The sequence below is a fragment of the Triticum urartu genome, chromosome 6, assembly GCF_003073215.2.
Source record: "Triticum urartu cultivar G1812 chromosome 6, Tu2.1, whole genome shotgun sequence".
Lineage (NCBI taxonomy): Eukaryota > Viridiplantae > Streptophyta > Magnoliopsida > Poales > Poaceae > Triticum > Triticum urartu.
In genome coordinates this window covers 275800683-275872771 of record NC_053027.1, presented here as the reverse complement: position 1 = coordinate 275872771, position 72089 = coordinate 275800683, and positions in this window count along the sequence as shown.

Here is a 72089-nt window from a genome sequence, read left to right as displayed (position 1 = left end):
TCTGCCCAACAAAGTCCTCTACTCCACACGCTCTAAAGCTGTCCTGAACTCTTGGGAAGTACTCCTCATTCTCCTTGATGTAGGTCCAGTCGATCCATCTCATGTCACAAACGATTGGCTTCTTGTCAAGCAAAACAGTCTCATAAAAGTCTTGTTGCTCCTTGGTGTGAAATCTAGAATCCACGGCAGTCCTTCTCCTAGAAGCATACGGGTCTGCTTCTCTCCACTTCCTTAGCCCTGAATCTCTCCTGAGCTTCATATCCTCAGCCACAGGATGAGCATCGTTGTGGTCTGGGATCTTGGGCTTGAGCTTCCGGAGGACACTCTCTTCCTCTTCTTCAATGGCTTCAGGCACTGGGGCCTTGTTCTTTTCTGCGGCAGGTATACTCCTTGTGTTTCTCTTTGGTGCTGTCTTAGGCTTAGATGCAGCCTTGAGTGCCTCCTTGGGCTTGGATGCAGCTGTTCCTGACCTTATGGCATCTCCCATAAGTTTGGCTGCCTTGGGCGCTGGTGCAGCTGCCTCTTCTTCCTCCTCCTCCTCTACCATGATGGAGGCTCTCCCAAGCACTTTGGCTACTGTCTTCTTCACTCTTTCCTTCCTCTTTTTGCCCTCAGCAGCAATGGGCTCAATGGGAGCAGGTGCAGGCTTCTCGGTTGAGGCTCTAGCCTTTGACATTGGCTGCCTCCCTGCTGGCCTCTTGACTTTCAGGCCTGGCTTTGAGCCTTGAGCTGGCCCAACCCTTTTGGAAGTGGCCTCTTCCTCTGACACATAGTCTTCATCCTCAGAATCAGACGTTCTCTTCTTTCTTTGACGTGTGGCAGCCTTAGGCAGATTGCTGGGTGTGCTCCTGCTGCCATCATCAGAAGAACTTGAGGGGCTAGTGCCCTCACTCATGACAACTTGCTGCTCTGAGAGGTTTTGGCTGTCACTTTGATCAGACATGTTGCTCACTGACTGCTGACCCTGTGAATAGATTGTGGATAAGATAGAGTGGATGAGCATCACAAAAAGCAGAGATTTTTGCAAAAGATTAACTCAAAAACTTAGTTTTAGTTTTCCACAGAAAGCATCTCGGATCTACCGATTTTCAAACTCGGTGACACCGAAGCAGTTTTGGCACCAGAACTGGTGAACTCGGTCAGACCGAGTCACAGTTTGGTGGCACCGAGACTGCTAGGGTTTCACAGAATTCCAAAATCGGTCGCACCGATAAGTTATTCTCGGTCAGACCGAGTTTAACTTGTGCAATGGCAAAAGCCAGATCGGTGGGACCGAGTTTTTCAACTCGGTGGGTCCGAGATGGTTTCGGCGGAAACCTAACCCTAAAATTTTCGAATTAAACCTAATCTACGAGTGTTTTGACTGGATAGAAGTTTATCAATTGTGGCAAGATTCATGATGATCACAATGTGCTAGGAATCAGATTGAGGAATAGCACAATGATCAAGTCCATACCCTAGTTCGGCGTGGACTTGCTACGGCGGCAACGGCGGGGCAGAAATCCGTTGACGGCAGCGAAGACCAGCGACTGGAGGCTGCTGGCGGCGAGGAGACGATCCGGAGACCACGAAGGCAGAGCAGGCTATCGCGCGGGCGAGGAGGTTTCGGAGAAATTTCCAAAATTCTGCCCGTCACTATATATAGCTCGACCCTGTCGGTGTGACCGAGTGGAACAACTCGGTGGCACCGAGATGCAAAACTGTGTGCAGTTATTGCAACTCGGTGTGACCAAAAAGTTGAAATCGGTTGCACCGAGATCAAAAACCTAGATCAACTTAATGAACTCGGTAGGACCGAAAATGGAGTATCGGTCAGACCGAGATTCATAAAGAGGTTTTGGAAGTTTAAGTCTATGACGAATCGGGGACTCCGAGCGCTCCTCACACAGAGTGGTTCGAATCTGACTTGATCAATTTTTGTGATGCAGCATGAATAGAGTTTGAGACGAGAAAAGCATAGATAGCTAGAGAAGGTTCTTAGGCATTCTTGTCCATCCACTTGGCAAAAGAAGATAAAGCCAAACAGTCAAAGCAACAAGTGGATGTCCTCGAATGAGTAAAATATGCAATCAGCATGCTCACACAATAAGATAGCAAATGAAATATGTGGCAAAGCATGCACAACCAATTCTACCATCTATCAAGAAATTTGCGATGACTAGGTCATCTATATATGAGTATATTGACTTAGGAGTCAAGTGAGAACACTTGATCGTAGGTCATACTCATCGTTTAAGCTCAAGTGGGGTTACCACTTTTACATAAAGCATTGTTTTGTTCACATCTTTAGAGTTGCTTTAGCTCAAGTCTTAGAGTAAAGCTCCCCCTAGATGTGATATCCCCCCTTAAGAGGGATGAACTAACCTTGGGTTTTGTCGATGATGACTTCATGTAGATATTGAAGATGTGGGTGCTCAATGTTGATGTAGATCTCTTGGAGCTATCCATTTGAGTGAATTGCACTTTCAATACCTACATGGGTTAGTCCCACAAGGAACAAACAAGGATATCCATAGACATAGAGTGATGCACACAAAAGATGATGTCCATGAAAACTTTAGGTTACCTTGTCCCTTGTCTTACCAACAAGAGGGTTTGTGACTCCTTGAACTAGTGCAAGATGTGGAAGTTGATTGCACTTGTTCTTGCCAAAATGATAAGAGTGAAGTATGTTGGCGGAGTCACCCTCAAGAACTCTCTAGTTCTTCTTATTTTGGATCCACATCATCTTGATGGGAATCCTTGGAGTTGTAGTCGTACTTGATGAAGTGGAACTTGAAGTAGTCTTGGGAATCCACTTGACTAAGGTCTTAGGAGCTTCTTCAAATGCATCAATTTCCTCTTGAAGCTTGTCCTTGCCCTTTTGCTCATAGTCTTGTGGTGGAAGATCATCTTGAGATTGTGTCCCTTTGAAAAACTTCTCTTGTTGAGGGACAAACTTTGTCTTGGGTTATTGATCTTCTTCCCACTCAACTCCATTGGCATTGAACTTTCGTTCAAAACCAACACCTTGATTCTTCCGGTGCATTCCTTGCTTGTACACAATTTCCTCGAATTGCTTACTCCCGGCAAGGCTTTTGTACACTCCTTTCTCTATAATTCCCTTCAATAAGCTATTTTCTTGCTCAAGTGTAACTTGGCTAAGAGAATCATTAGTGGAATCAAGAGAACTACTAGAAGCAACAATATTGGATTTAGCATGATCATTGTTACTACTAGAGGAAGAATCTTTCTTGTTAGATTTGACTTGAGGCATGTAAGTGGATAAGAGTAAACGCTTGGCAATGTAAGAAGAACTTTTCTTGCGGAGATCATCATTGATTGCCTTTAAGAACACATGCTCTTGCTCAAGATTGAGCTTTTCAAAGCGTAGCTTCTCATGAGCTCTTAAAAGTTCTCGATGATCTTCGAAGATAGTGTCATGAGCTAACTTAAGAGTTTTTAGTTCTTTAGTTAGGGCCTCAATCTTCTCCTTATCATTGTCACTCGTTTTATCTTGATTAGCATGATTAATTGTTTTTTCATAATAGTATTCATCACTAGAGTTGTCACCAAGCAAATCATCACCTAACAAGTCATCTTCATCACTATTGAAATCAACATACTCGGGGTGTGTTACCTTAGGACCTTTGGCCATGAAGCATCTTCCAGTTCCTTCATTTGGTGAGTCAAATATGTCGTAGGAGTTGGTTGACACAAGTGCTAGACCGGCAACACCTTCATCTTGAGTATCTTCGGAGTCGGAGTGATAACTTCTCTCGGAGTGGCTGTCGGAGTCGGAGCCGGATACCCATTCACCAACATGAGCTTGATGTCTTCGTCTTGTGTAGCTCCTTGATGATTTTTCCTTCCTTTCCGAATCCTTGCTTCTCCATGAGTATCTTTGTTCATAACGATCATCTCTACTCCTTCTCTCTCTTGGTGGTGATCCTTTGCTTCTTCTTTTTGGAGAATCTTCTCTTCTCTTGTAGGGAGCCGTACACTCGTTGGAATAGTGTCCGGGTCTTCCACAGTTGTAACAGTTTCGCTCTCGACTAGAAGATCTTTTGTCATTGTAGGACCTTGATTTGGAGCTTCTATCTTTGCTTCTATTCTTGTAGAACTTGTTGAAGTTCTTCACCATTAAGCTCAATTCTTCATTGAAGTCTTGTTTCTCACTTGATGATGTAGGGGCTTCACATGAGGCTTTGTAGGCACCACTTGATTTGTTGTGAAGTTCCTCTTTATCCTTAAGTGACATCTCATGAGCAACAATTCTTCCAATCACTTCCGTTGGCTTGAGATCTTTGTAATTGGGCATCATTTGGATCAATGTGCACACGGTATCATATTTTCCATCCAAGGCTCTTAGGATCTTCTTGATGATGAATTTATCGGTCATCTCTTCACTTCCTAAGCCGGCGATCTCATTTGTGATGAGAGCAAGCCTAGAGTACATTTCAGCGACACCTTCACCATCCTTCATCTTGAACTTGTCAAGTTGGCTTTGAAGCACATCCAACTTGGATTCCTTGACGGAGTCAGTACCTTCGTGCATATCAATCAAAGTATCCCAAATTTCCTTTGCATTCTCAAGGCGGCTGATTTTGTTGAATTCTTCGGGGCACAATCCGTTGAAGAGAATATCACAAGCTTGAGCATTGTATTGCAACATCTTCAACTCTTCTGCGGTAGCTTCACGGTTTGGTTCTCTCCCATCAAAGAAGTCACCTTGCAAACCAACACACACAATAGCCCAAACGGCGGGGTTATGTCCAAGAATATGCATTTTCATTTTATGCTTCCAACTAGCAAAATTAGTACCATCAAAGTAAGGACCTCTACGGTGATAATTTCCCTCGCTAGACGCCATACTCTCCTAACTTAGGCTCTGATATCACTTGTAGCATCGAAAGTATGTCTAGAGGGGGGGTGATTAGACTACTTGATCAAATAAAAACTTAACCTTTTCCTAATTTTAGTTCTTGGCAGATTTTAGCTATTTTAGGACAAGTCAAGTAATCATCACACAATTCAAGCAAGCATGCAAAGAGTATATAGGCAGCGGAAAGTAAAGCATGCAACTTGCAAGAATATAAAGGGAAAGGTTTGGAGAATTCAAACGCTATTGGAGACACGGATGTTTTTCCCGTGGTTCGGTTAGGTGGTGCTATCCTACATCCACGTTGATGGAGACTTCAACCCACGAAGGGTAACGGTTGCGCGAGTCCACACAGGGCTCCACCCAAGGGCAACGGTTGCGTGAGTCCACGAAGGGCTCCACCCACGAAGGGTCCACGAAGAAGCAACCACCCACAAAGGGTCCACGAAGTAGCAACCTTGTCTATCCCACCATGGCCATCGCCCACGAAGGACTTGCCTCACTAGCGGTAGATCTTCACGCCGAAGTAGGCGATCTCCTTGCCCTTACCAAACTTCTTGGTTCAAACTCCACAATCTTCGGAGGCTCCCCAAGTGACACCTAGCCAATCTAGGAGACACCTCTCCAAGAAGTAACAAATGTGTGTAGTAATGAACTCCTTGCTCTTGTGCTTCAAATGATAGTCTCCCCAACACTCAACTCTCTCTCATAGGATTTGGATTTGGTGGAAAGAAGATTTGAGTGGAAAGCAACTTGGGAAGGCTAGAGATCAAGATTCATATGGTAGGAATGGAATGTCTTGGTCTCAACACATGAGTAGGTGGTTCTCTCTCAGAACAAATGAGTTGGAATGATGTGTGTGTTCTGATGGCTCTCTCATAGAATGAGAAAGAGGTGGAGGGGTATATATAGCCTCCACACAAAATCCAACCGTTACACAGTTTTCCAATCTCGGTGGGACCGAATCAACAAACTCGGTCGGACCGAAAAGGTAAACCACCTAGTGACCGTTAGGAATTTCGGTGGGACTGACATGCAACTCGGTAGGACCGATTCGGTTAGGGTTTGGGCATAATGTAATCTCGATGAGACCAATTACACAAACTCGGTGAGACCGAGTTTGGTAATTAGCTAACCAGAGAGTTGGTCAGGCAAACTCGGTGGGACCGATTTGCTCTTTCGGTGGGACCGAGTGGAACTCGGTGAGACCGAAAAGTTACAAAGGGGAAACACTGAGTTTACATTGCAATCTCGGTGGGACCGATTCGCTCTTTCGGTGGGACCGAAAAGTTACGAAAGGGAAATAGAGAGTTTGCAACCCCATCTCGGTGGGACCGAGATCCTTATCGGTAGGACCGAATTGCTAGGGTTTTGGCAGTGGCTAATGACAAGTGAAACTCGGTGGCGCCGGATAGGAAAAATTGGTAGGACCGAGTTTGGCTTAGAGTTTAGGTCATAAGTGGATGTGGGAAAGTAGTTGAGGATTTTGGAGCATATCACTAAGCACATGAAGCAAGAGGCTCATTAAGCAACACCTCATCCCTCCTTAATAGTATTGGCTTTTCCTATGGCCTCAACGTGATCTTGGATCACTAAAATATGAAATGAAGAGTCTTGAGCTTTTGAGCTTGAGCCAATATTTTGTCCTTAGCATTTTGAGGGTTCCACTTTCACATCCATGCCATGCCAATCATTGAGCTTTCCTGAAATAATCATCTTGGAATAGCATTAGCTCAATGAGCTATATGTTGTTATGAATTACCAAAACCACCTAGGGATAGTTGCACTTTCAACTGCTGATGTCAGCATGACATCATGTTGATGTCATTAGTTCATTTTTGAATTAATTAATTAATTAATTAAATTCCAGAAATTAATAAAATCTTTAGAAAATCATATCTTTTAATCCGTAACTCGGATGAAAATACTTTCTACATGAAAGTTGCTCAAAACGACGAGACGAATCCGGATATGCAGCCCGTTCGTCCGCCACGCACCCCTAACATATCAAACTCGCAACTTTCCCCCTCCGGCTCCTCTGCCCGAAAAAGCGAAACACCAGGGATACTTTCCCGGATGTTTCCCCCCTTCACCGGTATCACCTCATACCGCTTTAGGGCACCTCTAGCACCGATACGTGTCATGTCAGGCATTGTTATGCATCTGTTTGCTCAAATATTTATTGTTTCTTCCCCCTCTTCTCTCGCTAGACACCGAGACCGACGCCGCTGCTACCCAGTACGACTACGGAGTTGTCGACCCCTCTCTCTTGCCAGAGCAACCAGGCAAGCCCCCCCCTTTGATCACCAGATATCGCCTACTCTTCTCTATACTGCTTGCATTAGAGTAGTGTAGCATGTTACTGCTTTCCGTTATTCCTATCCTGATGCATAGCCTGTCCTTGCTACTACTCTTGTTACCATTACCTGCTATCCTACTGCTTAGTATAGGATGCTAGTGTTCCATCAGTGGCCCTACACTCTTGTCCGTCTGCCAGGCTATACTACTGGGCCGTGATCACTTCGGGAGGTGATCACGGGCATATACAATATACTTTACACAGTTACATTACCTGTGATACTGTTCGGAGATGGGGGCTGAAGGGGCAGGTGGTTCCACCCAGGTAGTGGTGGGCCTGGGTTCCCGACGGCCCCCGACTGTTACTTTGTGGCGGAGCGACAGGGCAGGTTGAGACCACCTAGGAGAAAGGTGGGCCTGGCCCTGGTCGGTGTTCGCAGATACTTAACACGTTTAACAAGATCTTGGTATTTGATCTGAGTCTGGCTACTGGCCTATACGCACTAACCATCTACGCGGGGACAGTTATGGGCACTCGATGTCGTGGTATCAGCCGAAGCCTTCGTGACGTCAGCAACGGAGCGTCGCGCGCTGGATTGGACTGGAATGCCTACTAGGCTAGGTCTGCTTCCGGCCGCCCACGCAACGTGCAGGTGTGCTAAGGGCGATGGGCCCAGACCCCCGGGCGCTTAGGTTTAGACCGGCGTGCTGACCTCTCTGTTGGTCTAGGTGGGGCTGCGACATGTTGATCTTCCGAGGCCGGGCATGACCCAGGAAAGTGTGTCCAGCCAAATGGGATCGAGCGTGTTGGGTTATGTGGTGCACCCCTGCAGGGAAGTTAATCTATTCGAATAGCCGTGATCTTCGGTAATAGGACGACTTGGAGTTTTACCTTGACCTTATGACAACTAGAACCGGATACTTAATAAAACACACCCTTCCAAGTGCCAGATACAACCGGTGATCGCTCTCTCACAGGGCGACGAGGGGAGGATCATCGATTAGGATTATGCTATACGATGCTACTTGATGCTACTTGGTGAACTTACCATCTACTCTCTCCTACATGCTGCAAGATGGAGGTGGCCAGAAGCGTAGTCTTCGACAGGATTAGTCATCCCCCTCTTATTCTGGCATTCTCCAGTTCAGTCCACATATGATACCCTTATTCCATTTGATACCCATGCATATGTAGTGTAGCTCCTTGCTTGCGAGTACTTTGGATGAGTACTCACGGTTGCTTTCTCCCCCTTTTTCCCCTTCCCCTTTCTTTCTGGTTGTCGCAACCAGATGCTGGAGTCCAGGAGCCAGACGCCACCGTTGATGACGAATGCTACTACTCGGGAGGTGCCTACTACCACGTGCAGCCCGCTGTCGATGACCAGGAGTAGTTAGGAGGATCCCAGGCAGGAGGCCTGCGCCTCTTTCGATCTGTATCCCAGTTTGTGCTAGCCTTCTTAAGGCAAACTTGTTTAACTTATGTCTGTACTCAGATATTGTTGCTTCCGCTGACTCGTCTATGATCGAGCTCTTGTATTCGAGCCCTCGAGGCCCCTGGCTTGTAATATGATGCTTGTATGACTTATTTAAGTTTTAGAGTTGTGTTGTGATATCTTCCCGTGAGTCCCTGATCTTGATCATACACATTTGCATGCATGATTAGTGTACGATTGAATCGGGGGCGTCACATTGGGACTAACCTATTAACCGGAGGCCCAGCCCAGAATTGCTGTTTTTTTGCCTGTTTTAGGGTTTCGAAGAAAAGGAATATCAAACGGAATCCAAACGGAATGAAACCTTCGGGAACGTGATTTTCTCACTGAATACAACTCAGGAGACTTGGACCCTACGTCAAGCCAATTAACAGGAGGCCACGAGGTAGGGGGGCGCGCCTGCCCCCCCCAGGCGCGCCCTCCACCCTCGTGGGCCCCCTGTTGCTCCACCGATGTACTTCTTCCTCCTATATATATATCCACATATCCCCAAACGATTAGATACGGAGCCAAAAACCTAATTCCACCGCCGCAACTTTCTGTATCCACGAGATCCCATCTTGGGGCCTGTTCCGGAGCTTCACCGGAGGAGGCATCGATCACGGAGGGCTTCTAAATCATCATCCAAGCCCCTCCAATGAAGTGTGAGTAGTTTACTTCAGACCTACGGGTCCATAGTTAGTAGCTAGATGGCTTCTTCTCACTTTTTGGATCTCAATACAATGTTCCCCCTCTCTTGTGGAGATGTATTCGATGTAATCTTCTTTTTGCGGTGTGTTTGTTGAGACCGATGAATTGTGGGTTTATGATCAAGTCTATCTATGAATAATATTTGAATCTTCTCTGAATTCTTTTATGTATGATTGGTTATCTTTGCAAGTCTCTTCGAATTCTCAGTTTGGTTTGGCCTACTAGATTGGTTGTTCTTGCCATGGGAGAAGTGCTTAGCTTTGGGTTCGATCTTGCGGTGTCCTTTCCCAGTGACAGAAGGGGCAGCAAGGCATGTATTGTATTGTTGCCATTGAGGATAACAAGATGGTTTTTTTTATCATATTGCATGAAACTATCCCTCTACATCATGTCATCTTGCTTAAGGCGTTACTCTGTTTTTAACTTAATACTCTAGATGCATGCTGGATAGCGGTCAATGAGTGGAGTAATAGTAGTAGATGCAGGCAGGAGTCGGTCTACTTGTCTCGGACGTGATGCCTATATACATGATCATACCTAGATATTCTCATAACTATGCTCAATTCTGTCAATTGCTCAACAGTAATTTCTTCACCCACCGTAAAATACTTATGCTCTTGAGAGAAGCCACTAGTGAAACCTATGCCCCCTGGGTCTCTTTCTCATCATATCAATCTCCATCACTTTATTATTGGTTTGCTTTTTTTACTTTGCCTTTTACTTTTCACTTTGCATCTCTATACCAAAAATACCAAAAATATTATTTATCATCTCTATCAGATCTCACTTTCGTAAGTGACCATGAAGGGATTGACAACCCCTAAGCGCGTTGGTTGCATTGAGCTATTGTCTTTGTGTAGGTACAAGGGACTCGCTCGTAGCCTCCTACTGGATTGATACCTTGGTTCTAAAAAACTGAGGGAAATACTTACGCTACTTTGCTGCATCATCCTCTCCTCTTTGGGGAAATCCAACGCAGTGCTCAAGAGGTAGCAAGAAGAATTTCTGGCGCCGTTGCCAGGGAGTCTGCGCAAAAGTCAACATACCAAGTACCCATCACAATCCCTATCTCCTGCATTACATTATTTGCCATTTTCCTCTCATTTTCCTCTCCCCCTTCACCCTTGGCTTTTTATTCGCCCTCTCTCTCTATCCTCCCTCTCTATTTGCCTCTTTTGCCTGTTTGCTTTTTGTTTGCTCGCTTGTCATGGCTAGTCGCATATCTTCTCCGTTGTCTCCCGAGAATGAAGTTCTAAATTTTAAACAAAGAGAGGGAGAAAATCTAAAAGATGCTTGGTATAGAATTTGCAATGCTCAAAATAGATCTACCAGGAAGCAATCTACTTCAGTTCTTCTCCGCAATTTTTATGTAGGTGCTAGTACTTGGTATAGATATATCCTTCATACCATTACTGGAGGGAATTTCTTGGGTATCCATACTTTTGATCCTTATAATGCTATGTTAGATTTATTTGGCTCACCACCTCTTTTGGTTAATGGAACTATGTTAACTTTGGAGCATGTTATGCAAAGACTTGAAATTATTGAAAATAAAGTTGCTACCATTGAATTAATTGAAAATCTAGATAAAAAGATCCACAATCAAATTACCCAATATGGATCTAAGGTAGGAATGACTTTGAAAAATATTAAGGAAAAGGAACCCATAGTTAATGAGAAAATAAATGTAGATTCCACTAGAATTGATAAACTTGAGGGTATCATTACGAACTTGGGAACTGCTTTTTCTTCCGTAAAGAATACTCCAAGTCCTCCTACTAAAATTGCCAAGCTTATGTATGTTCCTAAAAATAAGGGTGAATCATCTAGTAAGGAAACTGCGGATCTTAAATCTATAAGTATTCATCCCAATCTTTTTGCTATCATTAAGGAACCAATTGCTACAAATGAATTTTTCGATCTTATGCCTAAGAGTTTGATAATCACTAGAAAGAAAGAAATTCCTAAGGGAGATAGATGCCTCATTGAAGAATTGCCTACCAAAGATGGCAATACCTAGATCTATTCTTGCTTGTTATGCCTAGCTAGGGGCGTTAAACGATAGCGCTTGTCGGGAGGCAACCCAATTTTATTTTTATTCCTTGCTTTTTGCTCCTGTTTAGTAATAAATAAATTATTTAGCCTCTGTTTTGGTTTTGTTCTTTGTGTTTAATTAGTGTTTGTGCCAAGTAGAACCGTTGGGAAGACTTGGGGAAAGTCTTGTTGAACTTGCTGTAAAAAAACAGAAACTTTAGTGCTCACGAGAACTGCTGTCATTTTTATTTGGAAAGTGCTATTTTGTTAATTATTTTTGCAGATAATTAATAGATAAATTCCTCACGTCCAGAAATTTATTTTAGAATTTTTGGGATTCCAGATCTTGCGCTAGCTACAGATTACTACAGACTGTTCTGTTTTTGACAGATTCTGTTTTTCGTGTGTTGTTTGCTTATTTTGATGAATCTATGGCTAATAAAATAGTTTATAAACCATAGAGAAGTTGGAATACAGTAGGTATAACACCCATATAAATAAAGAATGAGTTCATTACAGTACCTTGAAGTGGTCTTTTGTTTTCTTTCGCTAACGGAGCTCACGAGATTTTCTACTTTAAGTTTTGTGTCGTGAAGTTTTCAAGTTTTGGGTAAAGATTTGATGAATTATGGAACAAGGAGTGGCAAGACCCTAAGCTTGGGGATGCCCATGGCACCCCCAAGATAATCTAAGGACACCTAAAAGCCAAATCTTGGGGATGCCCCGGAAGGCATCCCCTCTTTCGTCTACTTCTATCGGTAACTTTACTTGGAGCTATATTTTTATTCATGACATGATATGTGTTTTGCTTGGAGCGTCTTTTATGATTTGAGTCTTTGCTTGTTAGTCTACCACAATCATCCTTGCTGTACACACCTTTTGAGAGAGCCATACATAATTTGGAATTTGATAGAATACTCTATGTGCTTCACTTATATCTTTTGAGTTATATAATTTTGCTCTAGTGCTTCACTTATATCTTTTAGAGCACGGTGGTGGATTTGTTTTATAGAAACTATTGATCTCTCATGCTTCACTTAGATTATTTTGAGAGTCTTAATAGCATGGTAATTTGCTTAATAATAATATGCTTGGTATTCAAGATTTTTAAAACTTTCTTTTGAGTGCGTTGAATACTAAGAAAAAAATTGATGCTTGATAATTGTTTTGAGATATGAGGATGGTGATATTAGAGTCATGCTAGTTGAGTAGTTGTGAATTTGAGAAATTTTTGTGTTAAAGTTTGTGATTCCCGTAGCATGCAGCATGACATATGGTGAACCGTTATGTGATGAAGTCAGAGCATGATTTATTTATTGATTGTCTTCCTTATGAGTGGCGGTCGGGGACGAGCGATGGTCTTTTCCTACCAATCTATCCCCTAGGAGCATGCGCGTAATACTTTGCTTTGATAACTTCTAGATTTTTGCAATAAGTATATGAGTTCTTTATGACTAATGTTGAGTCCATGGATTATACACTTTCTTCCTTCCACCATTGCTAGCCTCTCTAATACCGCGCACTTTTCGGTATCATACACCCACCAAATACCTTCCTCAAAACAGCCACCATACCTACCTATCATGGCATTTCCATAGCCATTCCGAGATATATTGCCATGCAACTTTCCACTGTTCCGTTCATTATGACACGCTCCATCATTGTCATATTGCTAGCATGATCATGTAGTTGTAGTTGACATCGTATTTGTGGCAAAGCCACCGTTCATAATTCTTTCATACATGTCACTCTTGATTCATTGCATATCCCAGTGCACCGCCGGAGGCATTCATATAGAGTCATATTTTGTTCTAAGTATTGAGTTGTAAGAAAAATAAAAAGTGTGATGATCATCATTTTTAGAGCATTGTCCCAAGTGAGGAAAGGATGATGGAGACTATGATTCCCCCACAAGTCGGGATGAGACTCCGGACGAAAAAAGAAGAAGAAAAAGAGGCCATAAAAAAAGAGAAGGCCCAAAAAAATGAGAGAAAAAGAGAGAAGGGACAATGTTACTATCCTTTTACCACACTTGTGCTTCAAAGTAGCACCATGATCTTCATGATAGAGAGTCTCTCATTTTGTCACTTTCATATACTAGTGGGAATTTTTCATTATAGAACTTGGCTTGTATATTCCAATGATGGGCTTCCTCAAAATGCCCTAGGTCTTCGTGAGCAAGCGAGTTGGATGCACACCCACTTAGTTTCTTTTGTTGAGCTTTCATATACTTATAGCTCTAGTGCATCTATTGCATGGCAATCCCAACTCACTCACATTGATATCTATTGATGGGCATCTCCATAGCTCGTTGATACGCCTAGTTGATGTGAGACTATCTTCCCCTCTTTTTGTCTTCTCCACAACCACCATTCTATTCCACATATAGTGCTATATCCATGGCTCATGCTCATGTATTGCGTGAAGATCGAAAACGTTTTGAAACTGTCAAAAGTATGAAACAATTGCTTGGCTTGTCATCGGGGTTGTCCATGATTTAAATACTTTGTGTGGTGAAGATAGAGCATAGCCAGACTATATGATTTTGTAGGGATAACTTTCTTTGGCCATGTTATTTTGAGAAGACATAATTGCTTTGTTAGTATGCTTGAAGTATTATTATTTTTATGTCAACATGAACTTTTGTCCTGAATCTTTTGAATCTGAATATTCATACCACAATTAAGAAGATTTACATTGAAATTATGCCAAGTAGCACTCCGCATCAAAAATTCTGTTTTTATCATTTACCTACTCGAGGACGAGCAGGAATTAAGCTTGGGGATGCTTGATACGTCTCCAACGTATCTATAATTTTTGATTGCTCCATGCTATATTATCTACTGTTCTGGACATTATTGGGCTTTATTATCCACTTTTATATTGTTTTTGGGACTAACCTATTAACCGGAGGCCCAGCCCAGAATTGTTGTTTTTGCCTGTTTTAGGGTTTTGAAGAAAATGAATATCAAACGGAGTCCAAACGGAATGAATCCTTCGGGAATGTGATTTTCTCACCGAATACAACTCACGAGACTTGGACCCTACCTCAAGCCAATTAACAGGAGGCCACGAGGTAGGGGGGCGCGCCTGCCCCCCCCCAGGCGCGCCCTCCACCCTCGTGGGCCCCATGTTGCTCCACCGACGTACTTCTTCCTCCTATATATATCCACATACCCCCAAACGATTAGATACGGAGCCAAAAACCTAATTCCACCACCGCAACTTTCTATATCCACGAGATCCCTCTTGGGGCCTGTTCCGGAGCTTTGCCAAAGGAGGCATCGATCACGGAGGGCTTCTACATCATCATCCAAGCCCCTCCGATGAAGTGTGAGTAGTTTACTTCAGACCTACGGGTCCATAGTTAGTAGCTAGATGGCTTGTTCTCTCTTTTTGGATCTCAATACAATGTTCCCCCCTCTCTTGTGGAGATCTATTCGATGTAATCTTCTTTTTGCGGTGTGTTTGTTGAGACCGATGAATTGTGGGTTTATGATCAAGTCTATCTATGAATAATATTTGAATCTTCTCTGAATTCTTTTATGTATGATTTGTTATCTTTGCAAGTCTCTTCGAATTATCAGTTTGGTTTGGCCTACTAGATTGGTTGTTCTTGCCATGGGAGAAGTGCTTAGCTTTAGGTTCAATCTTGCGGTGTCCTTTCCCAGTGACAAAAGGGGCAGCAAGGCACGTATTGTATTGTTGCCATCGAGGATAACAAGATGGTTTTTTTATCATATTGCATGAAACTATCCCTCTACATCATGTCATCTTGCTTAAGGTGTTACTCTGTTTTTAACTTAATACTCTAGATGCATGCTGGATAGCGGTCGATGAGTGGAATAATAGTAGTAGATGCAGGCAGGAGTCGGTCTACTTTTCTCGGACGTGATGCCTATATACATGATCATACCTAGATATTCTCATAACTATGCTCAATTCTGTCAATTGCTCAACAGTAATTTGTTCACCCACCGTAGAATACTTATGCTCTTGAGAGAAGCCACTAGTGAAACCTATGGCCCCCGGGTCTCTTTCTCATCATATCAATCTCCATCACTTTATTATTGCTTTGCCTTTTTACTTTGCCTTTTACTTTTCACTTTGCATATCTATACCAAAAATACCAAAAATATTATTTATCATCTCTATCAGATCTCACTTTTGTAAGTGACCATGAAGGGATTGACAACCCCTAAGCGCGTTGGTTGCGTTCAGCTATTGTTTTTGTGTAGGTACAAGGGACTCGCGTGTAGCCTCCTACTGGATTGATACCTTGGTTCTAAAAAACTGAGGGAAATATTTACGCTACTTTGCTGCATCATCCTCTCCTCTTCAGGGAAATCCAACGCAATGCTCAAGAGGTAGCAGTCGCGACAGCGGAGCGGATTGATTGTCTGGCCCCACTACCCGAAGACCCATCAAGGGCACTCTTAACAGAGATGCTGGTTCCGGCGCCCTATGAGGCGCCGGAGAAGAAGGCCAAGAAGAAGGCCATGGGGACCAGGAAAGATCTCCGGCGCAAGGTCGTATCGGACTCATCGTCCGAGAACACCGAGGTGCCCTCCTCCCACGAAAACGAGGAGGAGGAAGAGGGAAGTTCTCCCCCCAGCCAGGGGAGACAAGAAATGGAAGGCCGCCCCGTCAGGGGAGGCCGAATGGTCCAAGAAGGGAAGGACTCTCCTTCCGGACTGCTCCACGGCGGCCGCTTTTAGCGACGAGGAGTGGTTACCCAGGGACAAGCCCCTGGCGAAGTTGTAAGTATCCGGATACCATAATAGTTCTTGGTATGCTTTATTTTATTGCTTCTTATCATGCCGAACATGATAATGCAGCCCATCAAAGCCCATATCGACGTATCCTCTTTGGATGAGTCTTTGGGCCCGTCGGAGATGAACAACGATTCACTCCCGACCGCCTCCTCCCCCCGCCCTACGGACGACGTTGAGGTGTTGTCTCAAAGGGTACTGAACCAAGGGGATACAGTTCCGGAGGCGCCCCAAGGTGACATTCCGGACGCTGGGCGCACGAGGGAAAGACTCCCATGGGCTCTAATGCCGGGGGCAGCAAGTCTAGCCCCCAGCTGAATACTACGCCGGAACCTCCAATGGTTCTGGATTCTGTCAAGCGACCCCTCGCCAAGGGGGGCAAGACGTTTGTGCCGATGGCATCTGTCCATCTAGAGGCATCAGACAATTTGCTGGAAGCGCTTCGCGACGCTTCCATTGACGAAGAGCACCGCACTATCATGAGTGCGGTGGTCAAGAAGGTTCGGTACGCCAAAAGCGGACTGACTGAAGCCTGTGCTAGCCTCCTAACAGGCTTTGAGGTAACTAATCAAATTATGAGAAAATGTTACAGCATAGACAGTAGCCCCTGATGCTCTGTTTGGTGTTCGCAAAGAAAGTCCGAACAGAGGATCAAATAATAATCACAGGAGTCTAATCAGAATATGTCTATGTGAATAAGTAGGCTTCACTGCTGGCCGCTGCCGCTCGCACATCGGAGGTCTCCGCACTGAAGCGGGACCTTGAGCGGTCCAAGGAAGAGCTCGGCCTTACCAAGAGGCAGCTCGAAGAGAACAAAGGTAAGTAATACCTCGTTTGTTTATTGATAAAGAAAAAAAGGAAAGTGGTTGTTAGATCACAGGATCGTCATGAATTTTGCTAGGGGCCACGACGAAGTGGCGGCCCTGAAGAAGGCGCTGTTCGAGGTCGAAGGCAAAGCGGCCAAGGAGCGCGCCGAGCGCGAGAAGCAAGAGGCCCGAGTTGGCGAGGTTCAGCAAGAGCTCCAGGAGTTTGTCAAGAAGTACGAGTCCTTGGAGCGTGACTCTAAGATGCAAGGGTCCGAGCTTGCGAAGGCCCTCGAGAACGCACAAAATGCCAAGGCCGAAGCCCAAAAGGTCCTCCAGGAAATTGAGGAGGTCAAGAAGATAGTGGAGGGTAAGGCATTCATTATGCAAATCAAGCATGTGAAGGAAACTTTCCTTTTACTTACCCGAATTCGGAGCTCTCCAGGAGCGTTCGCAGATCTACCTAGCAGTGTGTCAGATGCCGCGTAGTTCTACCGGGCCGAGGAAGGGAGCTCGACGGAGAAGTTGTTCTGGTATCAGTATATTGGGACCGAACATTCGATGCCCTTGAGCGACCAGTTGAAGCAACTGGTCGAGCTTCACAAGGCGGCCGAACTGGCCATGAAGGGCCTCATAGTCCGGATGTGGCCTGGCGAGCCCCTGCCTGGCAGCTATTTTGGCCTGGTAAGGTGGCTTGTGAAAGCCTGCCCATGGTTTGAAGTCATAAAGCGGTCCATCTGCATTGAGGGTGCGCGCAGGGCTTTTGCCCGGGCGAAAGTGCATTGGGCGAAGATGGACGCTGAAAAGCTGGTGAAGGAGGGGCCGCCGGAGGGCAAGGAGCATCGCCACCCCGAAAAGTATTATGACAGTGTCCTGAAGGGTGCTCGCCTTGTGGCAGAGGAATGTGCTAAGGATGTAATATTTGAATGAATGTACTCATGTGATCCTGTAATGTGGAACGAGTTCATGTGCGCTATGTAACACTTGTTAATTTAAAATATTACCTTCTGTGCGGCTGTTTATAAAATTTGAGAGTTGGCCAGTCGTCGGCTTCTGCCCCCATGTAACTAGTACTGAGGTGTTCGGGATAAACCTGACCACTCTTTATCCTAGTTTTGGGTCCTTCGAAGGAGGTGTTCAGCACAACGAACTAGGCAATCGGACTATAAAGCTTTATCACTCTCACTTAGCCACAGAAGTCTGCAATTTTAAATTTCGGCGAATCCCCTAGTATTCGGAAGGCCGAACTTGGGGTGCTATGTACGCCTAAATCGGACAAGGATGACTCCTCGCCCGAAGCGGAAAAAATCTTTAAGGATTTGAGACTTCTCTAACAGCGACCAACTCTCACCGCATCATGACAGTCAGTTTTTGGCTTTCTCTACTGAGGTGCTCGTCCGGAAGAACCGGGACACAATCGCAGTAGTTCTCCCAGTGCTACCTTAGCCGATATAGCAGAATGTAAGGTACCAAAACATGCGAGCCGGGCAAACCCAACTATTGACCCAAGACATGATTCGGAGCTGATGCATATAATGTTATAAGTTCGGGGTGCCGCACTGTCGAAAGTGTTCGGACTTTTCATGCCGTGTTATGGGGTACACTGAAGCCCCTGGCGCACTGGTAGTATCAGAATGTACGAGTGCGATTTGTCGTAAATAAGCAGACATGGAAAAAGATAAAGGAATGCAACAATGAGGTAATGATGTACATTGTTATTTAGATGATACGTCAAAGCGTATGCATACATGTAGTGCAATAAGTAAAAGATAGGACTATTTGACATGTCCTATCCAAGGTCAAGCTGCGTGTGGGTATGCAAAACAGGTATATCGATCGTTATCAGAGATCACCTGAGGATTCCCTTGTACGTCAAAGCTTCTTGCTTCCTTGGTGTTTCCTTCCTGTGACAGGTCCGATAATCCGACAATCGGAGAGGGCCTTCAGAGAATAGGGGCCTGAAAGGAAGAAAATGTTAAAGGTATACGGGTCCTGAAGCGGTTGAGCCGCATTATGGGCCGTGCCATGGCCGTGCCTCCGCCTATGCCAATGGTATCTTGAGTGCGTAATTATGTGCACGCGGCACAAATTTCGCCGCTTGACTGGGACTAGGATGGAGGCCGAATTGCTAGGAGAGCTCTAAACGTGCCTGGCGATCCTCTTGCAGGGTACTCCGGACTCACTTGAAGGTGTTCGGGGTCTTTTTCCCCGAATTGGCGGTTTGCCTCATAAGGCTACTTTGCGCTTCTGCTGCAAGGGCCGCAGTGTGCTCCTCCATGCGGAACGAGCGTTCTGTGTTTCCATTAACTGTTATAACCCCGCAAGGTCCTGGCATTTTGAGCTTGAGGTATGAATAATGCGGTACCACATTGAATCTGGCAAATGCTGTTCGTCCAAGCAGTGCGTGATAGCCACTGCGGAAGGGGACGATATTGAAGATTAACTCCTCGCTTCGGAAGTTGTCCGGAGATCCGAAGACCACTTCGAATGTGATTGAGCCCATGCAATAGGCGTCTACACCTGGGATGACACCTTTAAACGTGGTTTTGGTGGGTTGGATCCTCGAGGGGTCTATACCCATTTTATGCACTGTATCCTGATAGAGCAGGTTCAGGCTGCTACCACCGTCCATAAGGACTCGGGTGAGGTGAAATCTGTCAATGATGGGGTCAAGGACCAATGCGGAAGAACCGCCATGACGGATACTAGTGGGGTGGTCCCTCCGATCGAAGGTGATCGGAGAAGAAGACCATGGGTTGAACTTTGGGGCAACTGGCTCCATCGCATAGACATTCCTCAGTGCACGCTTCCGTTCCCGCTTGGGAATATGGGTTGCGTATATCATGTTTACCGTTTTCACTTGGGGAGGAAATTTCTTCTGTCCTCCTGTGTTCGGCGCCGGGGCTCCTCCTCGTCGTTGCTATGCAGCCCCGTTTCCTTGTTTTCGGCATTCAACTTGCCGACCTGTTTGAACACCCAGCATTCTCTGTTGGTGTGGTTGGCTGGTTTATCGGGGGTGCCGTGAATTTGACACGAACGATCAAGTATGCGGTCCAAGCTGGACGGGCCCGGATTGCTTCTTTTGAACAGCTTTTTCCGCTGACCGGATTTAGAGCCACTGAATCCGGCATTAACTGATGTGTCTTCGGCTTTGTCGCCGTTGTTGCGGCTCTTGTGTCTGTTGCGACGTGGCCTGCCGTTGCTATCTTTGGCATCTGAATTGCTAGGGTTTCTTGATGTGTTGTTGCTGCGAGCCAACCAACTATCCTCGCCCGCATGAAAGTGGGTCATGAGTGTCGTGAGGGATGCCATGGATTTCGGCTTTTCTTGGCCAAGGTGTCGGGCGAGCCACTCGTCGCGGATGTTATGCTTAAATGGTGCTAAGGCCTTGACATTGAAACAGACGACAATTTGATTCTCTTTAGTTAGGAACCGAGTCCAGAATTTCCTGGCTGATTCCCCTGGCTATTGGGTTATGTGACTCAAGTCATCGGCATCCGGTGGTCGCACATAAGTGCCCTGGAAGTTGTCAAGGAATGCATCCTCCAAATTCTCCCAACTGCCAATGGAGTTTGCCGGCAGTATATTGAGCCAATGCCGAGCAGGTCTTTTGAGTTTTAATGGGAGGTACTTGATGGCATGTAGGTCGTCACCGCAGGCCATGTGGATGTGGAGGAGGAAATCTTCGATCCATACCGTGGGGTCTGTTGTACCATCATATGATTCAATGTTCACGGGAACCTTCTAGGAATTCGTGATCCATTACTTCATCAGTGAAGCATAGGGGGTGTGCGGTGCCTCTGTGCCGAGCTATATCACGACGCAGTTCATATGAGTCTTGTCTGCTGTATTCGGCACGGCCGGATTTGCTTTTAGTATATCCGGCGTGACGGTCATCGTCACGCGTTGGGGCGCGCCCCCATGATCCGTAGATCGATCTTGCATGTCCTGCCTTGTTTTCCAATACGTCTCACAGGTCCTGCATGCTACCCCGGGCCTTGGTTTTTTGTTTAACTGGCGATGGGGTGCGGGCTGGACTTTGGCCTGACATGCTGCTTTGTCTCGGCCACGAGGTGGCCGGTCAGCCGCATCATATGCTGGAAGTGTAGGCTTTAATGCTTCTTCCTCGAGTTGGGGTAGAAACCTATGCTTTGGGTAACTTTTGGTTGGGCGCTTAAGTTCGTATTCCTCGGCCTCTAGGACCTTAGTCCATCTATCCGCTAGCAGATCTTGGTCATCTTGAAGCTGCTGTTGCTTTTCTTTAGGCTTTTTCCTATGGCTATAAGCCGGCGCTTGAAGCGCTCCTGTTCGGCGGGATCCTCAGGCACGATAAATTCTTCATCGCCAAGGCTCACCTCGCCTTCGGAGAGAGGCATGTAATTGTCATCCTCTGATTCTCCGTCTGCTGCCTGTTCCTTAGGGCTAGCTTGCCCATCCTCCCGCTCGAGGCCTGGCTGGAGGGGATTGTCTTCGTCCGCGGTGTTATTGTCTCTTGTGCCGGTATCGCCGTTTTTGCTATGGCGGGGTTTAGAGCGGCGCCGTTGATGCTGGTGTTAGATTGCTTCTCGAGGGGAATATCCTCTGTTGCCTTATTGCCATCGCTTTCTTTGGGGGTGTCCACCATGTATATATCATATGATGAGGTGGCAGTCCAGCGCCCTGTGGGCGGTGGTTCCTGTTCTTCTCCTACATCGTCGTCCATACCGTCGATGTCTTCGGAGCCGAAATCAAGCATGTCGGTTAAGTCGTCGACAGTGGCTATTAAGTGGGTGGTGGGTGGGGAACGAATTTCTTTGTCGTCCACTTCCCACTCAAGCCGGACATAGTTCGGCCAAGGGCCTTCTGACAAGGAGAGGGACCTTAATGAATTTAGCACGTCGCCCAGGGGCGAGTGCTGAAAGATATCCGCGGAGGAAAACTCCATAATAGGCGCCCAATCAGATTCGATAGGCACAGACGCAGGCGGTTCAGAGCCCGTGGCCGGGGACGGCACCACAGGTCTCGTAGGAGGTGAAGTCAGTATTCGGCTCTATCGCCACTAAGTGTGCGGCCTCCGTGGCGGGGTCCATCCACCCGTCCTCGGACGACACGATCTGCTCCGGATCAAGGGCCGGAGTTGCCACAAGGATGATCTCCCGAATACTGTCTGGCGGCAGAGCTAAGTCATGCTCGTCGTGACTGTGCGGGGCACCTGACACGGGCTCGAATCCGTCGAAGAACAAGTCTCCGCGGATGTTGGCAGTATAGCTTAAGTTTCCAAACCTGACCTGACGGCCAGGGGCGTAGCTCTCGATCTGCTCCAGATGGCCAAGCGAGTTGGCCCGCAGTGTGAAGCTGGCGAATACGAAGATCTGTCCGGGGGAAAAAACCTCACCCTGGATCGCATCGTTGCCGATGATTGAAGGAGCCATCAAGCCTTATGGTGACAGCACAGTGGAACTCTCAATGAAAGCACCAATGTCGGTGTCAAAACCGGCAGATCTCGGGTAGGGGGTCCCGAACTATGCGTCTAAGGCGGATGGTAACAAGAGGCGGGGACACAATGTTTACCCAGGTTCGGGCCCTCTCGATGGAGGTAATACCCTACTTCCTGCTTGATTGATCTTGATGATATGAGTATTACAAGAGTTGATCTACCATGAGATCATAGAGGCTAAACCCTAGAAGCTAGCCTATGATTATCATTGTTGTTGTCCTATGGAATAAACCCTCTGGTTTATATAGACATCGGAGGGGGCTAGGGTTACACAAAGTCAGTTACAAGGGAGGAGATCTACATATCCGAATTGCCAAGCTTTCCTTCCACTCAAAGGCGAGTCCCACCCGGAAACGGGACGAAGTCTTCAATCTTGTATCTTCATAGCCCAACAGTCCGGCCAAAGGATATAGTCCGGTTGTCCGGGGACCCCCTAATCCAGGACTCCCTCAGGCGTGCCGATCCAGCAAGTACGCTTCCCGCCGTCGCTGTCCCCAACTCGGGCCTAGCCGACCGGATCATCACAGTCGCCCATCTACACATCGGCCGGGGACCCGCCGGTGCCCACTCTGTAGTACGATGACCCATTCGGCTCTGCGGGTCACTACACGGGCCAATCCTCGCTGCTCCGCACCTCTGAGCCAGTCGGCCACGACACCCCGACCTAGGCACCGCCGCGCTTCGCCAAAATTGACTTCGCCACTTATGACGGCACGGAGGACCCCCTCAACTGGCTCAACCAATGCGAGCAGTTCTTTCGCGGGCAGCGCACCCTAGCATCGGAGCGTACCTGACTCGCCTCTTACCACCTCCGTGGCGCGGCCTAGACATGGTATTATGCCCTCGAGCAAGGCCTTCACGAGCTCTACCTCCTTCGTTTTGGGCCACCGATCCGCGAGAGCCGCCTGACAGAGCTAGGACACCTTTCCTTCACCTCCATGGTGCAGTACTTCGTCGACCGTTTCCAGACCCTGGCATGCCACGCGTCGAGCATGATGGCGCAGCAGCAGGCCAACCTCTTCATCGCTGGACTTCTGGATCACATCTGCGTGGACGTGGAGCTTCGGGGACCCCAGGATCTCCAGACGGCCATGTATTATGCCCGTGCCTTCGAGTGTCGCGCCCAGGTCATGCAGCAGGCAGCACCGGCTCGAGAAGGCCGACAGGCCGCCAGGCAACCCCCTGCGCCGGGCCGGCCACCCCCGGTCGCTCCGGCAACTACAACACCAGCCACGACGCGGCACTTCTGTCATCTCTCTCAGGCGGAGTAGCTGGAGCATCGACGCCAGGGGCTTTGCTATAACCGCGATGAGCCCTACGCACCGGGTCATGTCTGCCCGCGCCTCCTTTACTTGGAGACGGCCAACTACATCGAGGAGGACGCCCCTGCCGACGAGCTCGACGCGTTGCCGCCCCCAGTGGCTGCCGAGGCTGCACCCGCGGCCGCCCCGGCGACGACACTAGTGGTCTCGCTCCATGCGCTTGCTGGCATCCGCGATAAGCGGACCATGGTCTTGACGGTGATGATACACGATGAGCGCCTGGTGGCCCTCTTGGATACGGGCTCCACACATAACTTCTGCCCGAGGCTACCATGCGCCTCTTAGCACTTCAGCCGATCGGCGGAGAGCAACTTCGAGTCATGGTGGCCAACAGCGACTGTCTCCGGTGTCACAGGCTCGCGTGGAATATGCCCATCACCATTAGCGACGAGCACTTCACCATCACGTGCGCAGGCATCGACTTGGGCTGCTTCGACTTCATCCTTGGCGTCGACTTCCTGCGGACCCTCGGTCCCATATTCTGGGACTTCGATGCCCTGACGATGACCTTCTGGCGTCTCAGCCACCGCATCCGGTGGGAGGGCGCTGGGGGCGCCTCACCGGCGACGCTGCAACTTCAGCTGGCGGCGACCACCGCCGAGGCCAAGCACCCACTATTGGATCACCTCCTGTAGCAGCACAACGACCTCTTCGACGAGCCGGCGGGCCTTCCGCCAGCTCGGGTGTATGATCATCGCATTAATCTCCTGCCGGGCTCGGCGCCGGTGGCAGTCCGGCCGTACTGCTATTCATAGCTACAGAAGGACGAGTTGGAGCGACTGTGCACACTCATGCTCGCCGCGGGCATCATCTGGATCTCCACATCACCGTTCTCCGTGCCGGTCCTCCTCATCTGCAAGTCGGATGGCACGTGGCGCTTCTGCATCGACTACCGCACCCTTAATGCCCTCACACTTAAGGACAAGTTTCTTATCCCGGCGGTCGATGAGCTCCTGGACGAGCTACATGGGGCGTGCTTCTTCACCAAGCTCGATCTCTGGTCAGGTTACCACCAGGTGCGCATGCACCCGGATGATATTGCCAAGACGGCGTTTCGGACTCATCATGGCCACTTCGAGTTCTTGGTCATGCCATTTGGTCTCTCCAATGCACCGACGACTTTTCAGGCTCCGATGAACGACGTCCTCCGCCCCTGCTTGCACCGGTTTGTGCTTGTTTTCTTTGATGATATTCTTATCTACAACGCCTCGTGGGCGGAGAACCTTCAGCACATCGCCATCGTAGTCAGCGAGCTTCGAGCGCATCATCTTCATCTTAAGCGCTCAAAGTGCTCATTCGGGACGCCTTCCGTCGCCAACCTCGGACACGTCATCTCGGCCGAGGGGGTGGGCATGGACACCGACAAGGTGGCGGCATTCGCCGCCTGGCCGACTCCACATTCACCGCGGGCTCTTCACGGGTTTCTGGGCCTCGCGGGGTACTACCGAAAATTTATCCGGGAGTTTGGCCTCATCGCGTCTCCACTCACGTGCCTGCTACGTCGCGATGCCTTTGCCTAGATTGAGGAGGTGACCGTGGCATTCGAGACCCTCAAGGGGGCCCTCACAACAGGCCCCGTCCTTCGGATGCCGGACTTCCACCTCCCGTTTGTTGTGGACTGCGACGCCTCCGGTGCGGGGTTCGGCGCCGTCCTTCATTAGGGCGATGGACCCCTCACCTTCTTCAGCAGACCCTTCTCCGTGCGCCATTTTAAGCTCGCGGCTTATGAGCAAGAGCTCATTGGCTTGGTGTAGGCGGTGCGCCATTGGTGGCCCTACCTGTGGGGTTGGTCTTTCCGGATTCGCACGGACCACTATAGTCTCATGTTCTTGTTGGACTAGAGGCTATCGACCATGCCGCAACACCAATGGATCAGCAAGCTCTTCGGTTTTGACTTCACCATCGAGTATCGACCAGGCCGCCTTAACATGGTGGCTGAAGCACTGTCTCGCCGCGACGCCGACAACGACACCGCCGTCGGCGACTCCGAGGGGGCGGCGCTCTGCATCCGCTCAGGGCCTACTTTCGCCATCTTCACCGACGCCCGCTAGGCGACAGCGGCCGCGCCAGACGCGCTCCTCCTTTAGCAGTAGCTGGCTGTGGGTGAGCTAGAGGAGCCGTGGCACCTCGTTGACAGGTTGCTCCTTCATGGGGGTCGGGTATTTGTGCCGGTGCACGACGATCTCCGTCACCAGGTGTTGTTTCTGGCCCACTCGGTGGGCCATGAGAGTGTGCAGAAAACCCTCCATCGTCTCCGCGCCGACTTCTACATCCCAGGTGATTACGCCCTAGTCCGCGACTGGGTGCTGTCTTGTGAGACGTGCCAGTGTAACAGGACGGAGATGATACGTCTCCAATGTATCTATAATTTTTGATTGTTCCATGCTATTATATTATCTATTTTGGATGTTTAATGGGATTTAATATGCTCTTTTATATTACTTTTGGGACCAACCTATTAACCGGAGGCCTAGTGTCAGTTTCTATTCTTTTGCCCATTTTAGAGTTTCGCAGAAAAGGAATACCAAACGGAGTCCAAACGGAATGAAACCTTCGCGATGATGTTTCTTGGACCGAAAGCAAACCAGAAGACTTGGAGTTGAAGTCTGGAACCCCACGAGGCAGGAGGGCGCACCCAGGGGGTCGGCGTGCCCACCACCCACGTGGGCCCCTTGTAGCTCCACTGACGCACTTCTTCTGCCTATATATACTCTTATACCCTAGATCGACCACAGAGAGCCACAAAACTAATTTTCCACCGCTGCAACCTTCTGTACCCGTGAGATCCCATCTGGGGGCCTTTTCCGGCGATCTTCCGGAGGGGGAATCGATCACAAAGGGCTTCTACATCAACACCATAGCCTCTCCAATGAAGCGTGAGTAGTTTACCACAGACCTTCAGGTCCATAGTTATTAGCTAGATGGCTTCTTCTCTCTCTTTGATTCTCAATACAAAGTTCTCCTCGATGTTCTTGGAGATCTATTCGATGTAATACTCTATTGCGGTGTGTTTCCCGAGATCCGATGGATTCTGGGTTTATGAACAAGATTATCTATGAATATCATTTGGTTCTTCTCTTAATTCTTATATGCATGATTTGATATCTTCGCAAGTCTCTTCAAATTATCGGTTTAGTTTGGCCTACTAGATTGATCTTTCTTGCAATGGGAGAAGTGCTTAGCTTTGGGTTCAATCTTGCGGTGACCTTTCCCAGTGACAGTAGGGGCAGCAAGGCACATATTGTATTTTTGCCATCGAGGATAAAAATAGGGAAAACTTTGTTTTTCCCACTCTAGCTTTTGCCAATTTTGCCGATGCCACTCGAGAATTTGACATCTCACTTTTGCCACTCCAGCTTTTGATAATACATCACAAATGACATTCCGTGGAAAAAAATGATAATTTCTCGTTTCACTTTTGCCACTCTTAGCTTTTGACAATGTATCACAATTGCCACTCTGAAAATTTTGCTTTTGCCATGGAATGGCAAAAGTGATATATTGTCAAAAGCTAAGAGTGGCAAGAGTGTAATGTCAAATTCTAGAGTTGCATAAGCAAAATTGGCAAAAGATAGAGTGGCAAAAACAAAATTTTCCCATAAAAATATGGGGTTTATATCATATTGTTTGAGTTTATCCCTCTACATCATGTCATCTTGCTTAAAGCGTTACTCTGTTCTTATGAACTTAATACTCTAGATGCATGCTGGATAGCGGTCGATGTGTGGAGTGATAGTAGTAGATGCAGAATCATTCCGATCTACTTGACACAGATGTGATGCCTATATTCATGATCATTGCCTTAGATATCTTCATAACTATGCACTTTTCTATCAATTGCTCGACAGTAATTTGTTCATCCACCGTAATACATGCTATCTTGAGAGAAGCCACTAGTGAAACCTATGCCCCCCGGGTCTATTTCTTATTATATTGCATCTCTTTTATTTACATCGCATCTCGTTTACTATTTTGCAATCTTTACTTTCCAATCTATACAACAAAAATACCAAAAATATTTATTTTACTATCTCTATCAGATTTCACTTTTGCAAGTGGCCGTGAAGGGATTGACAACCCCTTTATCGCGTTGGTTGCGAGGTTCTTGATTGTTTGTGCAGGTACTAGGTGACTTGTGCGTTGTCTCCTACTGGATTGATACCTTCGTTCTCAAAAACCGAGGGAAATACTTATGCAACTTTGCTGCATCACCCTTTCCTGTTCAAGGGAAAACCAATGCATTCTCAAGAGGTAGCAAGAGGGATTTCTAGCGCCGTTGCCGGGGAGATATACGCCAAGTTAAGACATACCAAGTACCCATCATAAACTCTTCTCCCTCGCATTACATTATTTGCCATTTGCCTCTCGTTTTCCTCTCCCCCACTTCACAATTCGCATTTTCTTCGCCCCTCTTCCATTCATCTTTCCGTTTGCTTTTTGGTTGCTTGTGATGCCATGTGCCTTCTATTTGCTTGCATCTTCGCTTGCTAAAAATATATTGTTATGGATCCTCATCCACTTGCTAATCTTTTTAAGAGATCCAATTATGATGAACCAATTGCTAGTGAGTTGAGTGCACTAGATTATCTTTATGAAGTTTTGCTTGAAATTCGTGAATCCGAAAATTGTGATGAAGAAAATTATGAAGTGATTCACGATATCTCCTTGAATAAAAAGAATGATTTTAATGATTTTACTATAAATTCTATTTATGTCAATTGTACTGATAATATGCAAAACCCTAAGCTTGGGGATGCTAGTTTTGCTATGTCCATTATTTATTGCAATAATCATGATTGGGGTGACTCTTCTTGTGATGTTGAAAATTTATTCAAGCCCCATGATGAATATGAGATTGATAATAGTGTTTACAATAATATTGGAAGTGGGTTTGGAAGAGTGTCAACTTTAGATCCCACATATTTGAAGAATGTTCAATCTTATGAAATTTTTGATAAATGGGTTTGGAGAGGTCATGACTTTAGTTAATGTTAATCCCACTATTTTGGAAGAGTGTCAACTTCGCATGCATGTGGATCGTGTTGAGAATATGTTATGTGATAGCTATATTGTTGAATTTTCTTATGATCCTACATGTAATTATTATGAGAGAGGAAAATATGGTTGTAGAAATTTTCGTGATATTAAATTACCTCTCTTCATGTTGAAATTGCTATCGTTTCCTTCTTCTTCCTTGCATATGCTAGTTTTTGCTTGCCTTGATAATTTGTTTGCTTATAAAATGCCTATGAATAGGACGTATGTTAGACTTAAGTGTGTTTGTCACATGTTTTATGATGCTCTCTTTGTGCTTCAATTCTTGCCTTTCATGTGAGCATCATTGAAATCTCAATGCCTAGCTAGGGGCGTTAAACGATAGCGCTTGTTGGGAGGCAACCCAATTTTATTTTTGTTCTTTGATTTTTGCTCCTGTTTAGTAATAAATAATTCATTTAGTCTGTTATGATTGTGTTTTAATGTTTTAATTAGTGTTTGTGCCAAGTAAAGCCTTTAGGATCTTTTTGGGTAATTGTTGTTTGATCTTGCTGATAAAAACAGAAAGTATGCGCTCACAAAAATAATTATCATTTTTTATTAGAGAGTGATAAAATACCAATTCCAATTTCAGTAGATCGATATACTTTTTATCCTGGTCTTCCTAATTTTTCAGAATTTTTGGAGTTACATAAGTATTCGAAAGCTCCAGATTGCTACAGACTGTTCTGTTTTTGACAAATTCTGTTTTCACGTGTTGTTTGCTTATTTTGATGCATCTATGGCTAGTATCGGGGGGTATGAACCTTAGAGAAGTTGGAATACAGTAGGTTTAACACCAATATAAGTAAATAATGAATTCATTACAGTACCTTAAAGTGGTAGTTTATTTTCTTATACTAACGGAGCTCATGAGATTTTCTGTTGAGTTTTGTGTTGTGAAGTTTTCAAGTTTTTGGGTAAAGATTTGATGGATTTTGAAATAAGGAGTGGCAAGAGCCTAATCTTGGGGATGCCCAAGGCACTCCAAGGTAAAATTCAAGGACAACAAAAAGCCTAATCTTGGGGATGCCCCTGAGGGCATCCCCTCTTTCGTCTTCATCTATCGGTAACTTTACTTGAGGCTATATTTTTATTCACCACATGATATGTGTTTTGCTTGGAGCGTCTTGTATGATATGAGTCTTTGATTTTTAGTTTACCACAATCATCCTTGATGTACACACCTTTTGGGAGAGACACGCATGAATCGGAATTTATTAGAATACTCTATCTGCTTCACTTATATATTTTGAGCTAGATAATTTTGTTCTAGTGCTTCACTTATATATTTTTAGAGCATGGTGATGGTTTTATTTTATAGAAATTATTGATATCTCATGCTTCACTTATACTATTTTGAGAGTCTTTTAGAACAGCATGGTAATTTGCTTTGGCTATAAAATTAGTCCTAATATGATGGGCATTGAATACTATGAGAAGTTTGATTCCTTATGATTGTTTTGAGATATGAAGATGGTGATATTAGAATCATGTTAGTTGAGTAGTTGTGAATTTGAGAGATACATGTGTTAAAGTTTGTGATTCCCGTAGCATGCACGTATGGTGAACCGTTATGTGATGAAGTCGGAGAATGATTTACTTATTGATTGTCTTCCTTATGAGTGGTGGTCGGGGACGAGTGATGGTCTTTTCCTACCAATCTATCCCCCTAGGAGCATGCGTGTCGTACTTCGTTTTGATAACCAATAGATTTGTGCAATAAGTATGTGAGTTCTTTATGACTAAAGTTGAGTCCATGGATTATACGCACTCTCACCCTTCCACCATTGCTAGCCTCTCTTGTGCCGCGCAACTTTCGCCGGTACCATAAACGCACCATATACCTTCCTCAAAACAGCCACCATACCTACCTATTATGGCATTTCCATAGCCATTCCGAGATATATTGCCATGCAACTTTCCTCCATTCCTTTTATTATGACACACTCCATCATTGTCATATTGCATTGCATGATCATGTAGTTGACATCGTATTTGTGGTAAAGCCACCATTCATAATTTTTTATACATGTCACTCTTGAATCATTGCACATCCCGGCACACCACCGGAGGCATTCACATAGAGTCATATTTTGTTCTAAGTATCGAGTTGTAATTCTTGAGTTGTAAGTAAATAAAAGTGCGATGATCATCATTATTAGAGCATTGTCCCAGTGAGGAAAGGATGATGGAGACTATGATTCCCCCACAAGCCGGGATGAGACTCCGGATGAAAAATAAAAAAAGGGGGAAAAAGGAGGCCATAAAAAAGAGAAAAGGCCCAAATAAAAAAAGAGAGAAAAAGAGAGAAGGGACAATGCTACTATCCTTTTTCCACACCCGTGCTTCAAAATAGCACCATGATCTTCATGATAGAGAGTCTCCTATTTTGTCACTTTCATATACTAGTGGAAATTTTTCATCATAGAACTTGGCTTGTATATTCTAATGATGGGCTTTCTCAAATTGCCCTAGGTCTTCGTGAGCAAGCAAGTTGGATGCACACCCACTTAGTTTCTTTTTGAGCTTCCATACACTTATAGCTCTAGTGCATCCGTTGCATGGCAATCCCTACTAACTCCCATTGATATCTATTGATTTGCATCTCCATAGCCTATTGACACACCTAGTTGATGTGAGACTATCTTCTCCTTTTTGTCTTCTCCACAACCACCATTGTATTCCACCTATAGTGCTATGTCCATGGCTCATGCTCATGTATTGCGTGAAGATTGAAGAAGTTTGAGAACATCAAAAGTATGAAACAATTGCTTGGCTTGTCATCGGGGTTGTGCATGACTAAATATTTTGCGTGATGAAGATAGAGCATAGCCAGACTATATGATTTTGTAGGGACAATTTTCTTTGGCCATGTTATTTTGAGAAGACATGATTACTTTGTTAGTATGCTTGAAGTATTATTATTTTTATGTCAATATTAAACTTTTGTCTTGAATCTTTCGGATCCGGACATTCATGCCACAATAAAGAAAATTACATTGATAGTTATGTTAGGTAGCATTCCACATCAAAAATTCTGTTTTTATCATTTACCTACTTGAGGACGAGCAGGAATTAAGCTTGGGGATGCTTGATACGTCTCGAACGTATCTATAATTTTTTATTGTTTCATGCTATTATATTATCTGTTTTGGATGTTTAATGGGCTTTAATATGCTCTTTTATATTATTTTTAGGACTAACCTATTAACCGGAGGCCAAGTGCCAGTTTTTGTTTTTTTTGCCTATTTTAGAATTTCGGAGAAAAGGAATACCAAACGGAGTCCAAACGGAATGAAACCTTCGCGATGATCTTTCTTGGACCGAAAGCAAACTAGAAGACTTGGAGTTGAAGATTGGAACGCCACGAGGCGGCCACGAGGCAGGAGGGTGTGCCCCCACCCTCGTGGGCCCCTTGTAGCTCCATCAACGTACTTCTTCTGCCTATATATACTCTTATACCCTAGATCGATCACAGAGAGCCATGAAACCACTTTTCCACCACCTCAACCTTCTGTACCCGTGAGATACCATTTGGGGGCCTTTTCCGGCGATCTACCGGAGGGGTAATTGATCACAGAGGGTTTCTACATCAACACCATTGCTTCTCTGACGAAGCGTGAGTAGTTTACCACAGACCTTCGGGTCCATAGTTATTAGCTAGATGGCTTCTTCTCTCTCTTTGATTCTCAATACAATGTTCTCCTCGATGTTCTTGGAGATCTATTCGATGTAATACTCTTTTGCGGTGTGTTTGCCAAGATCCAATGAATTATGGGTTTATGAACAAGATTATCTATGAATATTATTTGGTTCTTCTCTGAATTCTTATATGCATGATTTGATATCTTTGCAAGTCTCTTTGAATTATCGGTTTAGTTTGGCCAACTAAATTGATCTTGCTTGCAATGGGAGAAGTGCTTAGCTTTGGGTTCAATCTTGGGGTGTCCTTTCCCAGTGAAGTAGGGGCAGCAAGGCACGTATTGTATTGTTGCCATCAAGGATAAAAGATGGGGTTTATATCATATTGTTTTAGTTTATCCCTCTACATCATGTCATCTTGCTTAAAGCGTTACTCTATTCTTATGAACTTAATACTCTAGATGCATGCTGAATAGCGGTCGATGTGTGGAGTAATAGTAGTAGATGCAGAATCATTTCGATCTACTTGACACGGACGTGATGCCTATATTCATGATCATTGCCTTAGATATTTTCATAACTATGCACTTTTCTATCAATTGCTCAGTAGTAATTTGTTCACCCACCATAATGCATGCTATCTTCAGAGAAGCCACTAGTGAAACCTATGCCCCCCGGGTCTCTTTCTTATTATATTGCATCTCGCTTACTATTCTGCAATCTTTATTTTCAAATCTATACAACAAAAATACCAAAAATATTTATTTTACTATCTATCAGATCTCACTTTTGCAAGTGACCGTGAAGGGATTGACAACCCCTTTATCGCGTTGGTTGCGAGGTTCTTGATTGTTTGTGCAGGTACTAGGTGACTTGTGCGTTGTCTCCGACTGGATTGATACCTTGGTTCTAAAAAAACTGAGGGAGATACTTACACTACTTTGCTACATCACCCTTTCCTCTTCAAGGGAAAACCAACGGATGCTCAAGAGGTAGCAGGAGACACTACGGACGGCTGGTCTGCTCCAGACCTTGGAGGTGCCGTCTCAGGTCTAGGCGGATATCTCCATGGACTTCATCGAGGGCCTCCCCAAGGTGGGAGGCAAATCGGTCATTCTCATGGTGGTCGAACGCTTCTCCAAGTATGCTCACTTCATCATGCTCGGTCATCCCTACACTGCTGCATCCGTGGCCCGTGCCTTCTTCAACAGTATCGTCCGCCTCCACAGGTTTCCCTCTTCGATCGTCAGTGATCGGGACCCTATGTTCATCGGACATGTCTGGCGCGATCTCTTCTGGTTGGCAGGCATGAAGCTCCGCCTGAGCACGGCCTTCCATCCCCAGACGGACGACCAATCCGAGGTTGTCAACAAGGTGATTGCAATGTATTTGCGTTGCATCATCACAGGAGATCGTCCTTGCGCTTGGCTGGATTGGCTCTCGTGGGCGGAGTACTGCTACAACACCTCTGATAATCCCCAAGTGCAGGGAATCATCATAGAAATTCCCAAAGGTGGAAGTGATAAGTATGGAGTGTCCAACCCATAAGGAGCTAAAGGTAAGATCAATATTCTCTCAAGTCCTATCTGCCACTGATACGACTCTACATACACCAACCATTTGCTTCCAACTAGAAACTAGAAATAAAACTATGTTGTGGGTATGAAGAGGGTAACTTTGCATGGTATCAGAGAGATAAAATATAAAGGTAGGTGCTATTATCATGAAGTTAGAATATATTACTAAATATTATAAATAGCGAGTGTGGAATAATGGTGGATCGGTGTGCGGAATTGTCTTAGGCAATTGTTAACAAGACTGATAGTCGTCATTGCAAATTCATATGAGGGAGAGGCATAAGCTAACATACTTTCTCTTCTTGGATCATATGCACTTATGATTGGAACTCTAGCAAGCATCCGCCACTACTAAACATTATTAAGGTAAAACCCAACCATATCATTAAAGCATCAAGTCCCCTTTATCCCATACACAACAACCCCCTTACTTGGGTTTATGCTTTTGTCACTCAAGCAACCCACTATAAGTGAATCATGAACGTATTGCAACACCCTACAGCGGGAATACCTCATGCTTGCGCAACACAGAGGGCACAATAGGACAACACCAAAATAAAACATACAACTCATACCAATCTAGATCATCAATCAACCCAAAGACAAAGGATATCTACTCAAAACATCATAGGATGGCAACACATCATTGGATCATAATATGTGGCATAAAGCACCATGTTCAAGTAGGGATTATAGCGGGGTGCGGGAGAGTGGACCGCGTAAAAGAGATGAGGATGGTGATGATGATGATGATGGCGATGTTGATGAAGACGATCACCGCGGCGATGATTCCCCTCCTGATGGCACTCTGGCGCCACCGAGAGAGAGGAGGAGAGGTTCTCCCCGTTGTGCTTTCTCCTCCATGGCCTCCTCCCTGGATGGGGAGAGGTTCTTCCTCTGGTCCTTGGCCTTCATGGTGATGATGGCCCCTCCGGGATCCTCCTCCATAGCCTCCGGTGATGTTGGCCCCATCCGACAGGGTGCCAGAGAGGGCCTAGATTGATTTCTCGTGGCTAAAGAGGCTTGCAGCGGCGGAGCTTCCGATCTAGGTTATTTTCCGGGGGTTTCTGTATTTATAGGAATTTTTGACGTCGGTTTCACGTCAGGGGGGTCTCCGAGTCGTCCACGAGATAGGGGCCCACGCCTAGGGGGTGGGGTGCACCCCCACCCTCGTGGAAGGTGGTATGTCTCCATCGTATCTACTTTTCCAAACACTTTTGCCCTTGTTTTGGACTCTAACTTGCATAATTTGAATGGAACTAACCCGGACTGGCGTTGTTTTTAGCAGAATAACCATGGTGTTATTTATGTGCAGAAACAAAAGTTCTTGACCTGAAACTTCACGGAACATCTTTTCGGAAAATATAAAAAATACCTGCAAAAGATGAAGACCAGGGGGCCCACCACCTGTCCACGAGGGTGGGGGGCGCGCCCCCTACCTCATGGGCCCCCTGGAGCTCCTCTGACCTCAAGACCAACTCTATATATTTGCTTTCGGGGAGAAAAAAATCAAAGATAAGAAATCATCGCGTTTTACGATACGGAGCCGCCGCCAAGCCCTAAAACCTCTCGAGAGGGCTGATCTGGAGTCCGTTCGGGGCTCCGAAGAGGGGAATACGTCGCCATCATCATCATCAACCATCCTCCATCACCAATTTCATGATGCTCACCGCCGTGCGTGAGTAATTCACTCGTAGGCTTGCTGGACGGTGATGGGTTGGATGGGATCTATCATGTAATCGAGTTAGTTTTGTTAGGGTTTGATCCCTAGTATCCACTATGTTTTGAGATTGATGTTGCTATGACTTTGCTATGCTTAATGGTTGTCACTAGGGCCCGAGTGCCATGATTTCAGATCGGAACCTATTATGTTTTCATCAATATATGAGAGTTCTTGATCCTATCTTGCAAGTCTATAGTCACCTATTATGTGTTATGATCCGTTAACCCCGAAGTGACAATAATCGGGATACTTACCGGTGATGACCGTAGTTTGAGGAGTTCATGTATTCACTATGTGTTAATGCTTTGTTCCGGTACTCTATTAAAAGGAGGCCTTAATATCCCTTAGTTTCCGTAAGGACCCCCCTGCCACGGGAGGGTAGGACAAAGGATGTCATGCAAGTTATTTTCCATAAGCACGTATGACTATATTCGGAATACATGCCTACATTACATCGATGAACTGGAGCTAGTTCTGTGTCACCCTAGGTTATGATTGTTACATGATGAACCGCATCCGGCATAATTCTCCATCACTGATCCATTGCCTACGAGCTTTCCATATATTGTTCTTCGCTTATTTACTTTTCCGTTGCTATTGCTGTCATCACTACAAAATACCAAAAACATTACTTTTGCTACCGTTACCTTTTGCTATCGTTACCACTACTATCATATCACTTTGCTACTAAATACTTTGCTGCAGATATTAAGTTTCCAGGTGTGGTTGAATTGACAACTCAGCTGCTAATACTTGAGAATATTCTTTGGCTCCCCTTGTGTCGAATCAATAAATTTGTGTTGAATACTCTACCCTCGAAAACTGTTGCGATCCCCTATACTTGTGGGTTATCAGATGGCTCGGGACTCTTCTGGCCCAACTCTTTTACTCCGGGGGCTTCTTTTGGTCCATAAAAAATCATCAAAAATTGGCACGTCAATTGGACTCCGTTTGGTATTCCTTTTCTGCAATACTCAAAAACAAGGGGAAAACAGAAACTGGCACTGGGCTCTAGGTTAATAGGTTAGTCCCAAAAATCATATAAAATAACATATAAATGCATATAAAACATCTAAGATGGATAATATAATAGCATGAATACTTCATAAATTATAGATACGTTGGAGACGTATTAGCATCCCCAAGCTTAATTCCTGCTCGTCCTCGAGTAGGTAAATGATAGAAGAAATAATTTATGAAGTGTGAATGCTAGCAAGTGCATAAGTTTCATCAATGATAGTACCAATCACTTTTTCTAGCATCATTATATATCATAACAGTAGCTCAACTCATGAAACTTCTCATGTTCAAGTAACAAGCTATTCACATGTTAAAGTATAGATCATAAACTTTCTTGAAAACTAACAAACTGTGCTCTTAGTCATCAAACAATTGCAATTCATCTTATTTTCGGGAAGGGTCTATGTAAGAGCTTTGATTCAGCAAACTCCACATACTCAACTATCATTTAATCTTTCACAATTGCTAACACTCATGTGATATTTATTGGTTCAAAGTTTTAATCGGACACAGAGAAAGATAGGGGCTTATAGTTTCTCCTCCCAACCTTTTACCTCAAGGGTAATGTCAACAAAGTTAATTTATGAGAACCTACATCCAAGTGGATATATATATATATCTGGATCGCTCCAACACAAAGTGCTTGCCAAAGGAAAAAGTGTAATAAGGGAAAGGTGATGATCACCATGACTCTTGTATAAGGGTAGAAGACAAAAGTAAAAGATAGGCCCTTCGCAGAGGGAAGCAGAGGTTTTCATGTGTTTTTATGGTTGGATGCACGAAATCTTAATGCAAAAGAACACCACTTTATATTGCCACATGTGATATGGATGTTTATTATGCAGTCCATCGCTTTTATTTCTTCCACATCACAAGATCGTATAAAGCTTATTTTCTCCACACTAATAAATCATACATGTTTAGAGAGAAATTTTTATTGCTTGCAACAATGACAACTTACTTGAAGGATCTTACTCAATCCATAGGTAGATATGGTGGACTCTCATGGCAAAACTGGTTTAAGGAAGTTTTGGAAGCACAAGTAGTATCTCTACTTGGTGCAAAGAATTTGGCTAGCATGAGAGGGAAATGCAAGCTCAACATGTTGGATGATCCAAGACAATATAACGTTTTGGATATAGGAAAACATAACCCATTAAGTTGTCTTACTTGTGCAACATCAACCTTTTAGCATGTCATATTTTAATGAGTGCTCACAATTGCAAAAGATGTCCAAGATAGTATATTTATATGTGAAATCTCTCTTCCTTCAATATTCTTTCATGAATTGTTCAAGTGACCAATTCTACATTTTCTAACTTCCAATAAGTTTACTACCTATACTTATTATGTGTGAAGTCATTACTCCCCATGTTGTAAGCATATGAAACGTATATAAATTTAGATTTATGATATTCAATTCATTCAACCATTTACTCGTAGTAATGATATAAGTGAAGAACGCTGAGTAGTCAAATAATTAACTAGCCATGGGAGGATTTTTTTTCATTCAAGATTTCAGATCCAATGATTTTAGTCAAACAGCAAGTAAAATTGAACATACGCTCCAAGCAAAACACATATCATGTGACAAATAAAAATATAGCTCCGAGTAGGGTATACCGATAGTTTTGAAGACGAAAGAGGGGATGCCTTCCGGGGCATCCCCAAGCTTAGGTGCTTGAGTCTTCCTCGAATATTACCTTGGGGTGCCTTGGGCATCCCCAAGCTTAAGGTCTTTCCACTCCTTATTCTCCTCATATCGATATCTCACCCAAAGCTTGAAAACTTCAATCACACACAACTTAACGGAACTTCGTGAGATAGGTTAGTATGATAAAGAGTAAACCATTCACTTTGGTACTGTCAAAGACAAGGTTCATAATTATTCATACACAATGACTACTGTACCATATCATCTCTACAATTTATATTGAGAAATATAAGCCATAGAAAATAGAAAACAAGCAAACTATGCAATGAAAATAGAATCTGTCAGAAACAGAAGAGTCTGTAATGATCTGAACAACAACCATACTTCTGCTACTCAAAAAATTATGAAATAAATTGGTGGACGTGAGGAATGTTTCTATTAATCTTCTTCAAAAATAATCTACACCAAAGCACTCTTCTGTAAAACATGGAAGCTAAACTCGTGAGCGCAAAGTTTCTGTTTTTTACAGCAAGATCACAATAACTTTCACCCAAGTCTTCCAAAGGTCTTACTTGGAACTTTATTGAAACGAAAGCTATAAATCATGATTACTACAGTAGCTTAATCATGTAAACACACAAAAATAGTCAGGGTAAATATTGGGTTGTCTCCCAATAAGCGCTTTTCTTTAATGCCTTTTAGCTAGGCATGATGATTTCAATGATGCTCACATAAAAGATAAGAATTGAAACATAAAGAGAGCATCATTAAGAGTATGACTAGCACATTTAAATCTAACACACTTCCTATTCCTAGGGATGTTGTGAGCACATAATTTATAGGAACAAGAATCAACTAGCATAGGAAGGAAAAACAAGTATAACTTCAAAACTTTAAGCATATAGAGAGGAAACTTGATGTTATTGCAACTCCTACAAACATGTATTCCTCCCTCATAATAATTTTCAGTAGCATCATGAATGAGTTCAACAATATAACCATCACATAAATCATTCTTTTCATGATCTATGAGCATAGAAATTTTACTACTCTCCACATAAGCAAAATTCTCCTCATTCGGAATAGTGGGAGCAAACTTCTTCTAAATCCACTTTAGATGATAGTATTATCCTGTAGCGACCTGACCCGAATGGATCAAGTCTCTGTGCTTAAGTGTCATCCCTGGATCGGTATGCTGACACACACAGTACTCGAAGGATTTATAACAGAGGTAAATCACATGTATAAAGTAACGTAAATACTATTACCTCAATCCAAAATAGCGGAAGTAACAAGGTTGTGGATTCCCATCAACACCAACGGCAAAGTTGAGTGTAGAAATCGTAACCCTAACGTATCACTTACTCGTCGTAAGATAATCCTGCAACATGAGACGTTGCAGCCACAGAGGGTCAGTACATTGAATGTACTGGCAAATTCACACCATAGAGAATGATGAATAAAGGCTATCACTACATGCAATTTTGGCTGGTGGAAAAGCTCTATGGTTATAAGGTTTTTGCGAAAAGCCAATTTTTCCCTACTGCAAAGGAATACATTTTAATTAACTATCATGGTGGTTGTTGAACATTGAGAATGGTTGACAGCATTCTCAATCCCAATTAAGTAACATCATTAAACCCAACAATATTCATTTAAAGTAACGTGATGAGATCAACAGGATAATCCAAGAACTAGATACTCAAGATGTCCATAACCGGGGACACGGCTAATCATGATTAGTTTATACACTCTGCAGAGGTTTGCGCACTTTTCCCCACAAGACTCGATCGCCTCCGTTGGATTTCTCGCACTACATGGTGTTTGAGAAACGGATGACCGAGACACAGTCTTTCAGAAGCGCTAGCACCTTACGATGGATAGACCGGTACACCTACTTTCCCCTACATCTGCTAGTCTACCCTGTAAGAGTTCACACGACTTACTCAACTATGCCAGAGCCCATAATGGCTTGTGGCTGCACACGGAAGTTTCTAGTATGAATAATCTCATGATCCCTTTGAGCCTGGGTGGCGGTCCAAGAAAACAGGCAAGTCCTGGATTACCCAGGTGCCTAGATAGGCAATCCTAGAATAACCAGGTGCCTCAATCCACCCAGATGTGTGTTTAAGTTGCCACCTTAAGTAAACCATTAATTAACAATCTCACATCTGTCATGGATACTCTCAAAACCCAATCCATGTCTACTAGCATAGCATGGCATAATAAGCAAACGTAGAAGTAACTCCCAAAGGTTTGATAATAAACAGGTAATAGGTACTACCTACTTCCCATCCCACAATTTAATTAGATCCTAATCATGCAATGTTTGAAGATTGATCTAATGCAAAAAAACTGGGTTGTAGATAAAGGTATGATCAAAGTGTGAACTTGCCTGCAATGTTGATGAGGACGATTCGCACTCAAAATTCTTGATAGATCTACTCGTCACACTCTGGTCAATCTATCGTAAGCAAGCAATAGTAACCACACATAAGCAATCACTCAAAAGATCAAAAGAACGAAGAAGACAATTCGGAAAACATCAAAACCAAGCAAATAGCTCTTGCAACATAAAACTATTTCTAACAGTACCAAAATTATGTGAATTTGGCCTTATTAGAAGGTTTAGGTCAAGAGCTTCGATTTGCAAAAAAAATCAACTCAAACGGAGTTACGGATAAAAAGATATGATCAAAAGAAGTTTAAATTCATATCTGATCTAATTCAAATTTCAAAATTTTCAAAAACATGTTTGGGTTGGATTACTGGATAGAGGACATCATAACGAAGAAGTGGGCGTTGGTTTCGTTGGATTTGGGCAAACGAGTAAAAAGTTATGGCTATTTGAAAAATCAGGGCCAAGCTGTTTTACGGAAGAAAAAAAATAGCTACGGGCTAGGGTCTAATGTATAAATACGTAGACTAATTGATAATCTAATTATTCTATCGTATTAGTCTAAAAATAATAAACTACGGAAGTATAAGAAGAAAAAAAAATAAAGAAAGATACCTTTATAAGGCAGAGAAAAGACAACTTTGGAGAGTGGAGACAACTTCCAGAAGTCGCGCCGAAGAGAAAAAATATTTTTATTTAAATAAATCTAGTCAAACCAAAATATTGATTTAACCCGAATTGGATTATTTTTGGAGGCTCTATAGGTCTATATTTATTGGTGGAAAAGAGGCTTAGGGGTCAAAGACTAGGCAATATGGGACTAAACGTAGACGAAAATATATGAAACAGAGAAGAAAAGAGGCGATGGGCCTAAAGGCCTTCGGCCGGCCGGGCGGTGCAGTTTTTTTTTTCGGCCGTCCGCGCGGTTTTTTTTTACAGAATGCGATAAATTGAAAAACGAAAATAAAATAAAACTTTATATAGGCATATTATATATCAAAATTTTCAGAAAAAGATTTTCTACGACATGAACATTTTTCTAGCATTAAATAAAATACACATAAATTCTGATAATTCAAAGAGTGCTACTGGTCTATTAAAATCCAACAAAAATCATTTTAAAAATACCAAAATGATTTCAAATTAATTTTTCTCCAATCTTCTATTGTAGGGAATCATTTTACTCTAACTTCTATATATTTTATTTTTGGAGAAAAATAATTTTATTAAAACCCAAATAACTCCAAATTAAAAAAATAATTCCAAAAGACTTGGAATTTGATCCTTTGAAACTCCCAACTCATATTTCATATAATTTGAAGAAGTTATTTTATCTCCTCTCATGAAAATCATTGAGTTGCATAAAGTTTCAGAATTGGAAATATTTTCCAAATGAAATTCAAATATTTTCAACACCCCTTGTCATTTAAATAAATGGAAGAAGTCATGTCATCTTCTCTCGAGGGTTTTGTGATGAAAAGGATTTGAATTCACGGAGATCATAAATGCAAAATGAATATTTGGGAAAGTCCTTTTATTCCCTCTCATTTAACTTTCAAAAAGGTTTCGAATTTCACTCAATTTCACACAATCAATCAAACAATCAATCAAATCTATCTATTTATTATAACATTCCAAAATTTAGAATTTTGGGATGTTACAAACCTACCACCCTTAAAATGAATCTCGTCCTCGAGATTCGGAGAGGCTAGCAAGAAAAAGGTTAGGGTTTGGGGGTCTCCTCAAAATCCATCGATCATCCCAGGGGTCTGGGGTGCTACCACCCTTAGAAGCATGGTTACTGTTCCATCAAAACTCATATACTCCATCCTTATTATTGATAGTGTCGGTCTTCTCAGATCCTCGAGAAAATTCCTTCTCTGAGCTCTTCCGATAGTGGCATAACCTTTTCCTCAATTCTTCTGTCTTTCATCTAGGTAAGGTTATTCCGAGACTGGGTTTTCTTAGCGGACGGGTCTGGCGCCAATACTAATCAACTATCGACATCTCATGGTGGTCAATAATTTATGGTTTCTCCTGCAGGAAATGGGTCTGGTTGATCCTCACCGTATAACCTACGGTTGGCAACAACTGCCGTGTACAGGGAAAAATTCTTATACCATTCTAAGGTTTAACAAGGTTTAATATCGTCGTCTTTCTACTATAGGCAAGTCACTCAGATTTACCATCCCATATAGCAAGGCGAATAATAAGAGTAAGTCGGTATGGTGATCAATCCATCCCGCACCCAAATCATTACCTTGTATACGGTTTAGCAAATCTCGCATTGTAACACTCAGTCATCCTCACAAGCATTGCAGAATTTCTCTCGTCGACGAACCAAGTTCGGAATAATCAGTTGTTTCTGCAAGCCAGACAAACATCTATCGTTCCTTCACAACTCTCAGGTTTTGCGTAAACTCCTATAAAATCGTCTGTCGACAAAGGTATATCCACTTCTAGGGTTTTTCCTTCAGCAAGAATGTGCTTGCTTCTTGGCAGGTCCTGGGGCCTGTGGGTTATGGCACATCTCATCACTTGTAGTCCTTGAACTCATCATCGGGCAACTGATCATTATTTCAACTTCCAACTTCCTAGTATTCTTAATTCCATCCAATCGTATGGACTTCTTTCCTTCTATTGGCACCAAACTAAGACTTGATTACTCAGACTCATCAAGGAGTTTCCATTGATCCATATTTCCGACATCACACCTCCTTTATATCCAATAGTAATTCATCTCTTCATCCTCGTGGGGTATCCCTCATACTGAGATAAAAACTTATAGTTATGAAGTCCATATTCCACTTCGTGGAACATCATTATCCTTTCTAGGGTCAAGCGTCCTTACACGGGAATATTGGCCATCTCTGCATGGCACTTCTTCAACTGGGAACCGTGAAACACATCCTGAACTCCTGACAGTCCTTCGGGTAACTCCAACTTGTAGGACACTTCTCTCATACGCTCCAAAACTCGGTATGGTCCTACAAATCTCGGGGCTAACTTTACCTTAACTCCAATTAGTTTAACTCCTCGCAGAGGGAACACATGAAGACATGCTCTGTCTCCAATTTCATAGACTACCTCCTTGAGTTTTTGAGTCTACATAACTCTTCTGCCTGGACTGAGCTACCTTCAGTCTATCTCGAATTAACTTAACTTTCTCTTCTGACTCCTTTGATCACCTTTGGTCCAAACAACTGTCGGTCTCCAACTTCATCCCACATACTCTTGGGGCATCACACATATCGAGACAAAACTCATATTCATTTTGTCCGAAATCCATTACAGGGTACTACCACCCTTAAAATGCACAAATCTTCCATAGACCATATTTCTCTTATCCTCAAAAATGGTCAAAATCCTTCTTCATAGAGTAACAACTCATAAAATCCATATCAGTACCAACGATGCTACTTTATTCATTCTCAAATGATTACAATCTCTCGCTTCTCCATTACATGTCTCAACTCAACACCTCAATATAAAAGAAAAATGTTCTCACTTCTACTACTCCATTTCTTTTGTTGCAAACTCAACTATCTAGCACAAGTTTCCTTCTCCTTGGGGCATTCTCTAGCAAAGTGCCCTGCTCCTTTACAACTAAAACATATTACTTCTGACAAGGATCGAGGTTTCCTTTTTGGGCAACTGCTGAGGTAGTGCCCTGACTCCTTGCACCTATAACATGTGATATGACTCAGATCCTTCCTGGAATCCAATCTGCTTCTCTTCCTGGACCTTACCATGCCAATCATGGCTTCTATTTCTCTGGGTCATATTCTACTTCCTCTGTCGGGAATTCTACTAGATCCCCATTCAAACAATTTTGGGAGATGTGTCTTTCTTCTCCATATGAATAGCAAGACTTAGTGCAGGGTTTACTCGGGTCCTCTTTAGGTGTGTCCTCCATCACAGCTTCTTCTAAAATTTCCATAAGGGCTCCTCTCTTTACTTCTTTCTTCTGCTGGATGGTTCGTTGTACCATGGGGTAAATGTGACACTTAGCAGGATAGTGGGTAGTCCCTTCACACAAGAAACAAGTAATCTGCCTAACTAGGCATTCTTCACCTGGGTGACTTCCTTCACAATTTGGGCATTCATCCTTGTGTTCTTTATGGGTGTGTCCTATTTCTCCACAAATCTTGCATGCACAAGGTTTCCTCATATCCTTTCCATAAGGCTTCAACTTCTGGGACACAAGCCGAGACTTTGGCAAAGTCAACTTTAATTCGCTCCAAGTGGTTACTCCTTGCCATCCATTCATGGTTTGGTACATTCTCCACCAAGTAGCAGCACCTCCTTCAAAGCACTGAAGAGCATGCTGGGTCATATCATTTCCAACTATAGGGTTATTCTCCATGTGATCCTCCATGTTCTGAATCCATCGGTCTGCCTCCAACTGACTCATCGGTCCAGAAAATACAAGCTCATCTTCATTCGTCCTCTATTGGGTCCATGGGTTTGGGGTGACTTAAGAGAGATGGAGAGGGATACACACAATACAAACAAAAGTTTTGAAAAGACAAATTTTATTTGTGGCTGTCGGAAAAAAACATCAAACAAATGACAGCTCACAAACATCGCATCTAACGTGGGTATATAACTGGGGTTTGGTCTTCTAAAGGTCAATAAATCTTCAAAGTCATCAAACCCATCAAGTCTTGTTCATGCCTCCAATGGCTTCTTCCAATCATGCTTGTCCTTCTCCAGCTCTTTTGCCAGATCATCTCTATTGACGTGAAATCTCTCGTGACATCCTTTAATATTCCAGAGTTGCATTTCAAACTTCTGGTTTCAACATCCTTCACATGAACCATGGTCATACTGTCCTTCAGTTCTTGACAATTCTCCGGTATCTCGAGGTTGTAGCTCCTCCAGCTTGGCTACTCTCATCTTCAGGATCCTGAGTTCCTCATGAAATACTTCCTTGTCTAATACGACTTCCTGGAGCTCCATTTTAAACTTCTTGATGTACTACTCCAGATCTTGGTGATACACCAGCTAAGTTTAAAACTGCATCCTTTGCTGATAGATGCTCCATCAGCCTTCTACCATCCAATCCTTCCGAAGGAATGCATGCTTAGCTCAGCTCGGTGACCACAGTATCAATGGTGATGACATCACGGATAACCGTGTTTCTGCCCTTGTCATTGCCATGAGCTATCTTGCCAGTTGATATCTCCTGCCTTAGGGTTTTCTTGACAAAACTTTGAGTTCTCAATTCTCCATGTTTTGGTGTTTCTCCAATACACCTTGATCTCGGGTATTGACAACTTCCATAGTCTGCCAAGTTCCATAAGGGTAGCCTTCCTAGGTCATATAAATCTGGGAATTCTTCAGAGCCTTCAAATTCTACTTGTCTTCGGCCTTCAACCGTTTTAGTTTCCATTATTCAGATGCACGGAAAATACTCTTCATTCCGAAGTGGTCTTAGTTGTCCGATATCTTGTACTTCTTGGAGTGGTCTCATCAGTCGAATCTTCGTGTGGTCAAAAGGGGAAAGGGGTATGGTCTCACTAAAGAGAAATTTTGAATAAGCCCAAAAGAGAAGAGAGGTAAAAGATCTTTTTGAAAGGGAAAGTTGTAGAGAAAAATCTTTGCTATGGGCTTGCCAGTTTCTAGGGTCACGTCCTACAGTCAACATGTGCTCTGATACCATCTTGTAGCGACCTGACCCGAATGGATCAAGTCTCTGTGCTTAAGTGTCATCCCTGGATCGGTATGTTGACACACACAGTACTCGAAGGATTTATAACAGAGGTAAATCACATGTATAAAGTAACGTAAATACTATTACCTCAATCCAAAATAGCGGAAGTAACAAGGTTGTGGATTCCCATCAACACCAAAGGCAAAGTTGAGTGTATAAATCGTAACCCTAACATATCACTTACTCGTCGTAAGATAATCCTGCAACATGAGACGTTGCAGCCACAGACGGTCAGTACATTGAATGTACTGGCAAATTCACACCATAGAGAATGCTGAATAAAGGCTATCACTACATGCAGTTTTGGCTGGTGGAAAAGCTCTATGGTTATAAGGTTTTTGCGAAAAGCCAATTTTTCCCTACTGCAAAGGAATACATTTTAATTAACTATCATGGTGGTTGTTGAACATTGAGAATGGTTGACATCATTCTCAATCCCAATTAAGTAACATCATTAAACCCAACAATATTCATTTAAAGTAACGTGATGAGATCAACAGGATAATCCAAGAACTAGATACTCAAGATGTCCATAACCGGGGACACGGCTAATCATGATTAGTTTATACACTCTGCAGAGGTTTGCGCACTTTTCCCCACAAGACTCGATCGCCTCCGTTGGATTTCTCGCACTACATGGTGTTTGAGAAACGGATGACCGAGACACAGTCTTTCAGAAGCGCTAGCACCTTATGATGGATAGACCGGTACACCTACTTTCCCCTACATCTGCTAGTCTACCCTGTAAGAGTTCGCATGACTTACTCAACTATGCTAGAGCCCATAATGGCTTGTGGCTGCACACGGAAGTTTCTAGTATGAATAATCTCATGATCCCTTTGAGCCTGGGTGGCGGTCCAAGAAAACAGGCAAGTCCTGGATTACCCAGGTGCCTAGAAAGGCAATCCTAGAATAACCAGGTGCCTCAATCCACCCAGATGTGTGTTTAAGTTTCCACCTTAAGTAAACCATTAATTAACAATCTCACATCTGTCATGGATACTCTCAAAACCCAACATGTCTACTAGCATAACATGGCATAGTAAGCAAACGTAGAAGTAACTCCCAAAGGTTTGATAATAAACAGGTAATAGGTACTACCTCATCTACTTCGCATCCCACAGTTTAGTTAGATCCTAATCATGCAATGTGTGAAGATTAATCTAATGCAAAAAAACTGGGTTGTAGAAAAAGGTATGATCAAAGTGTGAACTTGCCTGCAATGTTGATGAGGATGATTCGCACTCAAAATTCTTGATAGATCTACTCGTCACACTCTGGTCAATCTATCGTAAGCAAGCAATAGTAACCACACATAAGCAATCACTCAAAAGATCAAAAAGATCGAAGAAGACAATTTGGAAAACATCAAAACCAAGCAAATAGCTCTTGCAACATAAAACTATTTCTAACAGTACCAAAATTATGTGAATTTGGCCTTATTAGAAGGCTTAGGTCAAGAGCTTTGATTTGCAAAAAGAATCAACTCAAACGGAGTTACGGATAAAAAGATATGATCAAAAGAAGTTTAAATTCAAATCTGATTTAATTCAAATTTTAAAATTTTCAAAAACATGTTTGGGTTGGATTACTGGATAGAGGACATCATAACGAAGAAGTGGGCGTTGGTTTCATTGGATTTGGGCAAACGAGTAAAAAGTTATGGCTATATGAAAAATCAGGGCCAAGCTGTTTTACGGAACAAAAAAAATAGCTACGGGCTAGGGTCTAATGTATAAATACATAGACTAATTGATAATCTAATTATTCTATCGTATTAGTCTAAAAATAATAAACTATGGAAGTATAAGAAGAAAAAAAATAAAGAAAGATACCTTTATAAGGCAGAGAAAAGACAACTTTGGAAAGTGGAGACAACTTCCAGAAGTCGCGCCGGAGAGAAAAAATATATTTTTCTTAAATAAATCTAGTCAAACCAAAATATTGATTTAACCCGAATTGGATGATTTTTGGAGGCTCTATGGGTCTATATTTATTGGTGGAAAAGAGGCTTAGGGGTCAAAGGCTAGGCAATGTGGGACTAAACGTAGACGAAAATATACGAAACAGAGAAGAAAAGAGGCGATGGGCCTAAAGGCCTTCGGCCGGCCGGGCGGTGCAGTTTTTTTTTTTGGCCGGCCGCGCGGTTTTTTTTTACAGAATGCGATAAACTGAAAAACGAAAATAAAATAAAACTTTATATAGGCATATTATATATCAAAATTTTCATAAAAATATTTGCTACGACATGAACATTTTTCTAGCATTAAATAAAATACACACAAATTCTAATAATTCAAAGAGTGCTACTGGTCTATTAAAATCCAACAAAAATCATTTTAAAAATACCAAAATGACTTCAAATTAATTTTTCTCCAATTTTCTATTGTAGGGAATCATTTTACTCTAATTTCTATATATTTTATTTTTGGAGAAAAATAATTTGATTAAAACCCAAATAACTCCAAATAAAAAAATAATAATTCCAAAAGACTTGGAATTTGATCCTTTGAAACTCCCAACTCATATTTCATATAATTTGAAGAAGTCATTTTATCTCCTCTCGTGAAAATCATTGAGTTGCATAAAGTTTCAGAATTGGAAATATTTTCCAAATGAAATTCAAATATTTTCAACACCCCTTGTCATTTAAAGAAATGGAAGAAGTCATGTCATCTTCTCTCGAGGGTTTTGTGATGAAAAGGATTTGAATTCACGGAGATCATAAATGCAAAATGAATGTTTGGGAAAGTCCTTTTATTCCCTCTCATTTAACTTTCAAAAAGGTTTCGTATTTCACTCAATTTCACACAATCAATCAAACAATCAATCAAATCTATCTATTTATTATAACATTCCAAAATTTAGAATTTTGGGATGTTACATATCCATACTCCAAAATATATAAGTGAAGTTCATGGAGCATTCTAAAATTAATATAGACTAACCAATATCCAAGCTCAAAATATATAAGTGAAGCACACGAAGCATTCTATAAAACCATACTCAAAAGATTTGAGTGAAGCACAAAGAGCAATTCTATAAGATCATACTTAAAAGATATAAGTGAAGCACATGAAGTATTCTATAAATCAGTAAAGGGATATCTAATACTAGCATGGTTCTTAAATGAAAAACAAAAACACAAAGGATAAAAATTATGTGAACAAAACAAAAACCGAGGTATACTGATAATTGTTGAAGAAGAAGGATGGGATGCCAACCGGGGCATCCCCAAGCTTAGATGCTTGAGTATCCTAGAAATATTTACTTGGGGTGCCTTGGGCATCCCCAAGATTGAGATCTTGCCTCTCTTTATTCTTCTCATATTGATAGCTCCTCGATCTTCGAACACTTCATCCACACAAAACTTTAACAAAAACTTTGTGAGATCCGTTAGTGTAATAAAGCAAATCACTACCTTTAGGTAATGTTCCAAACTTATTCCAATTTCATATTAGAACTATATCTACTGTATTCCAACTTCACCATGGTTCATACCCCCCTATACTACCCATAGATTCATCAAAAATAAGCGAACAACTCATAGAAGACAGAATCTGTCAAAAACAGGACAATCTGTAGTAATCTGAAAGTTTAGTATACTTATGTAACTCCAAAAAAAATTCTAAACAAATATGAAAATTTGAAACATTTATACAGACGTAATGTGCAAAAAGTTTAAGACCCATTTGACTTTTCAGTAAAAAAATGTAAAATCACGCGCTACAGCCAATGTTTTTGTTTTTGTACTGAACATAGTAAACAAGCAATCTAATCATCTTAAAACCAAGGCTTGGCACCTTATTTTTATAATACAATGGTTATAAGGAAGGGGATAATTATTTTCAGAGAAGCTTCCATGAATTTTTTTATATTGTTTCCATGAGCATGAACACAAGTGTTCAAGGTCGACCCTCACTTCTCCAATGCATAACCTTCCAATCACTTCTCTTATTGAAGAACTTTTTAGGTATGAGAGGCAAGTAATTTTTTTTTGCATTTTCATTCTTTAATTTTTTTGTATGTTTCACCGACAACTAAACAGAAACAAAAAAGGAAAAACAAAATCTACTTAGTGAAGAAAGCAAAAAAGCACACACGAGAATATCAACCCCACGCTATTGCTCCCCGGCAATGGCGCTAGAAAAGAGCCTGATAATCCCCAAGTGCAGGGAATCATCGTAGAAATTCCCAAAGGTGGAAGTGATAACTATGGAGTGTCAAACCCACAAGGAGCTAAAGGTAAGATCAATATTCTCTCAAGTCCTATCTTCCACTGATACGACTCTACGTACACCGAACGTTTGCTTACAACTAGAAACGAGAAATAAAACTACTTTGTGGGTATGAAGAGGGTAAATTTGCATGGTATCGGAGAGATAAAATATAAAGGTAGGTGATGTTATCAGAAAGTTATAATATATTACTAAATATTACAAATAGTGAGTGTGGAATAATGGTGGATCAGTGTGCGGAATTGTCTTAGGCAATTGTTAACAAGACCGATAGTCGTCATTGCAATTTCATATGAGGGAGAGGCATAAGCTAACATACTTTCTCTTCTTGGATCATATGCACTTATGATTGGAACTCTAGCAAGAATCCGCAAGTACTAAAGATCATTATGGTAAAACCCAACCATAGCATTAAAGCATCAAGTCCCCTTTATCCCATACACAACAACCCCCTTACTCGGGTTTATGCTTCCATCACTCAAGCAACCCACTATAAGCGAATCATGAACATATTGCAACACCCTACATCGGGAATCCTTCACGCTTGCGCGACACGGAGGGCACAATAGGACAACACCAAACTAAAACATACAACTCATACCTATCTAGATCATCAATCAACCCAAAGACAAAGGATATCTACTCAAAACATCATAGGATGGCAACACATCATTGGATCATAATATGTGGCATAAAGCACCATGTTCAAGTAGGGATTACAGCGGGGTGCGGGAGAGTGGACCTCGTAAAAGAGATAAGGATGGTGATGATGATGGTGATGTTGATGAAGAAAATGACCGCGGCGATGATTCCCCTCCCGATGGCACTCCGGCGCCACCGAGAGAGAGAGGAGGAGAGGTTCTCCCCCTTGTGCTTCCTCCTCCATGGCCTCCCCGCTGGATGGGGAGAGGTTCTCCCTCTGGTCCTTGGCCTTCATGGTGATGATGGCCCCTCCGGGATCCTCCTCCACAGCCTCCGGTGATGATGGCCCCCTCCGACAGGGTGCCAAAGAGGGCCTAGATTGATTTCTCATGGCTACAGAGGCTTGTGGCGGCAGAACTTCCGATCTAGGTTATTTTCTGGGTGTTTCTGTATTTATTGGAATTTTTGGTATCGGCTTCACGTCAGGGGGGTCTCCGAGTCGTCCACAAGATAGGGGCCCACGCCCAGGGGGTGGGGCGCGCCCCCACCCTCGTGGACGGCTCGGGACTCTTCTAGCCCAACTCTTTCACTCCGGGGCTTCTTTTGGTCCATAAAAAATCATCAAAAATTGGCACGTCAATTGGACTCCGTTTGGTATTCCTTTTCTGCAATACTGAAAAACAAGGGAAAAACAGAAAACTGGCACTGGGCTCTAGGTTAATAGGTTAGTCCCGAAAATCATATAAAATAGCATATAAATGCATATAAAACATCTAAGATGGATAATATATTAGCATGAATACTTCATAAATTACAGATACGTTGGAGATGTATCAACCTCCTATCACTCCGCCCTGCACGACACTCCATTTGAGGTGGTCTACGGCAGGCCGCCCTCGCCCATACTGCCGGTGGATCCAGCGATGGCTCAGAAGGAGGTGGCCGGTGATCTTATGCGGCGCCATGATGAGATGCTGACAGAGGTCCGGCAACGCCTCTTTCAGGCCCAGCAGCTAGCCAAGCACTAATACGACGACCACCATCGCGAGGAAGAATTCACGGTGGGTGATTGGGTGTGGCTACGTCTCCTTCATCGTTTTACATAGTCACTGGACCCACGTGCAAAGAGCAAGCTGGATCCTCGCTACGCAGGGCCCTTTGCTGTCTTGGAGTGCATTGGGAAGGTGGCCTACCATCTTCAGCTTCCTGCCGGTGCCCGCATCCATGACGTCTTCCATGTGGGGTTGCTGAAGCCCTTTTGTGGGGAGCCACCTGTGGCCGCTCCAGCGCTTCCTCCAACCTTTGACGGGCGCCTCCTTCCGGGACCAGAGAAGGTGTTTTAGGCCCAGCTATGCCGCGGGGTGTGGTACATGTTGATTCAGTGGGGTGGACTTCCAGAGGAGGAAGCTACTTGGGAGCTGCGCGATGAGTTCCGCAAGCACTATCCAGAGTTCCAGCTCAAGGACGAGCTATTTGCGCAGGCAGGGAGAGATGTTATGACCGAGAAGACTTATGCCTGTAGGAGGCCCACTGGGCAGGTTTAGTTAGGGGCTTAGCCCGCAAGTTATCTTACTTTATTTACATCATGGTTATATATACAAGTGGTAAGACTCTTTGAGAATTAAGCAATAAGAATAATTCTATTGCCCGGCTCCTAGAGGAGCCGGACCCTAAGCCTAGCCGCCTCCTGCTCCTTGCGCTGCCGCCCCTCCCCTGGATCATCACTATATGCATGATTGCTTATAGCCTCATATTTCTTCTCCGATATTCGGGTTTTGTTCGGCCAACTTGGTCTATTTATCTTGCAATGGGAAGATGTGCTTTGTAGTGGGTTCGATCTTACGATGCTTGATCCCAGTGACAGAAGGGGAACCGACACGTATGTATTGTTGCTACTAAGGATAAAACGATGGGGTCTATTCCTACATAAATAGATCTTGTCTACATCATGTCATCATTCTTATTGCATTACTCCGTTTCTCCATGAACTTAATACACTAGACGCCTACTGGATAGCGGTCGATGTGTGGAGTAATAGTAGTAGATGCAGGCAGGAGTCGGTCTACTAATCTTGGACGTGATGCCTATATAATGACCATTTCTTGGATATTGTCACGATTATTTGAAGTTCTATCAATTGCCCAACAGTAATTCTTTTACCCACCATTTGCTATTTTTCTCGAGAGAAGCCACTAGTGAAACCTACGGCCCTCGGGTCTCTTTCTCATATTATTTGCCTTTGCGATATATTTTATTTGGCTTCTATTTTCAGATCTATTAAACCCAAAAATACAAAAATACCTTGCTGCAATTCATTCTTATTTATTTTATTTGGAGTTTGATCTATCAATCTACTACAATTTATTCCCACCCGTTTGCTAATTTCTAGCGTCGTTACCCGAAAGGGATTGACAACCCCTTTAATACGTCGGGTTGTGAGTATTTTTTATTTGTGTGCAGCGTGTTGTTGCTTGGTTCTCCTACTGGTTCGATAACCTTGGTTTCATCACTGAAGGAAATACCTACCGTTGTTGTGCTGCATCATCCCTTCCTCTTTGGGGAAATACCGACATAGCTTCAAGCCGCTATCAACCCCCACCCCCTAGGGCGCGCCCTCCGACCTTGTGGGCCCCTCGTGGACTCTCCCGATTTGTTCCCTTTGCCAACACCTCTTATATATCCCCAAACCTCTTGTAGCACCCACGATGCGGCTATATCTCTCACGTGTCGGGGCACGACTTAGAGGCATAACCGCATGGTAGGCATGTTGCAAGAGGGGTAATCTTTACACATCCCATGTACTGAATAAGAAAGGGATAAAGAGTCGGCTTACAATCGCCACTTCACACAATACATAAATATATCATACATCATCCAGAATACAATCAAGGTCCGACTACGAAACCAAAATAAAGAAAGACAACCCCAAATGCTAGATCCCTGATCGCCCCAACTGGGCTCCTCTACTGATCATCTGGAAAAGAAACATAGTAACGACCCGAATCCTCGTCGAACTCCCACTTGAGTTCGGTAGCGTCCCCTACAGTGGCATCATCGGCACCTGCATCTGTTTGGAAGTATATATTAGTCACGGGGACTCAGCAATCTCACACCCTCGCGATCAAGACTATTTAAGCTTAAAGGTAGGAAAGGGGTAGTGAGGTGGAGCTGCAGCAAGCACTAGCATATATGGTGGCTAACTTATGCAAAAGAGTGCGAGAAGAGAACCAAAGCACGGTCGAGAAGCTAATAATGATCAAGGAGTGATCCTGAAGCTACTTACGTTCAAGCATAACACGAAACCGTGTTCTCTTCCCGGACTCCGCCGAAAAGAGACCATCACGGCTACACACGCAGTTGATTCATTTTAATTAAGTTAAATTTCAAGTTATGTACAACCGGACATTAACAAATTCCCATCTGCCCATAACCACAGGCACGACTTTCGAAAGTTCAAAACCCTGCAGGTGTGTCCCAACTTAGCCCATCACAAGCTCTCACGGTCAACGAAGGATATTCCTTCTCCCAGGAAGACCCGACCAGACTCGGAATCCCGGTTACAAGACATTTCGACAATGGTAAAACAAGACCAGCAAAGCCACCCGATGTGCCGACAAATCCCGATAGGAGTCGCACGTATCTCGTTCTCAGGGCACACCAGATGGGCAAGACGTCGGGTTGGCATAAACCCTGGTTGCCTAGGGGGCGCCGGACATCGCCCAGTTTGGACCAACACTCAGAGGAGCACTGGCCCGGGGGTTTAAAATAAAGATGACCCTTGAGTCTGCGGAACCCAAGGGAAAAGGCTTGGGTGGCAAATGGTAAAACCAAGGTTGGGCCTCGCTGGAGGAGTTTCATTCAAGGCGAACTGTCAAGGGGTTCCCATAACACCGAACCGCATAAGGAATGCAAAATCAAGGAACATAACACCGGTATGACGGAAACTAGGGCGGCAAGAGTGGAAAAAAACACCAGGCATAAGGCTGAGCCTTCCACCCTTTACCAAGTATATAGATGCATTAAAGTAAACAAGATATAATAATGATAACGCAACAATATCCATGTTCCAACAAGGAACAAACTTCAACTTCACCTGCAACTAGCAACGCTATAAGAGGGGTTGAGCAAAAGCGGTAACATAGCCAAACAATGGTTTGCTAGGAAAGGTGGGTTAGAGGCTTGCCATGGCAATATGGGAGGCATGATATAGCAAGTGGTAGGTAGTGCGACATAGCAATAGAGCGAACAACTAGCAAGCAAAGATAGAAGTGATTTCGAGGGTATGGTCATCTTGCTTGAAAAGTTCTCAGAGTTGTCGAAAGCTTGATCCTTGTTAGAGTACTCAATAGGTTCCTCGATCACGTACTCTTTTCCCGGATCTACCCAAGGCAAGAACACAAGCAAATGACCAACAATCAATCATGGTGGAATGCACAAGCGACATGATGCAAAACATGGCATGATATGCGAGATGTGATATGCAATGCATATGCGTGCTCCGGAAGGAAAAGATTGATCAAGGCATCAACTTGGCAAACCAAGTGTGCCGCTGGAAATATGAGTTGATTTCGGTCGAAATCGATATAAAGATCACTGGAATCGGATGCACGGTTTGCAAATGGCAAGCATAACAAGAAAGGCACAATTCTACGATTAACATCACGATGCCATCTAGAATGCAACAAGAAACTAAGCTACTGCACTCTAACATAACAACAAAGCATATGGCAGTGATCTACTCAAGATGCTTGACAAAACATGAACACTGAGCTACGGCTAAAACACACAATAGCAGGTTCAAACAAGCATGGCAAAAGTGCAAAAGATACCAGCTTCACAAACTTTGTGAAAATACTAACATGCCAGGAATAACATCATGAAGCAATGTTTAGAGCAAGCAAACAACATGCTACAGGAACAGATCATAGCAAACAAAGGCATGGCATGAATCTACTAAAAGCATAGAACAAAAGTCCCTTACTGAACATGAGCCCAAAAGGTACATAAAATATGATGGCACCCATGTAAACATAGCAAGTTTTATAAACAAATTCAGACTTAGCAGAAAACTGAGCATGGCATAAACAAAGTTATGAAGGCATCTTTGCGAGCTCGACTCACTCACCACAATGCATTGCATGACAAGATAAGAATACCAGCATCAAGAAGACATGTTCATGAAGCTAACCATGGCAATAGCAAGTTTATAGCATGCATGGATCAACCACAACATCCATGGCAAAATTGATTAACATGTAAACAATCTGCGAGGAACATTTTATAGCAAAAGTAGAGCAAGATTAATTCATGATAGGGAACTCCATAATTGCAAACATGGACATGGATGGATAGAGCACAACTATATGTGCAAAACACCCTTACTGAATATGCTGAAAACAAGCATGGATCTCACTGTAGCATCTAGTTTATATGGCATAAAAATAACAGCAGACAAATGACTTAGTAAAATCCTAAGTCCCTGAAATCAGCAATATCACGAAGGCTACTTTGCATGCTTGTGCTAGTCACCACAAAGATAAAAAATACATGGCAAGCACCGCTGTAAAGATGGCATAGCATAGACCAAAACACATGTAGAGCTCATGACCTATGATGCACACAACAAATGTGACAAAAATGACAAATCCTCATAATCTGCTAAGTAACAGGAGCAAACATTTTATAGCACTCTTGGATCAATGATTTGGGCATCAATATGGACTCAAACAAGCATGTCACAATGGAATGAAATGAAGAGCATCTCCCGATGAACATTTTGATGCAGACTAAGGCATAGCCTAGTGGTTGGAAGGGGCTGATGCCTTCCCACCCACCCAGGTTCAAGGCATGGTACTTGCAATTTGGGGTTGTTGCACCAATTATACTGTAGGGGGTTCCCTTACCATCTTTCTGTCAAAAAAAATGAAATTTTGATATATCATGTGCATGAAACTGAGCTACGAACATGGAGTAATGATGCAGTGAACAGAGCATAAAAACATTAGGGACTTAGAAGAAAGCAACCTCTCAGACAACCAAATCTAGGGTTTGAGTAGCACGCAGATCGAGGTTGGATGGAAATCTCACCGGAGTTGGTGCTGCAGTGGCCGGAGAGGAGGTACTTGTCGGAGATGGAGAGGCTCGCCGGATCCGGGGCCGGGGAGGCCAGATCTGGCGCGGGCACCGGGCGCGGTCGCCGGCGACCTCGGGCGCAGGGAGCCTCGGCCGGAGAGGAGGAAGCGGCACGGAGTCGCGGTCGGCGGCGCGGACGGAGCGACACGAGGCGGCGGCACGTCGGTGGAGGCGGTGCGGTGCGGAGGAGGTGCGGGCGGACGGCGGCGCAAGGGCGCGGCCCGGTTCGGGCCCGGCGGGGGCCAGATCGGGGCCCGCAGCGGGCCGGCACGGGAGGCGGCAAAGTGGGCGCATGGACGGTGACGTGTCGCGCTGTGGTTGGCCGTGGGCGGCGGCGGGTTTCATCCGGTGGCGGCAGATGTGTCCGGTGGAGGCGGGGGCGATTTGATCTAGGGTTTGGACCCGAATTTGAGGAGGGGTGCACATATTTATACCTAGAAGTAGGTAGGAGTGTCCAACTGGTGTGTAGTTTTCGCCCACGCAATCGTGATCCGACGGTGGAGGACGTGGGAGAGGTTTAGAAGGGTTATTGGGCCGTTTTGGTGGGGTGTTGGGCTGCAACACACACGAGGCCTTTGCGGTTCCCCGGTTAACCGTTGGAGTATCAAACGGACTCCAAATGACACGAAAATTCACAGGCGGTCTACCGGTGGTGTACCAAGGCCGCTTGGCAAATCTCGGTCCATTCCGAGAATGTTTAACACCCGCTTACGAAAAGAGACAAAAGGGGACGCCGGTGCACGTAGGAGTGTCGGATTGCAAAACGGACAACGGGGAAAATGCTCGGATGCATGAGATGAACACGTATGCAAATGAGATGCACATGATGACATGATATGAAATGCATGACATGAACAAAATGCAAACCGAAGACAAAAACCCAACCAACAAGGGAATCTCATAACTTAAACCGAAAAAGGCAAGAGTTGGAGTACAAATATGGCAAGTTACATCCGGGGCGTTACACCTCTAGAACAGAACCTAGATCGGGATTTCTGCCACCGCAAGCCTCTGTAGCCACCAAAAACCAATCGAGACCCTGTACCAGCACCCTGCCGGAGGGGGAAATCATTACCAGTGGCCATCTTCATCATCCCGATGCTCTCCATGATGTGGAGGGAGTAGTTCACCCTCGGGGCTGAGGGTATGTACCAGTAGCTATGTGTTTGATCTCTCTCTCTCTCATGTTCTTGATATGGCACAATCTTGATGTACCGCGAGATTTGCTATTATAGTTGGATCTTATGATGTTTCTCCCCCTCTACCTTCTTTTAATGGATTGAGTTTTCCCTTTGAAGTTATCTTATCAGATTGAGTCTTTAAGGATTTGAGAACACTTGATGTATGTCTTGCATGTGCTTATCTGTGGTGACAATAGGATATTTACGTGATCCACTTGATGTATGTTTTGGTGATCAACTTGCGGGTTCTGTGACCTTATGAACTTATGCATAGGGGTTGGCAGTTTGGTACATGTTTTTGTCTTGACTCTCCGGTAGAAACTTTGGGACACTCTTTGAAGTTCTTTGTGTTGGTTTTGAATAGATGAATCTGAGATTGTGTGATGCATATCGTATAATCAAACCCGCGGATACTTGTGGTGACATTGGAGTATCTAGGTGACATTAGGGTTTTGGTTGATGTGTATCTTAAGGTGTTATTTTAGTACGAACTCTAGGGTTGTTTGTGACACTTATAGGAATAGCCCAATAGATCGATCGGAAAGAATAACTTTGAGGTGGTTTCCTACCCTACAATAATCTCCTCGTTTACTCTCTGCTATTAGTGACTTTGGAGTGACTCTTTATTGCATGTTGAGGGATTGTTATATGATCTAGTTATGTTATCATTGTTGAGAGAACTTGCACTAGTGAAAGTATGAACCATAGGCCTTGTGTCAAGCACTGCAATACCGTTTTCGCTCACTTTTACCACTTGTTACCTTGCTGTTTTTATATTTTCAGATTACAAAAAACTATATCTACCATCCATATTGCACTTGTATCACCATCTCTTTGTCGAACAAGTGCACACAATTTACCATTGTATTGGGTGTGTTGGGGACACAAGAGACTCTTTGTTATTTGGTTGCAGGGTTGTTTGAGAGAGACCATCTTCATTCTATGCCTTCCACGGATTGATAAACCTTATGTCATCCACTTGAGGGAAATTTGCTACTGTCCTACAAAACTCCGTGCTTGGAGGCCCAACACGAGTCTACAAGAAGAAGGTTGCGTAGTAGACACCAAGCTCTTTTGTGGCGCCGTTGTCGGGAAGGTTAGTGCTTGAAGGTATATCTTTAGATCTTGCAATCGAATCTTTTAGTTTCTTGTTTTATCACTAGTTTAGTCTATAAAAGAAAACTTAAAAAATGGAATTGAGGTTGCCTCATGTGCTTCACCTTTTTAATGTCTCTCTAAGGATTTCGATAATTGTGCCGAAGTGTTAGAAGAAGAATGCATTAAAATGTTTGGCACTAAATATTTGAATGATGAGCATGATTGCAATGTTATTAGTATGAATTCTTTGAATATCCATGATGCTAATGATATGCAAAGCTACATGCTTTGGGGATGCTATGTTTGATGGAGATGATATTTTTAGTCCCCCAAGTTCTGATGAGAAAATTTATTATGATGAAAGCATGCCTCCTATCTATGATGATTATTGTGATGACAAGTATTCTATAAAGAATAATGATAACCATGAAACTTGTCATCTTGATTTTAATTTGAATCCCTTGATAGGTATTTTGTTGAGTTTGCTCCCACAACTATTGCCGAGAAGAATTTTTCTTATGGGGAGAGTAATAAAATTTCTATGCTTGTAGATCATGAAAAGAATGCTTTATGTGATGGTTATATTTTTGAATTCATTCACGATGCTACTGAAAATTATTATGAGAGAGGGATATATGCTTTTACTTATTGCAATAATATCAAGTTTCCTCTCTTTATGTTGAAAGTCTTGAAGTTATGATTGTTTTACCTTCCTATGCAAGTTGATTCTTGTTCCCATAAGTTGTTTGCTCACAAAATCCCTATGCATAGGAAGTGGGTTAGACTTAAATGTGCAAGTCATATGCTTCATGATGCTCCCATTATGCTTCAACTCTTATCTTTTATGTGAGCATCATTGAAATCATCATGCCAACTAGAAAGGCAATAAAGAAAAGCACTTGTTGGGAGACAACCAAACATTTATACCTACTGTTTTTGTGTGTTCACATGATTAAGCTACTGTAGTGATCATGTTTTATAGCTTTTGTTTCAATAAAGTGCCAAGTAAGACCTTTGGGATGATCTATGGTGATAGTTGATTTGATCTTGCTGAAAAACAAAAACTTTTGCGCTCAGGAAAACAATTCTAATTTTTAACAGAAGTGTGATAAAATACTATTTATTTTTTCAGAAGATTAATAAACAAATTTCTCAGGTTTTCCTAATTTTTCAGAATTTTTGAAGTTACGGAAGTATTCGAGAGTTACAGATTACTACAGACTGTCCTGATTTTGGCAGATTCTGTTTTTGATGCATAGTTTGCTTGCTTTCTAGTTTTATGGCTTATATTTCTTAATATAAATTGCAGAAATGATAGGGTGCAGTAGGCATCATGTGAGAAAAATTATGAATCTTGTCTTGACAGTACCTGAGTGGTGATTTGCTTTATTATACTAACGGAGCTCACGAGTTTTATGTTAAGTTTTGTGATGTGAAGTTTTCAAGTTTTGGGTAAAGTTTCGATGGACTATGGAATAAGGAGAGACTAAGTTTGGGTATGACCAAGGCATCCCAAGGTAATATTCAAGGACAACCAAGCATCTAAGCTTGGGGATGCCCCGGATGGCATCCCCTCTTTCGTCTTCGTTCATCTGTAACCTTACTTGGAGCTATATTTTTATTCACCACATGACATGAGTTTTGCTTGAAGCGTCATTTCCTTTTATTAGGATTTTCTTGCTGATATTTATATTAATGTTTTGCATCTTTTATTTCAATAAAAAGGTCAAGTATAGCCTTGACCATGCTTATTTTGCAAGTCCATATGTTGCTGTTTTAAAAACAGAAAGTTTGCTATTATGTTTTGAATATTGGTGAATAGTCGGAGCATGATAAAATCTTGAAATTTTTACACAATGATTAACAACAAATTATCTATAGTGTGGCAATTTTTCATAAGTTTTGGAGTTAGGGAAGCATGATTCCTCTTGCATTCTTTACAGACTTTTTTGTTTAGACAGATTGCTGTTATGTTTGCATTGTTTGCATATGTTTGCTTGTTTAATGATTCTATTTGAGGATAGGAGTATTAAATATGCAGAGGCATTTAGTATGCAATGTCAAATTATAATTTTAGTTATTTTCTACAGTAGAGAATGATAAGGTTATGCATGGATTTATACTAACTTATCTCACGAGTTCTTGTCGAGTTTTGTGTGGATGAAGTTTTTAAGAATTAGGGAAACCGTGATATGAGAGGAATCAAAGAGACACAAAAGCTCAAGCTCCAAGGCATCCCCAATTAATATTTCAAGAAGTCTCAAGAAGCTAAGCTTGGGGATGCCCCGGTAGGCATCCCACCTTTCTTCTTCAACAACTATCGATTAGTTTTGGTTGAACCTTAGTTTTTTGCTTCTTCACATGATATGTGCTATCCTTGCAATGTAATTTTATTTTGTTTTGCTTGCTGTTTGAATAAAGTACTTAAGATATGAATTTTTATTTATGAGAAGGAGTCTTCACATAGTCACATAATTATTCGACTACTCATTGATCTTCATTTATATCTTATGGAGTAGTTTGTCATTTGCTCTAGTGCTTCACTTATATCTTTTTAGAGCACGGCGGTAGTTTTATTTTGAAGAAATTGGTGAACTCTCATGCTTCACCTATATTATTTTGAGAGTATCTAAACAGCATGGTAATTTGCTTAGGTTCTGAATTTAGTCCTAATATGATAGGCATCCAAGAGGGGTAATAAAAACTTTCATATAAAGTGCATTGAATACTATGAGAAGTTTGATTCCTTATGATTGTTTTGAGATATGAAGATGGTGATATTAGAGTCATGCTAGTGAGTAGTTGTGAATTTGGGAAATACTTGTGTTAAGGTTTGTGAGTCTCGTAGCATGCACGTATGGTGAACCGTTATGTAACAAAGTTGGAGCATGAGATATTTTTTGATTGTCTTCCTTATGAGTGGCGGTCGGGGATGAGCGATGGTCTTTTCCTACCAATCTATGCCCCTAGGAGCATGCGCGTAGTACTTTGTTTCAATGACTAATAGATTTTTGCAATAAGTATGTGAGTTCTTTACGACTAATGTTGAGTCCATGGATTATACCCACTCTCACCCTTCCACCATTGCTAGCCTCTCTTGTGCCGTGCAACTTTCGCCAGTACCATAAACCCACCATATAGCTTCCTCAAAATAGTCACCATACCTACCTATTATGGCATTTCAAATAGCCATTCCGAGATATATTGCCATGCAACTTCCACCGTTCTGTTTATTATGACACGCTTCATTGTTGTCATATTGCTTTGCATGATCATGTAGTTGACATTGTATTTGTGGCAAAGACACCGTTCGTAATTCTTTCATACATGCCACTCTTGATTCATTGCACATCCTGGTACACCGCCGGAGGCATTCATATAGAGTAATATTTTGTTCTAAGTATCGAGTTGTAATCCTTGAGTTGTAAAGTAAACAAAAGTGTGATGACCTTCATTATTAGAGCATTGCCCCATGTGAGAAAAAAAGAAAAAAGAGAGAAAGGCCAAATAAAAAAAAAGAAGGCCCAAAAAAAGAGAGAAAAAGAGAGAAGGGCAATGCTACTATCCTTTTTTCCACACTTGTGCTTCAAAGTAGCACCATGATCTTCATGATAGAGAGTCTCCTATGTTGTCACTTTCATATACTAGTGGGGATTTTTCATTACAGAACTTGGCTTGTATATTCCAACGATGGACTTCCTCTGTCAGTGGGAAACGACACCTATGGGATCACTAGGATCCCTTCTATGGTTGGCGGGCACGGGGTTGTGCAAAGAGCGGGTCTGACGGTCAGCACAAGGATCGTTTACCCAGGTTCGGGCCACAGAGACACGTAATACCCTAGCCCTGCTTTGATGTATATTTGAGTGTTCTTGAGTTCTTGAACTAGCTACGGTGTCTCTCTAGTTCCAAAGATCCGAATCCCCTTCAAGTACGCCTCGGGCCTCCTTTTATAGACAAAAAGGGGTCGCCACAGTGGCACACATGAGGTGGAAAGGTGCATTGCGGCTGAGTCTATCCTCTGGCACCGTCAGACAAATGCATTTAATGTGCTGCCGACGTGCCCCTCTTGCTTTATCGGGGACGGTAAGGAAGCTCATCCCAGCTGTCGCTGCCTCGCCTGGCTCCGACGCGCGTCCGAGCTGACGAGGCATTGTAGCGCCACGTTGGCTGGCTGCTGGGCTGGCGTGATGGTGGAGCCTTCATGAAGATCTGCATGCCACCACGCAGGTGCTTGCTGAGTCGGTGTGGGGACCGCATGCTGCCACACAGACGCCTGCCCAACTGGTTGAGCTAGCAGCTGCATGGGAGCGGCGATGGAGTCTTGGCAGACGTGAGCCTGGCTGCGGCCCCGCAGATGTCCTCGGCAAGGGTTTTGCCAGGGCCCAGCAAGGGTCTCGCCGTGGCACCACGGTCGTCACCGGCAAGGATCTTGCCGGGGGCCTCGTGGATTTCCTTGGCAAGGATCTCGCCAAGGATCGTCGTCTTCTGGTTCCCATCCGATCTTGTGTATTTATGATCTCCACAAAGATCTGCATGCCACCATGGAGGTGCCTCCCGATCCTTGGTTTCGATGTGGCTAATGGCGTCAGAAACCCTTGGGCTCAAGGGTGGCGCGCTCTGCTGGCGTCAGGCAAGTTGCCCCGGCAAGGATCTTGTCGGGGCTGCGAAAGCCGCCCCGGCAAGAGTCTTGCCAGGGGAGTCTGATACATCTCCAACGTATCTATAATTTTTGATTGCTCCATGCTATATTATCTATTGTTTTGGACATTATTGGGATTTATTATACACTTTTATATTATTTTTTGGACTAACCTATTAACCGGAGGACCAGCCAGAATTGCTGTTTTTTTTGCCTATTTTAGGGTTTCGAAGAAAAGGAATATTGAATGGAGTCCAAACGGAATGAAACCTTCAGGAACGTGATTTTTGGAACGAACAAGATCCAGGAAACTTGGACCCTACGTCAAGCAACCAACAAGGAGGCCACGAGGTAGTGGGGCGCGCCTATCCCCCCCCCCCCCAAGCGCGCCCTCCACCCTCGTGGACCCCCTGTTGCTCCACCGACGTACTTCTTCCTCCTATATATACCTACATACCCCCAAACGACCAGATACGGTGCCAAAACCCTAATTCACCGCTGTAACTTTCTGTATCCACGAGATCCCATCTTGGGGCCTGTTCTGGAGCTCTGCCGGAGGGGGCATCGATCACGGAGGGCTTCTACATCAACACCATAGCCCTTACGATGAAGTGTGAGTAGTTTACCTCAGACCTACGGGTCCATAGTTATTAGCTAGATGGCTTCTTCTCTCTTTTTGGATCTCAATACAAAGTTCTCCCCCTCTCTTGTGGAGATCTATTCGATGTAATCTTCTTTTGCGGTGTGTTTGTTGGGACCGATGAATTGTTGGTTTGTGATCAAGTTTATCTATGAACAATATTTGAATCTTCTCTGAATTCTTTTATGTATGATTGGTTATCTTTGCAAGTCTCTTCGAATTATCAGTTTGGTTTGGCCTACTAGATTGATCTTTCTTGCAATGGGAGAAGTGCTTAGCTTTGGGTTCAATCTTGCGGTGTCCTTTCCCAGTGACAGTAGGGGCAGCAAGGCACGTATAGTATTGTTGCCATCGAGGATAACAAGATGGGGTTTTTATCATATTTCATGAATTTATCCCTCTACATCATGTCATCTTGCTTAAGGCGTTACGCTGTTCCTATGAACTTAATACTCTAGATGCATGCTGGATAGCGGTCGATGTGTGGAGTAATAGTAGTAGATGCAGGCAGGAGTCGGTCTACTTGTCTCGGACGTGATGCCTATATACATGATCATACCTAGATATTCTCATAACTATGCTCAATTCTGTCAATTGGTCAACAGTAATTTGTTCACCCACCGTAAAATACTTATGCTCTTCAGAGAAGCCACTAGTGAAACCTATGGCCCCGGGTCTATCTTCATCATATTAATCTTCCAACACTTAGTTATTTTCATTGCCTTTTATTTTACTTGTCATCTTTATCATAAAAATACCAAACATATTATCTTATCATATCTATCAGATCTCACTCTCGTAAGTGACCGTGTGGGGATTGACAACCCCTTATCACGCTGGTTGCGAGGATTTATTTGTTTTGTGCAGGTGCGAGGGACTCGCGCATAGCCTCCTAGTGGATTGATACCTTGGTTCTCAAAAACTGAGGGAAATACTTACGCTACTTTGCTGCATCACCCTTTCCTCTTCAAGGTAAAACCAACGCAGTGCTCAAGAGGTAGCAAGAAGGATTTCTGGCGCCGTTGCCGAGGAGGTTCGCGCAAGTCAAGATTTGACTCCCGACAATGAGCGATTTCTGGCGCCATTGCTGGGGAGGTCTACGGAAAAGTCAAAACATACCAAGTACCCATCACAAACCCTTATCTCCCGCATTACATTATTTGCCATTTGCCTCTCGTTTTCCTCTCCCCCACTGCACCCTTGCCGTTTTATTCGCCCTCTCTCTCTATCCTCCCTCTCTTTATCTATTTGCCTCTTTTTGCCCGTTTCTTGTTTGCTTGGATTACTTGCTTGTCATGATCGCTTAGGATAACACTAAATTGTGTGACTTTACCAATACCAACAACAATGATTTTATTAGCACTCCGATTGCTCCTCTTACCGACACTGAATCTTGTGAAATTAATGCTGCCTTGCTAAATCTTGTTATGAAAGATCCGTTTTCCGGCCTTCCTAGTGAAGATGCCGCTACCCATCTAAATAGCTTCATTGATTTGTGTGATATGCAAAATAAGAAAGATGTGGACAATGATATTGTTAAATTGAAGCTATTTCCTTTTTCTCTTAGAGATCGTGCTAAAGCTTGGTTTTCGTCTTTGCCTAAAAATAGTATTGATTCTTGGAATAAGTGCAAAGATGCTTTTATCTCTAAGTATTTTCCTCCCGCTAAGATCATCTCTCTTAGAAACGATATTATGAATTTTAAGCAACTTGATCATGAACATGTTGCACAAGCTTGGGAGAGGATGAAATTAATGATACGTAATTGCCCTACTCATGGTTTGAATTTGTGGATGATTATACAAAATTTTTATGACGGATTAAATTTTGCTTCTAGAAATCTTTTAGATTCGGCCGCGGGAGGCACTTTTATGGAAGTCACTTTAAAAAGAAGCTACTAAACTCCTAGGTAATATTATGGTTAATTATTCTCAATGGCACACTGAAAGATTTACTAATAAGAAAGTGCATGCGATAGAAGAAATTAATGTTTTGAGTGGAAAGATGGATGAACTTATGAAATTATTTGCTAATAAAAGTGTTTCTTCTGATCCTAATGATATGCCTTTGTCTACTTTGATTGAGAATAATAATGAATCTATGGATGCGAATTTTGTTGGTAGGAACAATTTTGGTAACAACACATATAGAGGAAATTTTAATCCTAGGCCTTATCCTAGTAATTCCTCTAAAAATTATGGTAATTCCTACAAAAATTCTTATGAAAATTATAATAAGATGCCCACTGATTTTGAATCTAATATTAACGAATTTATTACTTTGCAAAAGAATTTCAATGCTTTGATTGAAGAAAAATTACTTAAGATTGATGAGTTGGCTAGGAACGTTGATAGAATTTCTCTTGATGTTGATTCTTTGAAACTTATATCTATTCCACCTAAGCATGATATCAATGAGTCTCTCAAAGCCATGAGAATTTCCATTGATGAGTGCAAAGAAAGAACCGCTAGGATGCGTGCTAAGAAAGATTCCCTTATAAGAGCATGTTCTTCTAGTTTCCATGATAATAAAGATGAAGATCTAAAAGTAATTGATGTGTCCCCTATTAAATCTTTGTTTTGCAATATGAATCTTGATAATGATGGGACTGCATATGATCCACCTTTACCTAGAAGGCGTTCCAAAAATCCGGAGTTTCTAGATCTTGATGCTAAATTTGATAAAAGTGGGATTGAAGAGATCAAAACTCTAGATGTTAATGAACCTACTATTTTGGATTTCAAGGAATTGAATTATAATAGCTGCTCTTTGATATATTGCATTTCCTTGTTGCAATCCGTGCTAAATTCTCGTCATGCTTATAGCCAAAATAAAGCTTTTACCAAACATATCGTTGATGCTTTGATGCAATCTTATGAAGAAAAACTTGAGTTAGAAGTTTCTATCCCTAGAAAAGTTTATGATGTGTGGGAACCTACTATTAAAATTAAAATTAAAGATCATGAATGCTATGCTTTGTGTGATTTGGGTGCTAGTGTTTCCACGATTCCAAAGACTTTGTGCGATTTGTTAGGTTTCTGTGATTTTGATTATTGCTCTCTAAACTTGCATCTTGCAGATTCCACTATTAAGAAACCTATGGGAAGAATTAATGATGTTCTTATTGTTGCAAATAGGAATTATGTGCCCATAGATTTTTTCGTTCTTGACATAGATTGCAATCCTTCATGTCCTATTATTCTTGGTAGACCTTTCCTTAGAACGATTGGTGCAATTATTGATATGAAGGAAGGAAATATTAGATTCCAATTTCTGTTAAGGAAAGGCATGGAACACTTTCTTATAAATAAAATTAAATTACCTTATGAATCTATTATGAGAGCCACTTATGGATTGCCTACCAAAGATGGCAATACCTAGATCTATCCTTGCTTTTTATGCCTAGCTAGGGGCGTTGAACGATAGCGCTTGTTGGGAGGCAACCCAATTTTATTTTTATTCCTTGATTTTTGCTTCTGTTTAGTAATAAATAATTTGGGGTTCCAGATCTTTCGTTGATGTGTTTAATTAGTGTTTGTGCCAAGTAGAACCGTTGGGAAGACTTGGGGAAAGTCTTGTTAATCTTGCTGTAAAAACAGAAACTTTAGCGCTCACGAAAACTGCTGCCATTTTTATTTGGTAAGTGATATTTAGTTAATTATTTTTGCAGATGATTAATAGATAAATTACTCACGTCCATCAATTTATTTTAGAATTTTGGGGGTTCCAGATCTTGCGCCAGCTACAGATTACTACAGTCTTCTGTTTTTGACAGATTCTGTTTTTCGTGTGTTGTTTCCCTATTTTGATGAATCTATGGCTAGTAAAATAGTTTATAAACCATAGAGAAGTTGTAATACAGTAGGTTTAACACAAATATAAATAAATAATGAGTTCATTACAGTACCTTGAAGTGGTCTTTTGTTTTCTTTCGCTAACGGAGCTCACGAGATTTTCTACTTTAAGTTTTGTGTTGTGAAGTTTTCAAGTTTTGGGTAAGGATTTGATGGATTATGGAACAAGGAGTGGAAAGAGCCTAAGATTGGGGATGCCCATGGCACCCCAAGATAATATAAGGACACCAAAAAGCCAAAGCTTGGGGATGCCCCAGAAGGCATCCCCTCTTTCGTCTACTTCCATCGGTAACTTTACTTGGAGCTATATTTTTATTCACCACATGATATGTGTTTTGCTTGGAGTGTCTTGTATGATTTGAGTCTTTGCATTTAGTTTACCAAAATCATCTTTGTTGTACACACCTGTTGAGAGAAACACACATGATTCAGAAATTATTAGAATACTCTATGTGCTTCACTTATATCTTTTGAGTTATATATAGTTTTGCTCTAGTACTTCACTTATATCTTTTATAGCATGGTGGTGGATTTGTTTTATAGAAACTATTGATCTCTCATGCTTCACTTAGATTATTTTGAGAGTCTTAAATAGCATGGTAATTTTCTTAAATAATCCTAATATGCTAGGTATTCAAGATTAGTAAAAACTTTCTTATGAGTGTTTTGAATACTAAGAGAAGTTTGATGCTTGATGATTATATTGAGATATGGAGGTAGTGATATTAAAGTTGTACTAGTTGAGTAGTTGTGAAATTGAGAAATACTTGTGTTGAAGTTTGCAAGTCCCGTAGCATGCACGTATGGCAAACGTTATGTAACAAATTTGAAACATGAGGTGTTCTTTGATTTTCCTCCTTATGAGTGGCGGTCGGGGACGAGCGATGGTCTTTTCCTACCAATCTATCCCCCTAGGAGCATGCGCGTAGTGCTTGGTTTTTGATGACTTGTAGATTTTTGCAATAAGTATGTGAGTTCTTTATGACTAATGTTGAGTCCATGGATTATACACACTCTCACCTTTCCATCATTGCTAGCCTCTTCGGTACCGTGCATTGCCCTTTCTCACATTGAGAGTTGGTGCAAACTTCGCCAGTGCATCCAAACCCCGTGATATGATACGCTCTTTCACACATAAACCTGCTTTTATCTTCCTCAAAACAGCCGCCATACCTACCTATTATGGCATTTTCATAGCCATTCCGAGATATATTGCCATGCAACTTTCCACTATCCCGTTTATCATGACACGTTCATCATTGTCGTATTGCTTTGCATGATCATGTAGTTGACATCGTATTTGTGGAAAAGGCACTACAAGGATCCAGTCTATTGCAACAAAATTTATTGCTACAACTACGTATTGTTGCAATAAAGCGCAATATTACCACAAGTTCTCCGGTTGTGGTAATAGGCGGCACATATTGCCGTAACTTAGTTTCGTCGCGATAAATACTAACTTTGTTGCAATACTGGCCTCATATTGCAACAAACTATATCGGCGTTGCAATATGGTAGCGGTATTGCGACAAACAAATTTCGTTGCGTGAGGGCAGTCATTTTGTTGTAATAGAGACTAGGTATTTCAACAGAATAACTATTTGTGGCAATATTCGAAAAGATATTGCAACATCGGTGTAAAGTTGCATTAGTTACAAATATTGTTGCAAAAAGTGGCTAACTATTGCAACAAACCAACATCGGCGTTGCAATATGGTAGAGATATTGCGACAAACAAATTCCGTTGCACGAGACAGCCAATTTGTTGTAGTGGAGACCAGGTATTTCAACAGAATAACTATTTGTGGTAATATTCGGAAATATATTGCAACATTAGTGTGCCATTGCATTAGTTACAAGTAAAACAGTGAAAGAATATATTATTCAAATTTATAGATAATAAGTTATGATTTTTGCAACCTTTAAGGAGTAATTATTTTAATTGCACCAATTTCAATTAATCAAAACAATGGAAAAAGTTTATAAATGGATAGGAGACTCTTTCTTGATAGGAATATATATTTAATTTGTTAAATTTGGATTTGAAATGGCCAAGTTGTTGCCATTTTAAAACTAGGGTGTTTTCTACCAAAACAGGGACTTGTCATATGGAAATCGAAAATGAGTTAATTGCATGGAAGTATAACAACTGGGGCAGTACGTGCAGATTGGTACCACTTTTTGTAATTTTTACGTGTCAGTATCATGTTTGGGGCACTCTGTTACGAAATGATCTAAACTGCGTATAACAGCGTATTGATGATGTATCTGACCATTGGGGCCCACCTGTTAGGTGCTAACATGGCATGTTCTTTTACGAAAAAAACCCTTAGTTTATACTATTTAATAACTTGTATATCCCCTATTTGCCAAAAAAGAGTCTTTCCGAAGAAATTTTTTTACAAAAACCAAACGCAAGTGCTCCTGCCGGGATTTGAACCTGGAGAGGCCGCTTATGGCTCAAGCACTCTGACCGCTGCGCCACTACATGAGTTAGTTCTTAGTGAGTTAATTGCATGGAAGTATCACAACTGGGGTAGTACGTGCAGATTGGTACTACTTTTTGTAATTTTTACGTGTCAGTATCATGTCTGGGGCAGTCTGTTACGAAATGATCTAAACTGTGTATAACAGCGTATTGATGATGTATCTGACCATAGGGGCCCGCCTGTTAGGTGCTAACATGGCATTTTCTTTTACAAAAAAAACCCTTAGTTTTTACTATTTGATAACATGTATATTTCCTATTTGCCAAAAAAGAGTCTTCCCAAAGAAGAAAATTTGGTGTAATGGAGACGAGGTATTTCAACAGAATAACTATTTGTGGTAATATTCGGAAATATATTGCAACATCAGTGTGCCATTGCATTAGTTACAAGTAAAACAGTGAAAAATATATTATTCAAATTTATAGATATTAAGCTATGATTTTCGCAAGCTTTAAGGAGTAATTATTTTAATTGCACCAATTTCAATTAATCAAAACAATGGAAAAAGTTTATGAATGGATAGGACACACTTTCTTGATAGGAATATATATTTAATTTGTTAAATTTGGATTTGAAATGGTCAAGTTGTTGCCATTTTAAAACTAGGGTGTTTTCTGCCGAAACAGGGACTTGTCATATGGAAATCGAAAATGAGTT